This window comes from Somniosus microcephalus, chromosome 8 (assembly GCF_052327205.1).
Source record: "Somniosus microcephalus isolate GS21.2 chromosome 8, FLI_Smic_1.0, whole genome shotgun sequence".
Classification (NCBI taxonomy): Eukaryota; Metazoa; Chordata; class Chondrichthyes; order Squaliformes; family Somniosidae; genus Somniosus; species Somniosus microcephalus.
In genome coordinates, this window is record NC_140994.1 from 224,592,489 (window position 1) to 224,664,577 (window position 72,089).

Sequence of the window (72,089 nt, forward strand, 5' to 3'; positions counted from 1 at the left end):
ACTTCCTTGAACTTCTTTACACCTTGAATACTTCATTTTTGGATTTACAAAAGGTAAATCGTGCTTGACTAATCTACTGGAATTTATTGAGAATGTAACTGGTAGAATAGATAAGGGAGAACCACTGGATGTGGTGTATTTGGACTTTCAGAAGGCTTTAGATAAGGTCCCACATAAGAGATTGGCGTGCAAAATTAAAGCACATGGGATTGGGGACAAGGTATTGACTTGGATAGAGAACTGGTTGGCAGATAGGAAGCAAAGAGTTGGAATAAACGGGTCTTTTTCCGAGTGGCAGGCAGTGACTAGTGGGGTACCGCAGGGATCGGTGCTAGGACCCCAGCTATTCACAATATATATTAATGACCTAGACAAGGGAACTAGATGTAATATCTCCAAGTTTGCAGATGACACAAAGCTGGGTGGGCGTGTGTGCTGTGAGGAGGATGCAGAGAAACTCCAGTATGATTTGGACAGGTTGGGTGATTGGGCAGATACATGGCAGATGCAGTATAATGTGGATAAATGCGAGGTTATCCACTTTGGTGGCAAAAACAGGAAGACAGATTATTATCTAAATGGCAATAAATTGGGAAAAGGGGAAGTGCAACAAGACCTGGGTGTCCTTGTGCACCAGTCGCTGAAGGTAAGCATGCAGGTGCAGCAGGCGGTTAAGAAGACAAATAGTATGTTGGCCTTCATAGCGAGACGATTTGAGTACAGGAGCAAGAATGTCTTTCTGCAGTTGTACAGGGCCTTGGTGAGACCACAACTTGAGCATTGTGTGCAGTTTTGGTCACCTTATCTGAGGAAGGATGTTCTTGCCATGGAGGGAGTGCAGCAAAGATTCACCAGACTGATACCTGGAATGGCAGGAATGACATATGAAGAGAGATTGTGTCGATTAGGCTTATATTCGCTGGAATTTAGAAGAACGAGAGGTGATCTCATTGAAACTTATAGAATTCTGACAGGACTAGACAGACTAGATGCAGGAAGGATGTTCCCGATGGTGGGGGAGTCCAGAACCAGAGGTCACAGTCTAAGGATAAGGGGTAAGCCATTTAGGACTGAGATGAGGAGGAATTTTTTCACCCAGAGAGTGGTGAACCTGTGGAATTCCCTACCACAAAAGGCAGTTGAGGCCAATTCATTAAATATATTCAAGAAGGAGTTGGAAATATTTCTTAAGGCTAAAGGGATCAAGGGATATGGGGAGAAAGCAGGGACAGGGTACTGAATTTGGATGATCAGCCATGATCTCATTAAATGGCGGAACAGGCTCGAGGGGCCGAATGGCCTACTCCTGCTCCTATCTTCTATGTTTCATTATTCATGCTATTTCACGCACCATCTTCTTCACATCCTACTTTTCTTAGTACACTAAAAAGCCTACACTATTCATTTCACAGGTCACTTTCCCTTTCTCTTTTCCAAATATCACACCTGAAGATTTCGCAATTTGAAATTTAATGTTCCGCATGTGGATCTAGACATATGTGTCTTTGGTTGTCAGTAATACTCAATGCATATTTATGACTGTTAGATTGAAAATGCAAATGCCTGTGTTGCATGGTAAGAGTTAGCATCAATTCTTCCTGGAAGACTGGTTCACTATTTCCTACCATTCACAAGTGGTATGAATTTCGTTTTCCTTAAACATGTGATATGTTCTGTCAACAGATATCCCCCTGCAAGTGAGAGCATGATAATAGGGATTAGTATCCCAATAACTGCATTAAAGGATGAATAGAAGGTTTATCTCTGCCTGTCCCTCATTCTTTCTCCCTTCTCTCTGTCCCCCTCTTTCTGTCTCTTTTTCTCAATCGCTCTGCCTTTATTTCTCTCTCTCCCCCCTATGTTACAGGTTTTGAAGAGAGTGATAATTGTTGCAGCAATAAATCCACTTGAGACGCACTTATATTTGATTGCAGTGTAACTAAGCAGATTACCTTGTCTTCTTATAAAATACCACGTTAATATTTACAAATCCTGCCTCCCAAAGGCACTATCACGACAGCCTTCATCTCAGGTGACATCTGTTAAGTCAGGAAGGTTGCAATAAAAGGCCTCCAGTGTTGGTTTACAAATGAAGAATTGTACATCATGTTAGTCCTAGCACTCTCCATGACTGCATTTTAACAACATAAGGACATGAATGATTTACTGATAACAGTTCATAGGAGCCAAGTGTACAACTTACAATGAGGCGCAGGTAGTACCAAATACACTGTGTAAAATATAATGACACACTCGAGTGTAATACTATATGATTTTATGATATGTATGCTGTAAACTGGAACTGTTGTTTGTCTAGCAAAACAGAGAGCATACTACCTAAGGGTGGGACAAGCTGTTAGGATGATGGAACAGGTAATATTTGCCTGGAACTTCAATCCATCAGTTTCCAACTCAGGTGAGAATGCTACCACTGAGCCAAAGCTGATGCCAGTATTAGTATTAAATTGTCATTAATTGTTGTAAATGCTTACCCTCTGTAAATTCAGTAAAACTGTCTCAACAAAGTATGAAATGGACACTTAGTTAAACAGAATAAGAGTTAGGCAATGGTAGGTTAAGTTTCATCATGTTGTCAGTCATAAGGACCATATTAACAAAGAGTGAATTCTTGCAGGCTGAAAGAACCATCAGCTGAGGAAAGACAAACGAAGGTTTCAGCTAATTAAGACGCGCAGAATCGAAATGTCCCACATTTGACCCCTGTCTGTGCTGAATGAGTTGATTTCAGCCTGGATGGCAGTAAGTGCATTACAGTTTTCTTCAACACCACTGGATTCAGAGGGGGAAAATTAAGCCAACATAAAGCACCACAACCTGGGTGAGGTATCAGAGAGTGACTGCTTTCAGTGGGATGGTTGGTTTGAATCTCACCTAAACTGATAGGATGGAAATTCCTCTCTCTGGCAGCTGTAAACTTTCTGATCTCTGCATGCCAAATAGAGAGAATTCTGGGCAAAAATGTTGCTGCGATATTTTGGGTCAAAACGTGGGCAAAAAGCACCAATTTCGTGTCCCATGCCTGAATTGCGCCAGAAGTATGTCCAATGCCATATTAGGTCGGTGATGTTTCGCCACTCCTGGTGGCCGCCTCAAACAGGCGTTAGGCTATTGCATATGCTAATTAGGGGCCTAACGCCTGTTTCACAAGCCTGCTTTGAAATTCAGCATACTCCGTTCAGTTTTACAGTTTCTACTAAGGCCTAAACAGTGGTCCTTAAAAGGACCATTAAAGGCCACCAACAAAAGAGTGGGTTTTTGTTTCGAACTTACCTTAATGTGGAGCCAGGAGGAGACAAGTGCTTCTCTAGGCTCCACAATAGCACTGCGAGGGCTGCTGCTAGTTTGAAAGTCACCCTGTCATTCCCCTCCCACTCAGAGTATTTTTTAAATGGAAAGAAACTATTAAATGTTGGTATTCAAAGGGATTTGGGTGTCCTTGTACAAGAAGCACAGAAAATTAACATGCAGGTACAGCAAGCAACTAGGAAGGCAAATAGTATGTTGGCATTTATTGCAAGGGGGTTGGAGTACAAGAGTACGGGGGGGGGAGAAATTGGGTACCCTTGCGCATCCCGTTATCGCCTCTGGTGCCAGGCAATGACTATCTCCAACAAGCAAGAGTCTAGCCAACGCCCCTTGACTTTCAATGGCATTACCATCGCCGAATCCCCTACCATCAATGTCCTGGCACCAGGGGTGGTTCTGCTGCACAGGACGGGAGGAAAAAGAGGGGTAGAGCTATAGTAATAGGAGATTCTATTGTAAGGGGAATAGATAGACGTTTCTGCGGCCGCAAACGAGACTCCAGGGTGGTGTGTTGCCTCCCTGGTGCAAGGGTCAAGGATGTCTCAGAGCGGCTGCAGAACATTTTGGAAGGGGAGGGTGAACAGCCAGTTGTCGTAGTACATATAGGTACCAACGATATAGGTAAAAAACGGGATGAGGTCCTAAAAGCTGAATATAGGGAGTTAGGAGGTAAATTAAAAAATAGGACTTCAAAGGTAGCAATCTCAGGATTGTTACCAGTGCCACGTGCTAGTCGGAGTAGAAATAGAAGGATATTTCAGATTAATACGTGGCTAGAGGAATGGTGCAAGGGGGAGGGATTCAAATTCCTGGGACATTGGAACCGGTTCTGGGGGAGGTGGGACCAGTACAAACCGGATGGTTTGCACCTGGGCAGGACTGGGGGAGTGTTTGCTAGTGCTGTTGGGGAGGGTTTAAACTAAAATGGCAGGGGGTTGGGAACCTGAGCAGGGAGACAGAGGAAAGGGAAACAAGGATAGAAGCAAAAAACAGGAAGGAGAAAAACAAAGGTGGCAGTCAGAGAAATCATGGGTTTAAATCAAACATGGCCACAGTAAATAATAATTCTAAAAGGTCTAAGAGCATTAAAAAAAACAAGCCTGAAGGCTTTGGCCTAGAAATTCAGTATCGCCACGTTTGGGGCGCTACAGCCGGGCGTTCACTAAATTTAGCGCCCGGCGCAACTTAGCACCACCTTCGCCGAAATTGAGTTGCATCACCCCAAAAGGTTGCTGCTATGCTAAAGCAGGCAATGCACGACTATCATAAGGCGCTAAGCCGGCGAGCCGAGGCGCTAACACCGAGGGCGGGCGCAGTGCAGGTGCGGCGAGTTGCTGATTGAAGGCAGACACGCTGGCGCCAGTCAGCTCTTAAAGGGGGAGGGTGGGCTTGTTTGGCTGCCACGCCCTGCACACTGCAGCCCTGAAGCAAGGCCTGACCATTGCTGGATCATCATTTCTACGCCCAGGACCATGCAGAATGCTAGGGAGCGAGCGGAGCGCTTCAGCGAGGGCGCCCTGAGGCTACTGGTTGGCGCAGTAGAGCGCAGGCGACCTGTCCTCTTCCCTGACAGTGGGAGGAGGCCGCTTCCCAGCAAATACCGAAAAGCCTGGAGGGAGGTGGCAAACAGGGTGACCATCAACAGCATGGTTGCCAGGACTCCACTTCAATGCAGGAAAAAGTTCAACGGCCTCACTCGGGTTGTCAGGGTGAGTACCCTTTCCACTATCCTGTTCATCCCTGCATGTGCACCTCAGTTTCTGGCCAAAGGGACCTGAAAGCCCCAATGCCCAGCCCTCATCCAAGAGCTATGGGACTCTCATGAAAACCACTTGCACTTTACACACTGTCAGGGCTATTCCACCATGGGAGACAGTGCAGGCAAGATAAGGGCTTGACACTGTCAGAGCTATTCCACCATGGGAGGCAGTGCAGGCAAGATGAGGGCTTGACACTGTCAGGGCTATTCCACCATGGGCGGCAGTGCAGGCAAAATGAGGGCTTGACACTGTCAGGGCTATTCCACCATGGGAGGCAGTGCAGGCAAGATCAGGGCTTGACACTGTACTTAGAGGCCGTCCTTTCTCTTGCAGGGCAAGCTGGCCCACAATCGCAGGCAGCAGCAACAGACCGGGGAAGGCTGTCCTGACCTCAAAGAGCTCAGCGACCTGGAGCAGCATGTGGAACGCATTATGGCAGGCCGGCTGATTGGCCCCATCACCAGTGGAGACGCCGACCCTGTTCTGGACAGCAATGGTAAGGTCATCACCTTTTTGACCTCTCTCTTTCCACTTGTGCCTCACACCAGCATCCTTTGCCACTATCGAACCAATGCTGCTGCCCTGTCCTCACTCTAAAGCAACTCTTGTGCCTCCCTGCTTTCAGATGCTGATTCGCCAGGTGAGGAGGCGGGCCCTCAAGCTGCCACTGTCAGTGATTCTGAATTCGAGGAGGAGGAAGAGGAAGCCGGCCCATTAGTGCCACCCTCAGCCGAGGCAGACCATGGCCATGATGGGGACACGTCTTCCCTGGAGGGAGCAGGGGGGAAGGGTCTGAGGAGAGTGAAGCTCCAGGGCCCAGCGGGCTGCAGCAACGCGGGAGGGGTGGGGAAGCTCGGCGGCCTTCTCCCCGGAGGGTGAGTGCGGCCTCCAGTCCTGCTACGGTGAGCGCAGAGGAGGTGCGGCTCCTTGGTGAAATGGGCGCCCAGGCTGAGCGCAGGCACACTGAGCTCATGGCTGCAGTGGCAAGGATGCCTGACTCCATAGAGTCACTGGCAAGGAGTGCTCAGGAATTCAGGGCAGCACAGGCCTGGAGTCTGCAAGAATTCAGCGCAGCACAGGCAAGGAGTCTGCAAGAATTCAGTGCAGCACCAGCAAGGAGTCTGCAGGACTTCGCGGCAGCACAGGCGGCTTCCAGCCAAGTGCTCAGTCGTGCCGTGCATTCACTGGCTGGTCTGATGCAGACACAGATCAGGGCCACACGGGCACTAAATGCTGCCACCTCGCTGGATCGGCCAGGCATCGCTGGGGCCCTCGCCATTCCGCAGCAGCCCAGCAGTCTGTGCTTCAGCAGATTGCTGCACATGCTGCAGTGCTGGCCCGTGCGAGTGCCAGTGTATCAGCGGACCAGGGAGTGCATGTGCTCTGTCAGGTTGGCAGCATTCCTGCAGCCAACACTGTCACTCCTCCACTGCAGCTGCCACCACCCGTAGGACAGACTGCATCTGCCCAAGCAGAGTTGGAGCAGTCAGCAGCCGGGCCCTCCAGGCCCAGAGCTGGTCCAGGCCATCCCCCAAGGGCATCTGGCGTCTCACCATCTGACCCGCAGCAGCCTTCCCCCAGCCTTGCTGCAGCCACTGGGGTCCCATTGAGTAGGAGCTGCAGGGTGGGAAGGGGCCATTCGCGGAAGCGAGGTGGATCACCCTCACAGGGGAAAAAAGTAGAAGGTGTGGCCAAATGTTGTGTTTATATATGAAGGCCGAGAATGTTTTTTTTATATATGAAGGCCGAGACTGTTGTGTTTGTTTTTTATATGAAGGCCAAGGATCATGGTCATTTTTTGTTTAACTGTTTTTTTCATTTTCTGAAGGTTGTGAGAGCCAGTTATGTCTCTGACTGTTTTTTGGGGGGTTTATCTGAATTAGTTTGTCATGCGGGAAGGGCACAGAGTTTGCACAGTAAAAAATTTTCTTTAATCACATTGTCCATGTTTGCACTTTGAACTATTTGTTGCCTTGACCGGCTGAGGGCTTGCAGAGTGGCTCCATTCATGTTCTTTCATTGGCACAAGCCATTCCCTGAGAGGGGGCCTAGAACCGAGTTGCAACAAGCTGCCGACGGACAGCCCTTGCACTTTGTACCTCCCTCCCGTCTTGGTGCTCCTCCTACTCCTCCTCCTCCTCCTCTGGTGGTCCTCCAATGTCTGCTGGCAGTGGCTGAGTCCTGAGGATAGCCAGGTTGTGCAGCATGCAGCACACTACAATGAAATGGGAGACTCGCTCAGGCGAGTACTGTAGGGCTCCTCCAGAACGGTCCAGACAGCGGAACCGTTGCTTAAGCATGCCGATTGTGTGCTCAATGATGTTCCTGGTAGCTTGATGGCTGTCATTTTATCGCTCTTCAGCAGGGGTGCTGGGCGCACGGAGCGGGGTCATCAGCCAGGTGCACAAAGGATAGCCTTTGTCCCCGAGAAGCCATCCTCGTGGGTGAGCCTGGGCTTCGAAAATGTCTGCCACAGAAGCCTGGTGCAGGATGAAGGCATCGTGGCTGCTGCCTGGAAAGCGGGCATTGACAGCTAGTATGAGCTGCCTGTGGTCACACACCAACTGGACGTTGAGCGAATGGTAGCCCTTCCGGTTGTAGTAATCCTCGGCATTCTCTAGAGGTGCCCACAAAGCCACATGCGTGCAGTCAATGGCGCCCTGGACCATGGGGAAGCCCGCTATTCCTCCAAATCCCATTGCACGCTCTTGCTGCTTGTCCAGGGTCATGGGGAAGGAGATGTACTGACGTTTCCTTCTGAAAAGGGCATTGGTCACCTGGCGGATGCAGCAATGTACCGCGAACTGGGAGATGTTGGCAATGTCCCCAGTAGCAGATTGGAAGGAGCCGGTGGCATAGAGGTTGAGAGCCACCATCAGCTTCACTGCCACCGAAAGAGACATCCTGCTCCTCAGCTGTGGCTGCAGATCTCTGTGAAGCAGGTGGCAGATCTCAGTGACCACCTCCCTTCTGAATCACAGCCTCTGAACACACTGCTCCTCAGACATGTTCAGATATGAGAACTGCTGGCGGTATACCCTGGGTGGGAAAGCCCACCTGTGCCAACGCCTGTTGGCCCTTCTCCGTCTGGCAATGACTGGCACTCTCTCACAGCATCTCTGAGCCCTTTGAATGCAATGCAGTAAGCCAACGTTTCCACCCATTGCAGCCCCCATTATATGTGGCGACTCAAGGCTATGGCACTGAAAGTTAAATCCAAGTGCAAAGCTCTGGCCTGAAGCCAGAAGTATCTGTGCGAGCGCTGAGTCAAAGCAGAAAACTCTCTCCCTTTGTCTCTCTCCAAATATCCTTCTCTCACACAGAAGGATTGCCACAAAATGGCTGCCACTTATAATGCAGGAGGACTCCCCATTCAAGTGGGGGGAGTTAAAAGAAATGTTGTAGTGGTAGGGGATAGTATCGTTAGGGGGATAGATAGAGTTCTTTGCAGCCGAAAGCGAGAGTCCCGAAGGCTGTGTTGCCTGCCCGGTGCCAGGGTTAAGGACATCTCCTCTGGACTGGAGAGAAACTTGGAGTGGGAGGGGGAGGATCCAGTTGTCGTGGTCCATGTTGGTACCAACGACATAGATAGGACAAGGAAGGAGGTTCTGCTGAGGGAGTTTGAGCAGCTAGGGGCCAAATTAAAAAGCAGAACCACAAGGGTAATAATCTCTGGATTATTACCTGAGCCATGAGCGAATTTGGCTAGGACAAATAAAATTAGAGAGTTAAATACGTGGCTCAAGGACTGGTGTGGGAGAAATGGGTTTTGCTTCCTGGGACACTGGCACCAGTACTGGGGCAGGAGGGAGCTGTTCCGTTGGGATGGGCTTCACTTGGCCAGTGCTGGGACTAGAGTCCTGGCGGATCATATAACTAGGGCTACAGAGAGGGCTTTAAACTAACTAGTGGGGGAGAGGTTCCCAGAGAGCAAATAATAAAAATGACAACAGAGAAGGTCATAGACGTAGGTAGCAGTGGGGAAATTAAAAACCAGAGCGTGTCAGGAAGGGGCAGAAGGTATGGAGTAAAAGGTAAAGTAATAAAAAGGGCAAAAGCAGGAACTAAGTGTCACAAAACATCTTTGAAAGTTCTCTATCTGAATGCACGTAGCATTCGTAACAAAATAGACGAGTTAATGGCACAAATAACTACATATGGGTATGATCTTGTGGCCATTACAGAAACATGGCTGCAGGGTGACAATGCCTGGGAATTAAACATACCAGGTTATTTAACGATCAGGAAGGACAGGCAGGAAGGAAGGGGAGGTGGGGTGGCTATGTTAATAAAGGAAGGAATCACTGTAATACAGAGAAATGATATTGGGTCAAAAGATCAGGATAATGAAACAGTTTGGGTGGAGGGAAGGAATAATAAGGGGAAAAAAACACTAGTGGGCGTAGTCTATAGGCCTCCGAACAGTGGCAACTCTGTTGGACGGAGTATCAATCAGGAAATAGTTGAGGCTTGTAATAAGGGAACATCTATAATTATGGGGGATTTTAACTATCATATTAATTGGACAAACCAAATTGGGCAGGGCTGCCTTGAGGATGAGTGTATTAGGGATGGGTTTCTTGAGCAGTATGTAACTGAACCGACCAGGGGGCAAGCAACCTTAGATCTGGTCCTGTGTAACGAGACAGGATTAATTAAAAATGTCCTAGTAAAGGATCCCCTTGGAATGAGTGACCATAACATGGTTGAATTCCATATTCAATTAGAGGGTGAGAAGGTTGGATCTCAAACAAGCGTGCTAAGCTTGAATAAAGGAGACTATGAAGGTATGAGAGCGGAATTGAGTAGAGTGGATTGGGAAAATAGATTAAAGGGTAAGACGATACATGATCAGTGGTGTACATTTAAGGAGTTATTTTACAACTCCCCAAAAAAATATATTCCACTGAGAAGAAAAGGGTGTAAAAGAAAAGACAGCCATCCGTGGCTAAGTAAAGAAATTAAGGATAGTATTCGACTAAAAACAAGGGCATATAAGGTAGCCAAATCTAGTGGGAGGATAGAGGGTTGGGAAAACTTTAAAAGACAGCAAAAAATAAGAAAAAGATTGATTAAGAAAGGGAAGATAGATTATGAAAGTAAATTAGCAAAAAATATAAAAACAGATAGTAAGAGTTTTTAAAGTTACATAAAAAGAAAAAGGGTGGCTAAAGTAAATGTTGGTCCCTTAGAGGATGAGACCGGGAAATTAATGGTGGGAAATATGGAGATGGCAAAAACACTGAATGAATATTTTATATCAGTCTTTACAGTAGAAGACACTAGGCCTAGAATTTCAGTATAGCCAGTTTTGGGGCGCTAACCTTAGCGCCCGCCCGAAGTTAGCGCCCGCCCCAAAGTAGTGCCCCGTTGCCGGAAATTCAGTGGCTTCGCCCTAAGAGGTTGTTGGAGCACTAAAAGAGGCGTTCCACTACTATCTTTAGGCGCTAAGCCGGCGGTCCAGAGGGATAGCACCCAGGCGGGGCGCAGCGCGGGTGCGGTCATTTTTTGACTGACAGCAGACCCCGTGGCGCCAACCAGCTCTTAAAGGGGGAAGGGACGAATTGGTCTGCTGCCACGCCCTGCACACTGCAGCCTTGCAAAGAGGCCTCAACACTGCTGCTCAGCCCCAGGGAGTCATGGCAACGCCAGAGAAGGCCCGTGAGCATGCCCTGCGCTTCTCAGAGGGTGATCTGGACATAATGGTCACAGCTCTGGAGCAGAGGCGCAGGATCTTGTTCCCAGACAGTGGGAGGAATCCGAACCACCACGACTACACCAGAGCCTGGAAGCAGATCGCCCAGAGGGTGACGTTCACTGGCGATGCCCCCAGGACCCACAAACAATGTCGTAAAAAATACAATGACCTGACCAGGATTGTCAGGGTGAGTACCCTTTCCAGTCTCCTCCTCATTCTTGCATGTACACCTGACATGATGGGCAAAGGGAGCTGAAAGTCCTAATGGCCAGCCCTCAGCCAGCAGCATTGGGACAGTCATGAGCATCAATTGGCCATTCTGCACTCTACACTCTGGCCCAGCTATTCTACCATGGGAGGCAGTGCACACGACATCAGGGCTACACTGCGCACTTACAGCCCGTCCTTTCTCTTGCAGGCTAAAGTTGCATGTAATCGCCAGGCCCGTGCCAGGGCCAGGGGAGGCCGCGCAAAGCTGCAGAAGCTCACTCGGCTGGAGGAGCGCGTGTGTGTGCTCATGGGAGCCCGTCTGATCATGCGCACAGCGTGCGGAGTAGCCGACCCTCCACTGCCCGGCAATGGTAAGGACCTCGCCTTTTGGCCCTCTCGCGTCGCACTTGCGCATCCGAGCTACCTCCTTTGCCACTGTCCCACCAATGCGCTGAATGCCACCAGTCCTAACTCCCTCGCTGACACCGTCTCCTCACTCTGAAGCTACTCTTGTGCATTCCTGCTTTCAGCTGGTGACGACCAGGACCCTGAAGCTGCCAGTGACAGCCCCTCTGAGCAGGAGGAGGAGGAGGAGGAGGAGGAGGAGGAGGAGCAAGCCGGACCATCGGGGGAACACTCAGGTCCCGCCGGAGAGGACGAAAGGCTTGACACGTCCTCGCTGGACGAGTGCCTGGAGGAACTGTCGCAGGGGCATGCAGCTTCTGGGACCAGTGGCGTCCAGCCACCCAGGAGCCGTGCGCGTGGCCCGCGGCCTTCCCCCCTTGGGGGGAAGGATCAGAGGGGTGTGCTGCTGATCGGCACACTCGCCGCCACCAACGTGGCAAGGTTCCCCTAGTTCGGCCCCCTCCTCCCCAGCGGGAGAGTCGCGACTCCAGTCCGGACACCTTCACCTCGGAGGAGGTGCGGAAGCTGGATAAGATGGCCGAGGATTCGGACCGGCGCCACACGGAGCTCATGAGCGTGGTGGGGCGCATGCCTGAGGCCATCGAGTCGCTGGCGACCAGTGTGCACGAGTTCGGGGCAGCAACTGCCGCGAGTGGCCGCATGCTGACTGATGCCGTCAAGACCCTGGCGGGTGTGATGCGGGCGCGCACCAGGACAACAGGGGCACTCACTGCTGCCACACGCGCTGTCTCAGGCAGGCATCGCCAGGGCAGCCGCCGCGCTGGAGCATCCCAGCGAGCCACCCCTCGGCTGATTGTTGCGGATCCTGCAGTGCGGGCCCGGCCGAGTGCCAGTGCGCCACAGCACCAGCCAGCCCATCCCAGACGCCAGCTGGCCCACATTGCGCCATCCGTCGCCGCCATTCCCCCACTGGGGCATCAAGGGCAAGCGGCTGGAGCTGATGTTGGCCAGGCTCAGGTGCGCCACTCAGCAGACGGCCCCTCGAGGCCCAAAGGCCGTGTAGGCCGCCCCCCAGCGGCATCTGGCGGAAGGACATCTGAGCCTCAGGCACCTTCCCCAAGCCTCGCAGCAGCCACTGGGCAGAGCTTGCGAAGGAGCAGCAGGCCGGGCAGGGGAGGCAAAAGGCTGGGCAAGGTCTCGCCCTCGCGGGCCACTCAGTAGAGGGTGTGGCCAGCTTTCGTTTTATATGGCGGTGGCCATCTTTCTTTTGCCCATGGTTGTTTGCTTCGTGGGCTTTTTTTTTTCCTTAGGCCGAGGTTGAGGCCCGGGTTGTACAAATGTGGAGTGACTCCTCCCCAGTTTGTGGGAGTGAGTCATTTGTTGGGCTTTTTGTTGGGCCCGTTGATTGTTTTTGGGGATTCATGTGGGAAGGGGTTTTCATTTTTGTGTAATAAAAATTTATCTTTATTCATGCAGTCTCCATGGTTGTTCTTCTTAGTGTTTGTTGGCTTCGCCGGCTGAGGGCTTGCGGAGCGGCTGCATTCATCTTCCCTCATGGCCCCAAGGCATTCCCTGACAGGGGGCTTAGAAGTACCGTGTAATAAGGTGGCGTCGCGCGGCCCTTGGCCCTGGTCGCTCCCTCCTGGGAACGTACTCCTGCTCCTCCTCCTCCTCCTCCTCCTGCTCCTCCTGCTCCTCCTCCTGAGGTGCTGCTCCAACGTCAGGTGGCAGTGCCTGAGTCCTGCGGATAGCCAGGTTGTGTAGCATGCAGCAAACTACCACAAATTGGGAGACGCGGTCCGGTGAATACTGGAGAGCTCCTCCGGAGCTATCAAGGCAGCGGAACCGCTGCTTGAGGACCCCAATAGTTTGCTCGATGATGTTGCGGGTGGTTTGATGGCTCTCGTTGTAGGCCTCTTCAGCAGCGGTCCTGGGCTGCACGAAGTATTCCAGGTGCGGTCTCACCAATACCTTGTACAACTGAAGCAATATCTCCCTATTTTTATATTCTATCCCCCTAGCAATGAAAGCCAACATTCCATTGGCCTTCTTAATCACTTGCTGCACCTGCATACTAACCTTTTGAGTTTCGTACACCAGGACCCCCAGATCCCTTTGTACTACAGTACTTTCCAGTTTCTTGCCATTAAGATAATAACTTGCTCTATGATTTTTCCTGCCAAAGTGCATAACCTCACACTTTCCAGTATTGTATTCCATCTGCCAAATCTCTGCCCACTTACTTAGCCTGTCTATGTCCCCTTGCAGGTTTTTTATGTCCTCCTCACTCACTACTTTCCCCCCCATCTTAGTATCATCCGCAAACTTTGATATGTTACACTCGGTCCCCTCCTCCAAATCGTTAATATAGATTGTAAAGAGTTGGGGACCCAGCACTGACCCCTGCGGAACACCACTAGTTACTGATTGCCAGTCTGAGAATGAATCATTTATCCCAACTCTCTGCCTTCTGTTAGATAGCCAATCCTCTATCCATGCCAGAATATTACCCCCAATGCCGTGATTTTTTATCTTAAGCAATAATCTTTTGTGTGGCACCTTGTCAAATGCCTTTTGGAAGTCTAAATACATTACGTCCACTGGTTCCCCTTTATCCACCCTGTATGTTACTTCCTCAAAGAACTCCAGCAAATTTGTCAAACATGACTTCCCCTTCATAAAACCATGCTGACTTTGTCCTATTAAATTATGATTATCCAAATGTCCTGTTACTGTCTCCTTAATAATGGACTCCAAAATTTTACCTACTACAGATGTTAGGCTAACCGGTCTATAGTTTCCAGCCTTCTGTCTACTGCCCTTTTTAAATAAGGGTGTTACATTAGCAGTTTTCCAGTCTGCCGGGACCATTGCCGAGTCCAGGGAGTTTTGGAAAATGATTACCAATGCATCCACAATCCCTACCGCCACTTCCCTCAAGACCCTAGGATGTAAGCCATCAGCTCCAGGTGATTTATCCGCCTTGAGTCCCATTATTTTACCGAGTTCCACTTCCTTAGTGATTTTGATCGTGTTTAGCTCCTCCCCCCCTTTAGCCCCCTGTTTGTCCAGTGTTGGGATATTCTTAGTGTCTTCTACTGTAAAGGCTGATGTAAAATATTCATTCAGTGTTTTTGCCATCTCCATATTTCCCACCATTAATTTCCCGGTCTCATCCTCTAAGGGACCAACATTTACTTTAGCCACCCTTTTTCTTTTTATATAACTATAAAAACTCTTACTATCTGTTTTTATATTTTTTGCTAATTTACTTTCATAATCTATCTTCCCTTTCTTAATCAATCTTTTTCTTATTTTTTGCTGTCTTTTAAAGTTTTCCCAATCCTCTATCCTCCCACTAGATTTGGCTACCTTATATGCCCTTGTTTTTAGTCGAATACTATCCTTAATTTCTTTACTTAGCCACGGATGGCTGTCTTTTCTTTTACACCCTTTTCTTCTCAGTGGAATATATATTTTTTGGAAGTTGTAAAATAACTCCTTAAATGTACACCACTGATCATGTATCGTCTTACCCTTTAATCTATTTTCCCAATCCACTCTACTCAATTCCGCTCTCATACCTTCATAGTCTCCTTTATTCAAGCTTAGCACGCTTGTTTGAGATCCAACCTTCTCACCCTCTAATTGAATATGGAATTCAACCATGTTATGGTCACTCATTCCAAGAGGATCCTTTACTAGGACATTTTTAATTAATCCTGTCTCGTTACACAGGACCAGATCTAAGGTTGCCTGCCCCCTGGTCGGTTCAGTTACATACTGCTCAAGAAACCCATCCCTAATACACTCAATGAACTCATCCTCAAGGCAGCCCTGCCCAATTTGATTTGTCCAATTAATATGATACTTAAAATCCCCCATAATTATAGATGTTCCCTTATTACAAGCCTCAACTATTTCCTGATTGATACTCCATCCAACAGAGTTGCCACAGTTCGGAGGCCTATAGACTACGCCCACTAGTGTTTTTTTCCCCTTATTATTCCTTACCTCCACCCAAACTGTTTCATTGTCCTGATCTTTTGACCCAATATCATTTCTCTGTATTACAGTGATTCCTTCCTTTATTAGCATAGCCACCCCACCTCCCCTTCCTTCCTGCCTGTCCTTCCTGATCGTTAAATAAACTGGTATGTTTAATTCCCAGGCATTGTCACCCTGCAGCCATGTTTCTGTAATGGCCATAAGATCATACCCATATGTAGTTATTTGTGCCATTAACTCATCTATTTTGTTACGAATGCTACGTGCATTCAGATAGAGAACTTTCAAAGATGTTTTGTGACACTTAGTTCCTGCTCTTGCCCTTTTTATTACTTTACCTTTTACTCCATACCTTCTGCCCCTTCCTGACACGCTCTGGTTTTTAATTTCCCCACTGCTATCTACGTCTATGACCTTCTCTGTTGTCATTTTTATTATTTGCCCTCTAGGAACCTCCCCCACCACTAGTTAGTTTAAAGCCCTCTCTACAGCCCTAGTTATATGATCCGCCAGGACTCTAGTCCCAGCACTGGCCAAGTGAAGTCCGTCCCAACGGAACAGCTCCCTCCTGCCCCAGTACTGGTGCCAGTGTCCCAGGAAGCAAAACCCATTTCTCCCACACCAGTCTTTGAGCCACGCATTTAACTCTCTAATTTTATTTGTCCTAGCCAAATTCGCTCGTGGCTCAGGTAATAATCCAGAGATTATTACCCTTGTGGTTCTGCTTTTTAATTTGGCCCCTAGCTGCTCAAACTCCCTCAGCAGAACCTCCTTCCTTGTCCTATCTATGTCGTTGGTACCAACATGGACCAAGACAACTGGATCCTCCCCCTCCCACTCCAAGTTTCTCTCCAGTCCAGAGGAGATGTCCTTAACCCTGGCACCGGGCAGGCAACACAGCCTTCGGTACTCTCGCTCTCGGCTGCAGAGAACTCTATCTATCCCCCTAACGATACTATCCCCTACCACTACAACATTTCTTTTTACTCCCCCCACTTGAAAGGCCCCCCGCTCCATGGTGCTGTGGCCAGGTTGCTCATCCTCCCCGCAGTCCCTGTTCACATCCTCACAGGGAGTAAGAGCCTCGAACCTGTTGGACAAGTGCAAGGGCTGCGGCTCCTCCAACACTACCTCCTGGATCCCCGTACCTGCCTCACTTCTAGTCACACCATCCTGACCCTGGCCACGGACTACATCTGAATTAATTAATCTAAATAGTGTGACTACCTCCTGATACACAGAGTCCAGGTAACTCTCCCCCTCCCTGATGTGTCTCAGTATTTGAAGCTCGGACTCCAGCTCTTCAACACGGAGCCAGAATTCCTCGAGCAGCCAACACTTACTGCAAATGTGATCACCGTGAGCATCAATGGTGTCCACCAGCTCCCACATATTGCAGCAACAACACATCGCCTGATCTCCCATTCTATGTAATTAATTAAATTTATTAATATTATTCTTAAATACACTCTGCCTCGATTCTAGATGGTGAATATCACACCTTAGAAACTATAAACCAAGGAGATTTAAGCTTAAAAGGGGAGAAATACTTACCAACCAATCACTTACCCGCTTTGTGGTGACGTCACACCTTGAATACTTTTTACCTCCCTCCTTCCCTGAGATTGGAGATTGAAATTGATGTGCCTCAATAAATCCAAGACTCGATGTTAGCGAAACAAAACAAGGCTTTTATTGACTTAGAAGGTAACACACAGAGGAGAATGTATCTTCCATCCAGAGGTCTGCCGTACTGGATGTGCTGCAGGCTGGGCCAGCTTACATAGGAGCCAGGTATGGGCGGAGCCCTACACACAGTACAATACAATGGAAATGAAACTGAAACCAACCACAGTCACAGGCAGAGAAATACTGATGAGTGATGAATGGAATATTTCATCACATTCACCTCTTCTATAGATTTAGTCTGTTCGGGGGTTTGATAGTCCTCTGCGACCGACGTGGCTGTTGTGGTGCCGCGGGTGTCGGCTGGGTGTCCCTGGTGGCCTCCTGGGTCTCTGCCGGGGGTGCCGCCAGGGTTGTTGAAGGGGTAGTTGCTGGGGGTACCGTTGGTCGATGTTCTTCCGGGGGTGATGAAAGAGTAGTGGGTGGGTAAGAGTTGCTGTGGTCGTTGTTGCTGCTGTTGTCGTGGTTGTTGTCGTTACCGGCTGGGGCGACGTCTTTTATGGACACGGTGTCCTCCCTTCCGTCGGCGTGCCGGACATACGCATATTGGGGGTTGGCGTGGAGTAGGTGCACTGACTCCATGAGAGGGTCCATTTTGTGGCCCCTCACATGCCTTCGCACGAATACCGGACCTGGGGTGGAGAGCCATGACGGCATGGATACGCCTGAGGTGGATTTCCGGGGAAAGACAAACATTCGCTCGTGAGGCGTGGCATTAGTGGCAGCACACAATAGTGACCGTATCGAATGGAGCACATCCGGGAGGACTTCCTGCCAGCGGGAGATCGGGAGGCCTTTGGTCCTTAGAGCTAGAGTGACTGCTTTCCATACTGTTCCGTTCTCTCGCTCCACTTGACCGTTACCCCGGGGGTTGTAGCTGGTGGTACGGCTCGTGGCGATCCCCCTGGACAGCATGTACTGGCGTAGATGTTCACTCATGAAGGACGCCCCCCTATCCGTATGGATGTAGCTCGGCATACCGAACAGGCAGAACAGGCTGTTGAGGCATTTAATGACCGTGGCGCTGGTCATGTCTGGGCAGGGGAAGGCGAATGGGAAACGAGAGTATTCGTCCACAATGTTCAGGAAGTAAACATTGCGGTTGAGGGACGGGAGGGGGCCCTTGAAATCTAAGCTGAGCCGCTCAAAGGGCTGTGTAGCTTTGATTAAGTGGGCTCTATCTGGGCGGTAGAACCGAGGCTTGCACTCAGCGCAAGTGCGACAGTTCCTGGTCAGGGACCGAACTTCCTCAATCGAGTAGGGTAAGTTGCGGGACTTTATGAAGTGGAACAGCCGCGTGACCCCTGGGTGGCAGAGGTCATTGTGGAGGGTCTGTAGCCAATCCCCGGTGGCGCTGGCACACATCCCTCGTGAGAGGGCATCGGGGGATTCGTTAAGGGCCCCTGGCCGGTAAATGATGTCATAATCGAAGGTGGAGAGCACGATCCGCCACCTAAGAATCTTATCGTTTTTAATCTTCCCCCTCTGTTTAATATTGAACATAAACGCTACCGACCGCTGGTCGGTAAGTAGGGTGAAGCGTTTGCCGGCTAGGTAGTGGCGCCAGTGGCGCACTGCCTCCACGATGGCTTGGGCCTCCTTTTCTACGGAGGAGTGTCTGATCTCGGGCCCTTGGAGGGTCCTCGAGAAGAAAGCTACGGGCCGCCCTGCCTGGTTGAGGGTGGCCGCCAAGGCAAAATCAGACGCATCACTTTCCACTTGAAAGGGAGTGTTCTCGTCCACTGCCTGTAGCGTGGCCCGCTCAATATCCTGCTTAATGCTTTTGAAGGCGGCATGGGCCTCAGCAGAGAGCGGAAAAGAGGATGCTTTCAAGAGGGGGCGGGCTTTGTTGGAGTAGTTGGGGACCCATTGGGAATAATAAGAAAATAACCCCAGGCACCTTTTCAGGGCTTTGGGAGTGTTGGGCAGGGGCAGCTCCCGTAGGGGGCGCAACCGGTCGGGGTCTGGTCCGATTTCCCCATTCTCCACCACGCTGCCTAGTATGCAGAGGCGTGTGGTGTTGTAAACGCACTTGTCCTCGTTGTAGGTGAGTTTGAGTTTTTGTGCGGTTTTCAGGAACCTCTCGAGGTTCGAGTCGTGATCCTGCTGGTTGTGACCGCAGATGGTGACGTTGTTGAGGTAGGGGAAGGTTGCCTGCAAGTGGTGGTCATCGACCATGCGGTCCATTTCCCTCTGGAAGACCGAGACCCCATTCGTCACCCCAAAGGGGACTCTGAGGAATTGGTAGAGGCGTCCGTTCGCCTCGAAGGCGGTGTATGGGCGGTCCTCTGGTCTGATAGGGAGCTAGTGGTACGCTGACTTGAGGTCGATGGTGGAGAACACCCGGTATTGGGCGATTTGGTTCACCATTTCTGATATGCGGGGTAGCGGGTAGGCGTCTAGTTGGGTGTACCTGTTGATCGTTTGGCTATAGTCGATCACCATCCGTTTCTTCTCGCTACCCCTTACCACCACCACTTGGGCGCGCCACGGGCTATTGCTGCGTTCAATAATGCGCTCTTTCAGGAGCCTGTCTACCTCGGTCGCGATAAACCGCCTGTCCTCCCAGCTGTACCTCCTGCTTTTGGTCGCTATTGGCCGGCAGTTAGGGGTAAGGTTCGCGAATAGCGAAGGCGGCTTTACCTTCAGGGTAGCCAGACCGCACACTGTGAGGGGTGGCTGGGACCCACCGTAATTGAGCGTGATGCTTTGGTGGTAGCACTGGAAATCCAGGCCCAAGATCACGCTCGCACATAGATTCGTCATGATTAATACTTTAAAATTATCGTATACAGGTCTGTTAACGGACAATTGTACCGTGCAGTAACCCATAATGGTCGATGTCTTGGTTTTATCAGCCATAGAGATGGTACCCCGAGTAGGGACCACCTTTAGGGAGAGTTGTTGTACCAGTTCAGGGTGGATAAAACTCTCCGTGCTTCCACTGTCAATTAAACATTTAACCCTGCACCCGTTTACGTCGATGTCCACCATTGATTTGGATAGCGGGTGCGGCCTGGTCTGGTCCACTGTGACCGATGCCACTGTAGGGCCCTGATCGAGACAAGATGGCGTCCACGCTGTCTGCTCACAATATGGCGGACCCCACGAGTTTGGGCAAGATGGCGTCCAAGATGGCCGCTCCCACGGCGCACACGCGGCGGTGGTGGGTTTTCCGGCGGGGTTCCCTCTGCACACCTTCCCGAAGTGCCCCTTCTTACCGCACTTAAAGCAGGTGGTGCCTTTCGCTGGGCACAGGTTTCTGGTGTGCTTCGGCTGCCCGCAGAAGTAGCAGTTGGGTCCCCGACGTGTCGCGGCTGTTGTAGGGCTTCTGGGGGGAGAGCGGGGCCCCGACGGTGTCAGGCTGCCGGGCGGGGAAGATGCCTTCCAAGATGGCGGTGCCCTTGGTGCACACGTGGCGGCGTGGATGGCGCGGGCTGAAGAGTAGGCATCCGAGTTTCTCTGGGCCACATCCAGGGATCGTGCTGTGTCCGCAGCCTGTTTCAGGTCCAATCCCGTTTTTTCCAGCAGTCTCTGCCGGATGTAAGTGGAGCTGAGGCCTGTGATAAAGGCATCGCGAACAAGCTCGTTAGTGTACATTGCGGCTTTTACATCTTGGCACTTGCAGTCTTTGCCAAGCGTTTTCAGGGTGCCTAGGAACTCCTCCACCGATTCCCCAGGTCGCTGTGCGCGAGTAGCGAGCAGATGCCTAGCATACACCTCATTCGTAGGCTGCTGGTAATGCGCCTTTAAGATGTCGCAGGCGGCCGGGTACGTGTCGGCGTCTTGGATGTGGGGGTAAACCCAGTGGCTTACCCAATTCCGCAGAATTCCGAGTTTCATACTCGCAGCGTCCGTAGCGTCTTTGACGGCTGCGGAATTGTCCAGGAAGAATTCCATACACATAAACCAGTGTCCGAAGCGTGCCGATGCGTCCGAAGCATGCTGGTCCAAATCCAAACGTTCGGGTTTCAAGAGTTGATCCATTGTGTTGAAAATTAAGTCAATAAAATTTATGTGCCTCAATAAATCCGAGACTCGATGTTAGCGAAACAAAACAAGGCTTTTATTGACTTAGAAGGTAACACACAGAGGAGAATGTATCTTCCATCCAGAGGTCTGCCGTACTGGATGTGCTGCAGGCTGGGCCAGCTTACATAGGAGCCAGGTATGGGCGGAGCCCTACACACAGTACAATACAATGGAAATGAAACTGAAACCAACCACAGTCACAGGCAGAGAAATACTGATGAGTGATGAATGGAATATTTCATCACAGAACTCTCCCGGGTTTTGGCGCTCTCGCTCTGCTCCCGCTGTGTTTGAACTCTCCCGGGTTTTGGCGCTCTCGCTCTGCTCCCGCTGTGTTTGAACTCTCCCGGGTTTTGGCGCTCTCGCTCTGCTCCCGCTGTGTTTGAACTCCCCCGGGTTTTGGCGCTCTCGCTCTGCTCCCGCTGTGTTTGAACTCTCCCGGGTTTTGGCGCTCTCGCTCTGCTCCCGCTGTGTTTGAACTCTCCCGGGTTTTGGCGCTCTCGCTCTGCTCCCGCTGTGTTTGAACACTCCCGGGTTTTGGCGCTCTCGCTCTGCTCCCGCTGTGTTTGAACTCTCCTGGGTTTTGGCGCTCTCGCTCTGCTCCCGCTGTGTTTGAACTCTCGGGTTTTGGCGCTCTCGCTCTGCTCCCGCTGAGTTTGAACTCTCCTGGGTTTTGGCGCTCTCGCTCTGCTCCCGCTGTGTTTGAACTCTCCTGGGTTTTGGCACTCTCGCTCTGCTCCCGCTGTGTTTGAACTCTCGGGTTAATCCCGGGGATGAGGGGATGGACATATGAGGAGAGGTTGAGTAGATTGGGACTCTACTCATTGGAGTTCAGAAGAATGAGAGGCGATCTTATTGAAACATATAAGATTGTGAAGGGGTTGGATCGGGTGGATGCGGGGAAGATGTTCCCGATGATTGGTGAAACTAGAACTAGGGGGCATAGTCTTAGAATAAGGGGCTGCTCTTTCAAAACTGAGATGAGGAGGAACTACTTCACTCAGAGGGTGGTAGGTCCATGGAATATGCTGCCCCAAAAAGCTGTAGAAGCTACATCATTACATAAATTTAAAACAGAAATAGACAGTTTCCTAGAAGTAAAGGGAATTAAGGGTTACGGGGAGCGGGCAGGAATTTGGAAATGAGTCTAGGTTCGGATCGGCCATGGCCCTGTGGGTAGCGGAGCGGGCCCAGGGGCCGTGCAGCCTGGTCCTGCTCCTATTTTGTGTGTCTAATTCTGTTAGATTCAGGAGATGGTTCTGTGATAGTGGATTGGCGGTTAGGATCAGATCAGCCATGATCTTATTGAATGGCGGAGCAGGCTCGAGGGGCCGATTGGCCTACTCCTGCTCCTATTTCTTATGTTCTTATGTTCTTATGTATATAGCGTCCCCCACACCCCGCAGCGACTGGGAACCATTCCCCTCTACCAGTCGCTGGGGGCGCCAGGCGCACAGAAGGGTGGCGCCATTGAAGTTCCGGTTCGGGGTGCACCAAGGGCGTTGCACCATGATATGACATCAGGATCTGCGCGCGTAGCTTAGCGGGCGCTGCGGTTTTGCGCCACCGCTAAATCTTGAGTGAAGTTCACGAGAGGCGAAGATCGCGCCGCGCCCGGGCGCTAGCCACTTAGCGCACCACTTCTCCTCCTCCTAAGGCGCTAGCGGCTGGTGCTAACAACTGAATTTCTAGGCCTTTGTGTCTTAATGCGAGGAGCATTCGTAATAAGGTGGATGAATTAGCTGCGCAAATAGAGGTAAACAATTATGATGTGATTGAGATTACGGAAACATGGCTCCAGGGTGACTAAGGCTGGGAACTCAACATCCAGGGGTATTCAATATTCAGGAAAGATAGGCAACAAGGAAAAGGAGGTGGGATAGCATTGCTGGTTAAAGAGGGGATTAACACAATTGTAAGGAAGGATATTAGCTCTGATGATGTGGAATCTGTATGGGTAGAGCTGAGAAATACCAAGGGGCAGAAAACGTTAGTGGGAGTGCTATATAGACCCCCAAACAGTAATGCTGAGGTTGGGGATGGCATTAAAAGGGAAATTAGAGAAGGGTGCAATAAGGGCACAGCAGTTATCATGGGTGACTTTCATCTACATATAGATTGGGCTAACCAAATTAGTAACAATACTGTGGAGGATGAATTCCTGGAGTGTATACGGGATGGTTTCCTGGACCAATATGTCGAGGAACCAACTAGATATCAGGTCATCTTAGACTGGGTATTATGTAATGAGAAATTATTAATTAGCAATCTTGTTGTGTGAGGCCCGTTGGGTCGGAGCGATCATAATATGATAGAATTCTTCATTAAGATGGAGAGTGAAGTAGTTGACTCAGAGACTAGGGTCCTGAATTTAAATAAAGGAAACTACGATGGTATGAGGCGCGAGTTGGGTAGGATTGATTGGGGAATGTCACTCAAAGGGTTGACGGTGGTTAGGCAATGGCAAACATTCAAAGATCGCATGGATGAACTACAGAATTTGTTCATCCCAGTTTGGCATAAAAATAAAACAAAAAGGTGACACAACCGTGGCTAACAAGGGAAATTAGGGATAGCATAAGATCCAAGGAGAGGACATATAAATTGGCCAGAAAAAGCAGTAAACCTGAGGATTGGGAACAGTTTAGGATTCAGCAAAGGAGGACAAAGGGATTAATTAAGAGGGCGAAAATAGAGTATGAGTGTAAGCTTGCAGGGAACATACAAACTGACTGTAAAAGCTTTTATAGATATGTGAAGAGAAAAAGATTGGTGAAGTCAAGCGTAGGTCCCTTGCAGTAAGAATCAGGGGAATTTATAATGGAGAACAAAGAAATGGCAGACCAATTAAATACATACTTTGGTTCTGTCTTCACAAAGGAGGACACAAATAACCTCCCAGAGATGTCGGGGAACATAGGGTCTAATGAGAGAGAGGAACTGAATGAAATCAGTATTTGTAGGGAAATGGTGCTGGGGAAATTGACAGAATTAAAGGCCGATAAATCCCCAGGGCCTGATAATCTACATCCTAGGGTAATTAAGGAAGTGGCCCTAGAAATAGTAGATGCATTGCTGGTCATCTTCCAAAATTCGATAGACTCTGGAACAGTACCCATGGATTGGAGAGTAGCTAATGTTTCCCCACTATTCAAAAAAGGTGGTAGAGTGAAAACGGGGAATTATAGACCGGTAAGCCTGACATCGGTAGTGGGGAAAATGCTAGAGTCCGTTATAAAAGATGTAATAGCAGAGCACTAGGAAAACAGTGACAGGATCGGACAAAGTCAACATGGATTTACAAAAGATAAATCGTGCTTGACTAATCTACTGGAAATTTTTGAGGATGTAACTAGTAAAATAGATAAGGGAGAACCAGTGGATGTGGTGTATTTGGACTTTCAGAAGACTTTCGATAAGTTCCCGCATAAGAGATTACTGTGTAAAGTTACGGCACATGGGACTGGGGGCAAGGTATTGACTTGGATAGAGAACTGGTTGGCAGACAGAAAGCAAAGAGTTGGAATAAACGGGTCTTTTTCCGAGTGGCAAGCAGTGACTACTGGGGTACCGCAGGGATCAGTCCTAGGACCCCAGCTAATCACAATATATATAACTGATCTAGACGAGGGAACTAGATGTAATATCTCCAAGTTTGCAGATGACACAAAGCTGGCTGGGCATGTGTGCTGTGAGGAGGATGCCGAGAAACTGCAGTATGATTTGGACAGGTTGGGTGATTGGGCAGAAGCATGGCAGATGCAATATAGTGTGGATAAATATGAGGTTATCCACTTTGGTGTCAAAAACGGGTAGGCAGATTATTATCTGAATGGCAATAAATTGGGAGAAGGGGAAGTGCAACGAGACCTGGGTGTCCTTGTACACCAGTCGCTGAAGGTAAGCATGCAGGTGCAGCAGGCAGCTAAGAAGGCAAATGGTATGTTGGCCTTCGTAGCAAGAGGGTTCGAGTACATGAACAAGGATGTCTTGCTGCAGTTGTACAGGGCCTTGGTGAGACCACATCTTGAGTATTGTGTGCAGTTTTGGTTGCCTTATCTGAGGAAGGATGTTCTTGCCATGGAGGGAGTGCAGCGAAGATTCACCAGGCTGACACCTGGGATGGCAGGAATGACGTGTGAGGAGAGATTGGGTCGATTGGGCTTATACTCACTGGAGTTTAGAAGAATGAGAGGGGATCTCATTGAAACTTATAAAATTCTAACAGGACTAGACAGACTAGATGCAGGAAGGATGTTCCCGATGGCTGGGGTGTCCAGAACCAGGGGTCACATTCTAAGGATAAAGGGTAAGCCATTTATGACAGAGATGAGGAGGAATTTCTTCACCCAGAGAGTGGTGAACCTGTGGAACTCTCTACCACAGAAGGCAGTAGAGGCCAATTCATTAAATATATTCAAGAAGGAGTTAGATATATTCCTTAAGGCTAAAGGGATCAAGGGATATGGAGAGAAGGCAGGGACAGGGTACTGAATTTGGATGATCAGCCATGATCTCATTGAATGGCGGAGCAGGCTCGAGGGGCCGAATGGCCTACTCCTGCTCCTATCTTCTATGTTTCTATGTTTCTATGGGGTCACCATTGACTAGAAACTTAATTGGACCAGTCACATAAATACTGTAGCAACTAGAGCAGGTCAGAGGCTAGGTATGCTGCAGTGAGTGTCTCACCTCCTGACTCCCCAAAGCCTTTCCAGCATCTACAAGGCACAAGTAAGGAGTGTGATGGAATACTCTCCACTTGCCTGGATGAGTGCAGCTCCAACAACACTGAGGAAGCTCGACACCATCCAGGACAAAACAGCCCACTTGATTGGCACCCCATCCACTACCTTAAACTTTCACTCCCTCCACCATCAACGTATCATGGCTGCAGTCTGTACCATCTACAAGATGCACTGCAGCAACTCGCCAAGGCTTCTTCGGCAGCACCTCCTAAACCCGTGACCTCTTCCACCTAGAAGGACAAGGGCAGCAGGCACATGAGAACACCAGCACCTCTAAGTTCCCCTCCAAGTCACACACCATCCTGACTTAGAAGTATATCGCCAATCCTTCATCGTCGCTGGGTCAAAATCCTGGAACTCCCTACCTAACAGCGCTGAGGGAGTACCTTCACCACACGGACTGCAGCGGTTCAAGAAGATGGCTCACCACCACTCAAGGGGAATTAGGGATGGGCAATAAATGCTGGCCTTGCCAGCGACGCCCACATCCCATAAACGAATTTAAAAAAAATCAAAAATAAATTACGGGACGCCGACCACTTATCACCTGGGCGCGGCGAGAATATCCCGCAAAATTTGGTTAGAGGTTTCTGGCGGCGGTATGGCATTGCACCCCGATCTCCTTCGCCCGGAGATCTGGATGTCATCGCCGTGCGCATCGCCCCTGTTGTGCCCTGGACCCGATCTTCAGAATGCTGTCTGACCTGCTGCGTATTTCCAGCACTTTCTGTTGTTATTTCATAATGTCTCCTTATTTGGCTCGGTGTCAAATTGTGTTTGATAGCACTCCTGTGAAGCGCCTTGGAATGTTTTACTACGTTAAAGAGGCTATATAAATGCAGGTTGTTATTGTTGTTGCAGAGGCTCCCAGGGAGTGCATTAATATTTGCAGGCAGAAGAGGTTTAAGACCTCTTTGTTAGTGGGGCTCCTTCAGCCAATTTTACAGATCGTTTTCCCAATATATGCAATTCTCTTTCTTTTAAATGTGGTCACTTTATTTGTGCACAGTTTTTTCCTCCATTTATTATCACATTAGTTAACATAAATCAAGGTTCTCATTAGCTGTTGTTAACTTGCACTGGCTGCTTGAATTTACTACTCAGATTAAGAATGCCTCTGGTTGTGTAGTGTAGCGAGAGCATAAATGTATGGATGCTCAAACAGAAAATCTTAAAAAATGCATTTACGAGTCTACTACATATCACGGCCAGAAGAATTATTACCCCATTGGTGGTCAATTATCTCATGGAAATGTGGAAAGTACCTCTGTATGTTTCAGTTGAAAATATATGGTATTTGCATACATTTACCAGAATTATATTGGATGATTCTTGTTGCTACAAAACGAATGAGAACAAAGAAAACATTTCTTTATTTTTTATAGAAAATTCTTTATCGTGTTTATCACTCCTTGAAAAGTCCTTTGTTAGGAAGTGATAACTTACAGAACAAGTTAATCTAGAAATGATTAATTTTTTGGTACAAATTGTACAGATTTAGTCAGCATTGATAGCAGACTGTATTGGGACCGCTGTATTTAAGTATATAGAGGGCTCCCAGCTACCGGGATTTATGCCAATCTACAGTCTCTTCATTTTGTAAGCAATATTTACAGATGAAGTGTGGGATGTTTTTATAGCTACCAAAATACAATAATGCTCCTGTCCCTGAAGGTTACACATGAGCCAAACAAATGTCTTTTCCAATGAGATTCAACAGTCTGGAAAATTACATGGCCATGAGCCTATTTTACCTCTAAGCTGTGAGATGATAAACAATGTTACAATGCATTATTATTGTATAAGCTTTCTGTAGTGTGAAATCAAAGGTCAAATGGACTTGTGCTAAGCTCATTTCCTCTTGTTTCGGTTTCAGCAGTTCTCGTTTTCACTTCGAAGAGCTGTTACTACTAGCTTTAGCATTATTCCGTTATTTCAATAGGTTTAAAGTATTTTATTTTTGACCTTTGATATTCAAAGTCAATAATATTAGATATGTTCCAATAGACACAGCATCAGCTAAGCTTAATTCCAAAAGAGAAAAATACAATTCTACAGGTAAGTTTGACCAGCTTCTTGTAAATGTTATATTATATTTTATATTATATTATATAATTATTTATAGCTGTATTATTGTTAAAAATCATAAAGGTCTGACTCTCTGTATGCCTTCAAGAGGGAGCTCAACCAGTTCTTGACTGGCACAGAGGTGGCATCATACAAAAGGGAAGTGGCTTTACAGATAACACATGGTCCATGAGATCTCCTGGTCTGGTTTTGATTGCCTGAGGGGGTCGGAGAGGAATTTTACTCTGCTTCTTTTGCCTATCCCAGGAGATTACATGGCTGTGGTAGGGGTGGTGGGGGGGTGGAGGTGGAGGTGGGAGGAACCTGTAGTAAGTGTCTAGTCATAATGCTCCAGCCATCATGATTGTGGGGCAGGCTTGATGGGCCAGCTGGTCTTTTCCTACCCGTCATTTCGTATGTTCGTATGTGTTGTATATTCGTCTAAGTGCTTAGCTTAGTGGAGAATTCAAGATGGTGGCTGAAAGGATGTTTTAAAAGTATTTGGACCAGGTTGATTGCCTCTGCTTCTACTCCTTGTTATTACAGGAAACTTTCTGGCATCTGGCACTGACGGGACCGAGCTGGTGCCATACCATCAAAACTGCCATAGAAACCAGCGCTAATGTTAAAACATACGGAGCTTTTGAGCTCCGTGTGAATCAACAAACCCTGTTGCTTAGCAACAGCTTCAAAACAGTCAGCCACAGTTTAAAAGCATCTCTGTAGCTAAGCAACAGCTTCAGCTAGACCTTGCAGAGCCTGACTGGAAAAAAAAAGCAATGAGAAGTAAAAATAACTTATAGGAAACGGCTCCTGAATTTTGCCGGTAGATAGTGCTTTCCGGGCATTTAACCTCCGGTTAAACGAAAGTTTCCTGTAGTAGCTTTTTCTGATATTGATTGGAAATCTTTTGAAATTGTTGATTGGTAGTTTTCATTCCTGAGGGTAAATGTCAATTGACACATTTTATATCCATTCAGTTGTGATTTGCTACTTTGTTGCCAACCTGAAAGTTAAGCAAGAAAACGCTAAAACTTTACAAATCTGCGTGTGATTTTTTTTGTCTTTTAATACTCCTGTGAAACGTTGAAGGTGCTATATAAATACAAGTTGTTGTTGTTGTGATGTGAAAACCAAAGTGTGACACAGGAATTATGGCAACTGAAGTGCGATTGACAAAAACACATGCTGAACATACCCCTTTTGTATATGCTAGCAGATTTCCCATGGTGTTATTCACAGTAAGACAGATGATGCACTGTTTTATAAAGACATGAGTGCTATACTACATAAGGCACAAAGGGGGAGAAATTCGGTTGGTTAGCGCCTCCCGTTAGCGCCTGGCAGGGGCGCTAACAGGGCGTTAAAGAAGTAGCACTGAGACGAGGTGAATCCAGCACTGCACGACAAACCTAGTCGCCCCTTAGTGCCGCCGCTAACAGTTAGCGCCTGGGGCCTTAACGCCAAGCAGATCGTGATGTCAGTGAGCGTGCAATGCTAACTCAGCGCCCGATCTGCCAAATTGATTATCGCCCCCTGCCTTAGTGCCTCGTCCTGACAACGACAGGAAGAGGAGGCGTGAAGCAGGTGGATGGCGGCTCTGGGAGCGATATTTAAAGGGATGAGTCACAGCTGTCAGGTTAGTGCTGTTTCACAGCTTCCTTGTCAGTTGGCGATTGTGCAAGAGTTTAATTCAATCATTTAAAAGTTCTTTAGTATCAGGAGTGTTGTAGCCACTAAAAATTTGTTACATTTATTCTGACAAAATTTCAAAGTGCTACACATCATTACATTAATGGGGGCTGTACCTCGCCCTCCAGGATCTATGGCGGAGAGAGCGGAGTCAGTGAAAAGGATTGCAAGATGTGGTCAGAGGGAGGAGGAGAGCCAACAGGGCTCTCAACAGGAGGCCTTACCCTCCGAGGGCATTGCGAGAGCATTTCTCCTACCTCCAATTAAGCGAGGAGCAGTGCAGTAGAATGCTCAGCTTCAACAAGGAGGTGGTCACAGAACTCTGCCACCTCCTGCAACCATACCTCGAGCCCCAGATCAGGGTGACCATGGCTCTCTTAGTGGCAGTCAAGGTCTTCGTCGCTCTCAATTTCTTCACCAGTGGATCCTTCCAGACTGCAACAGGAGACATAGCTAACATCACACAGTTTGCCATCCATCGCTGCATCTAGGAGGTCACCGAGGCTCTCTACAGTAGGAGAAGGGACTCATTTCCTTCCCCATCACCAGAGAGTAGCGGGATGAATGTGCATGTGGTTTTGCCAGGATAGTGGGCTTCCCCATGGTGCAGGGCACTATTGGCTGCACCCATGTGGCTTTGCGGGCACTGCATATCAATCCTGAGGTCCTCTGTAACCGCAAAGGCTACCACTCCCTTAATGTGTAGTTGGTGTGTGGTCACAGACAGCGAATCCTCAGTGTGAATGCCCGCTATCCTGGCAGCAGCCATGATGCCTTCATCCTGTGCCAGACCGGTGTGCCAGGACTCTTCCAGCTGCCACATCAAGCTCATGGATGGTTGGTCGGAGACAAGGGCAATCCGCTCTCCACCTGGCTCATGAGTCCCCTCTGCAATTCCAGTACGCCGGCTCAGCAATCATATAATGAGAGCCATGCTGCCACCAGGAACATGATTGAGCAGGCCATCTGGGTGCTCAAGCAACGGTTCCGCTGCTTTGACCACTCGGGAGGAGCCGGAGTGGGTGTCCCATTTCGTCATGGCCTGCTGCATGTTCCACAACTTGGCCAACATGAGGGTCCAGCCCTTGCCACCAGGGATTGCGGGACCACCTCAGGAGGAGGAAGAGGGAGAAGAGGAGGAGGATGAGGATGAGGAGGAAGAGGAAGATGAGAAGGAGGAGGAGGAGGAACAGGAGCGAGGAAGGAGGCAGCCATTCAATCGGCCTTCGGGAAGGGCGGTCCGTGATTGCCTTATCAGACTGCGGTTCCAATAAATTCAACCCCAGATCCCCATTGCTCACCATATCCCCATCATTCCATCCCTGTCACAGGCCTTATCACAGTGCAAAGTGAACTGAGAGACACCACAAAATCATCCAAAGCCAATTATTAAATCTATCAATAATCAGTGAACACATATTTACAGCAACAATATTAACTATTCACCCTTGTGCAATCCCTTAGTGCCCCTCGTTACTGTGCCTTTGCCTACTCAAGTGCTCCTACGAGGTGTTGGCCCAGTGGCTGCAGCACAGCAGGTGGAAGGCTACTGAGTGTCCATGCGGGAGACTTCAGATGGCATTGCAGGATGCCCTCGACCAGCTCTGGGCCTGGAAGGCCTGGCTGTAGACTGCACCACATCAGGATAGGCGGCAGCAGTCTGGGCTGGCTGGATGACAGGCAGTGACAGGCACACTGGTGGTGTGCAAGTGGTGGGAGAAAGAATTCTGTCATCCTGAGAGAGGACAGCAGCTTCCTGCTCGACTGACCCACTGTTACTCCCCCGGGCCAGGACCTCAGCATCCCTAGCAATCTGTTGGAACACAAATTGCTGGCCTGCAGCAACACCGTGAAAGCCCTGTTCGATGGTGGGAGACCCAGCCATGATGGCAGCAGTCAGAGCTTGCGTGGCATCAAGCTGAGACTGCATGAGAGCAGTCTGAGATTGAATGGCACCAAGCATAGACTGCATTACTGCACTAAGATGTTGCATGGCTTCCGCCTATACTGCGAGGGAAGCTGCGATATCTTCAATTGCACGCGGCATGAGGTCTGGGTCACCACGGTTTCTCAGGGAGTACACCATCCTTTGCAGACTGGAAATGATGGGCTCCATGGTGTGTGCAGAGCTCTGCGCAATGTTGGAGGCGGACTCCTCCACGCTCCTTACCGTTGCCAGTAGGCTCTCGGGCACCCATGCCATTGCTCCTATCATCTCTCTGTGCATGCCCATTACCCTTCTTCTAAAGGCCTCCCAATCATGGTCCTCATCTGAGTCCTGACCAGCAGAACTCGTGCACAAACTCGCCCTCCAGGGAGCTGGCCCCCGAGCTACCCTTTCCCCCTGGCCTTGCAGCAGCCCGCTCGTCCCCGGTGCATCACCCTGTGTTGATCCCACTACTATACTAGCCTCTAAAGAATGCGTAGTGCCTGTGGGTGAGACATGCAGTCATAGAGTCATAGAGTCATAGAGTAATACAGCACGGATAGAGGCCCTTCGGCCCATCGTGTCCGCGCCGGCCATCAAGCCCTGCCTAATCTAATCCCATATTCCAGCATTTGGCCCGTAGCCTTGTATGCTATGGCATTTCAAGTGCACATCCAAATGCTTCTTAAATGTTGTGAGGGTTTCTGCCTCCACAACCCTTTCAGGCAGTGAGTTCCAGACTCCAACCACCCTCTGGGTGAAAAAGTTCTTTCTCAAATCCCCTCTAAACCTCCCGCCCTTTACCTTGAATCTATGCCCCCTAGTTATTGACCCCTCTACTAAGGGAAAAAGCTCCTCAGCATCCATCCTATCTATGCCCCTCATAATTTTGTACACCTCAATCATGTCCCCCCTCAGCCTCCTCTGCTCCAAGGAAAACAAACCCAATCTGCCCAGCCTCTCTTCATAGCCGAAGCGCTCCAGCCCTGGTAACATCCTGGTGAACCTCCTCTGCACCCTCTCTAACGCGATCACATCCTTCCTGTAGTGTGGCGACCAGAACTGCACACAGTATTCCAGCTGTGGCCTAACCAGTGTTTTATACAGCTCCATCATAACCTCCTTGCTCTTATATTCAATGCCTCGGCTAATTAAGGCAAGTATCCCATATGCCTTTTTTACCACCTTATCCACCTGTTCCGCCGCCTTCAGGGATCTGTGTACTTGCACACCCAGATCCCTCTGACCCTCCGTCTTGCCTAGGGTCTTTCCATTCATTGTGTATTCCTTTGCCTTGTTAGTCCCCCCAAAGTGCATCACCTCGCACTTTTCCGGGTTAAATTCCATTTGCCACTGTTCCGCCCATCTGACCAACCCATCTATATCGTCCTGCAGACTGAGGCTACCCTCCTCGCTATTTACCACCCTACCAATTTTTGTATCATCCGCGAAGTTACTGATCATACCCTTTACATTCATATCCAAGTCATTAATGTAGACCACAAACAGCAAGGGATCCAGCACCGATCCTTGTGGTACCCCACTGGCCACAGGCTTCCAGTCACAAAAACAACCTTCGACCATCACCCTCTGCCTTCTGCCACTAAGCCAGTTTTGTATCCAATGTGCCAAGGCACCCTGGATTCCATGGGCTCTTACCTTCTTGACCAGTCTCCTGTGCGGGACTTTATCGAAGGCCTTACTGAAATCCATGTATACCACATCCACTGCGTTACCCTCATCCACACACCTAGTCACCCCCTCAAAAAATTCAATCAAATTAGTCAGACATGATCTTCCCTTGACAAAGCCATGTTGACTATCCCTGATTAATCCTTGCCTCTCCAAGTGGAGACAAATTTTGTCCCTCAGGATTTTTTCCAATAATTTTCCTACCACTGATGTTAGGCTCACTGGCCTGTAGTTCCCCGGTTTTTCCCTACTACCCTTCTTGAATAATGGTACTACATTAGCGGTTCTCCAGTCCTCTGGCACATCCCCTGTGGCCAGAGAGGTCCTGCATATATGTGTTAGAGCCCCCGCAATCTCCTCCTTTGCCTCACACAGCAGCCTGGGATACATTTCATCCGGGCCTGGGGATTTATCCATTTTTAGGCCAGCTAAAACCGCCAATACCTCCTCCCTCTCGATGTTAATATGTTCGAGCATATCACAGTCCCCCCGCCCTATTTCTATGTCTACATCGTCCTTCTCCATAGTGAAAACAGATGCAAAAAATTCATTTAGAACCCCTCCTACATCTTCCGGCTCCACACACAGATTGCCACTTTTGTCCCTAATGGGCCCTTTTTTTTCCCTAGTTATCCTCTTACCCTTAATATACTTATAAAACGTCTTCGGATTTTCCTTTATTTTGCTCGCCAGTGTTATTTCATGGCCCCTCCTTGATCTCCTAATTTATTTTTTAAGTATCCCCCTGCACTTTTTGTACTCCTCTAGGGCTTCCTCCATCTTTAGCCTTTTGTATCTACCAAAAGCCTTCCTTTTTTTCCTAATCCATTCTCGTATATCCCCTGACATCCAAGGTTCCCTGTGGTTTTTGGAACCACCCTTGACCTTTACGGGAACATGTTGCCATTGTATGATCTCAATCTCCCTTCTGAAAGCCTCCCATTGCTCCGATGCGGATTTTCCTACAAGTAGCTGATCCCAGTCCATTTTGGCCAGATCCTGCCTTATCCTATTAAAATCGGCCTTCCCCCAATTTAGAACCTTTATTTCCGGCCCATCCCTGTCCTTTTCCATGACCACCTTAAATCTTACCATATTATGGTCACTATCACCAAAGTGCTCACCTACTAGCACTTTTTCCACTTGGCCGGCCACATTCCCTAGAATTAGGTCCAGTACCGCCCCCTCTCTTGTAGGACTTTCTACATGCTGGCTCAAAAAGCTCTCCTGGATGCACTTTAAGAATTCTACACCCTCTGAGCCTTTCACACTCTGACTATCCCAGTTAATATTGGGGAAGTTGAAATCCCCCATTATTATTACCCTATTATTTGCACATTTCTCTGAGATTTGCCTACATATCTGTTCCTCTATCTCCCCCTGACTGTTTGGAGGCCTATAGTACACTCCCAGCAAAGTGCTTGCCCCCTTTTTGTTTTTAAGCTCCACCCATATGGCCTCATTAGAGGACCCTGCTAATATATCATCCCTCCTTACTGCAGTAATTGACTCCTTAATTAATATTGCGACACCCCCTCCTCTTATACCTCCCCCTCTGTCTCGCCTGAAGATTCTGTACCCCGGAATATTGAGCTGCCAATCTTGCCCTTCCCTCAACCATGTCTCCGTGATAGCGGTGTGTTCTTCCTCCTCCTCTTCTCACGCCTCGCTCTCAACGGTGCCCTCAGGGACAGGCTGCTCAGCTGCTTGCTCATTATCTGAAAGCATAAAGGCACAAGAGTTGGGTTAAGGTGAGGGGAGGGGGGCAGGAAGGGAGAAATGCATGCATGCAACATGATTAGCTGGAAAGTGGGAAAGGCTTTTGGGGTGAGGCGGGGAAGTGGGATGTGAGAAGAAGGAATAGGGATGAACATACCGTTGTTGTCCCCAAGGGGGTCAACGTCGCCGGTGGCCACGGCGCCCACCACCTGGCACCCAATGATTTGCAGCACTCTTTCCTCCTGCTCAGAGAGTGGTTGGGTGTTGGGTTGTCCCCCGCCTGTGCACTCCTGCTCCCTCCTGTTGTGAGCGACCTTGGCCTGCAAGAGAGAGGAAAGTGTGTGAGTGAGTGTGGAGCAATGTGTTTGGGTGATGTATCTGCCATAGTTGAACAGCTGTCATTGCGCGTAAGGTGTGAGATGTGGGTGTGAGTGTTGGTAGGTAGAGATTGTTGGTGGGTGAGTGCTGGGGGTGTGGTGCTTTGGCCAATGTGTGCAGATTGTGGTTCAGATGGTGGTATGTAGCATTTGTTGAAGCATTGACTCACCCTGACCACCGGAGTGAGGTCGTTAAATTTCTTCCTGCACTGTGTGCGGGTCTTGGGGACCACAGTGCTGCCCAAGACCTGCTGGGCTAGCTCCCTCCTCATGGCGTGGAAGACTTGCGGCAAGGGCCTCCTGCCACTTGTCAGGTAGAGCACCGCCCTCCGTCTCTTCACAGCAAAGACCAACGCCTCCAATGCTTGGTCGCAGAATCTGCGAGCTCTCTCCCTGTGCCATTGATTTGCCATAATGACACCTTCAGTGGTTCGGTTCCTTCTCCTTGGCCTTCTGCTGCTTGCTGAGACAGCTGCAGAACCAGCAATGCTGAGAATGAGGTTCTGCAGCATGATTGAACCTCCCCTTTAAGAACTGGAAAGAGCCTGTGGCAATGATGACTAGCGATAGACTGCACCTGATATTTGAGTGTAACACCACTGAGCTGTGACATTAGCACTTGATTTAGCACACCCATCCTTTCTTTGAGCGATGACACTGAATTTTGCATGCAGCAAGATTCATTAGCACCTGGCGCTAAACCTTAACTTTTCAGAAGTTAGCGTCTATTCCTGGGCAATAATGAATTTTGCCTCCATAGTGTTAACATAAGAACATAAGAAATAGGAGCAGGAGTCGGCCATTTGGCCCTTCGAGCCTACTCTGCCATCCAATAAGATCATGGCTAATCTTCTACCTCATCTCCACTTTCCTGCACTATCCCCATATCCCTTGATTCCCTCAATATTCAAAAATCTATCGATCTCTGTCTTGAATATACTCAACGACTGAGCCTCCACAGCCCTCTGGGGTAGAGAATTCCAAAGATTCGCCACCCTCTGAGTAAAGAAATTTCTCCTCATCTCAGTCTTAAATGGCTGACCCCTTATTCTGAGACTGTGACCCCTGATTCTAGACTCCTCAGCCAGGGGAAACATCCTCCCTGCATCTACCCTGTCAAGCCCTGTAAGAATTTTATATGTTTCAATGAAATCACCTCTCATTCTTCTAAACTCCAGAGAATATAGGCCTAGTCTACTCAATCTCTCCTCACAGAACAATCCCCAAATCCCAGGAACTAGTCCAGTGAACCTTTGTTGCACTCCCTCTATGGTAAGTATATCCTTCCTTAGGTAAGGAGACCAAAACTGTACACAATACTCCAGGTGTGGTCTCACCCGGGCCCTATATAATTGCAGTAAAATGTCTTTACTCTTATACTCAAATCCTCTTGTAATAAAGGCCAACATACCATTTGCTTTCCTAATTGCTTGCTGTACCTGCATGTTAACTTTCAGTGATTCGTGTACAAGGACACCCAGGTACCTCTGAGCAGCAACATTTCCCAATCTCTCACCATTTAAAAAATACTCTGCTTTTCTATTTTTCCTACCAAAGTGGATAACTTCACATTTCTCCACATTATATTCCATTTGCCATGTTCTTGCCCATTCACTTAGCCTGTCTATATCCCCTTGAAGCCTCCTTGCATCCTCCTCACAACTTGCATTGAAAGGTGGAGAATGGGGATGATTTTCATATTGCCAGCACCCTGTTTGCACCTAGATGTGGGGCCAAAATCGCACAGGAACTGCTGGTTGCCTACACATTCTGATTTTTGGATGGACCTTGATTTAAATGGCCAAAAGTCCCACCAGAAACAAGTGGGGGGTCTACTGAAAAATGCAAATCGGAGTCACATGATGTTGTTATGACCCTGACCACATTTTTGTGGTGTATGTAACCTGTTCCACCTTAAGAGAACTTAAGCCTGTTCCACCTTAAGAGATGTACTACTTTCTCTGGCTGCTGTATACGTAATACCGGTGGTGACCACACCGGTATATAAGCACTGTGTAGTAATATTGTATTCAGTATAGTCCCTACCTACAACCAGTAAAGACCTGTTGAATTTACTCTTGTAGTCTGTGTAGTAATTATCACTATAACACACAGACTTAACAGTGGCGACGAGTCCGATTCTTACCCTGCGGCAGTTATTTCCACGGCGGCTTCGTCCACAGACAGGACGTCGAAGAGAGGTTTCCACCCTCATCACCCTACTGGAAGACACGTCGAGCGGCAGGCATCGAGAAACCGGAGTGCAGAAGACATCCTGACCTCGAAGCCTCCATCAGCGACTGTCAGCTTCTTCTTTCTACCTCGGTGGTGGGTAAGCCGGGCAGCGACGCGACAGAAAGTCAACCGCGTTGGCTGTACAGACGGGGCTGGGAAGATGGAGGAATAAGGGCGGTGAGATCGATCGCGACCGGAGATAAGGGCCGGGCCGCTTTCGAGCGAGAGGCGCAGCGTGGGGACATCGATCGCGACCGGAGATAAGGGCCGCATTCGGGCTAAAAGGCGCAGCGTCTGGGGAAACTGAAGGCGCGAGAGCCGCGGTGAAGCGGAGACAGCGTCGGGGGACGGTTGAAGACCGCCAAGCGCGGGAAAACCGCCATTTTGTGGGCGGAGGACGACGACAAGAGCGGGAAGCCGCCATCTTGGATAACATAACAATACAATAAATTGCAACGATGCCTAAACATGGGAACATTAATACCTTTGATAGTGACATCGAAGATTGGGCCATGTATGTAGAACGCATACAAAATTATTGTAAGGCAAATAAAATTCCTGATGCAGATAAAGCACTAACATTATTAAATTTAATGGGTGCGAAGACATACGGGCAATTGAAACACCTTGTATCACCAGATGAACCGGCGGATAAGACGTTCGAGGGGATTGTTACTGTCCTGAAAAATCATCTAAACCCCACGCCGCTGATGCTAGCGGAACGATTTAAATTTTATGACAGAAGGCAGCTGCAGAATGAAAGCAATGTTGAATATTTGATGGAATTACGTAAGCTAGCAAAATATTGTCAGTTTGGAACAGGACTGACAGAGGCACTACGAGATAAATTTGTGTGTGGTTTATTTAAACAGGATACACAAAAGCGACTGCTCGAGGAGAATGAGCTGACGCTTGAGAAGGCGGTCACTATGGCAGCAGCACACGAAGCCGCAGCGAGAGGCACGGTAGTAATGCAGCTACGGTCACCGGAACTCGGTACAAACAAATTGGGTTTGAGTTCTGTCAAATGTTATCGTTGTGGAAAGACAACGCACTATCAGAACCAGTGTTGGTTTAAAAACCAAGAATGCAGAACGTGTGGCAGGCTTGGCCACATAGCTAAAGTATGCTGGTCAGGAAAGAAGACCAGCAACAAAAAGTCACCGCAAGGGAAATACGCAAAGGTACACAAGGTGACAAAGAACAGTTTGACCGAACAGAAGTCAGATTCAGATGCTAGCAGTAATGAACTGGATAGCTTAAGAGTACACAACGTTGGTAAGGATGCAGATCTCCAGACAATTTGGGCCACTCTTCAGGTAGCAGGAGTCCAAGTAAAAATGGAATTGGACACTGGATCGGCATTGATGGTCATGAATAAGAAAGATTACAGAAGGTTATTCCAACATATTCCCCTACAGGATACGGAGATTATATTGAAAACATACACCGGGCAAAGAGTGTACCCCATCGGAAAAATAGAGGTAGAAGTGGTTCACAAGGGCGAAGAAAGCCAAGTAATGGACTTATATGTGCTACCTGAAGGAGGTCCACCACTACTAGGATGGGAGTGGATTAGGAAAATGAATATGGACTGGCACTCCTTGAAGGCACTAATGGTAGATTCCGGGGAAACAGATGTCAAACCTAAACGATTGTCCAGAATATTGGATGATGCTAAAGAGGTGTTCCAGCAGGGACTGGGAACACTGAGAGGAATTACGGCAAACATCAAGATTGATGAACATGCACAACCAAAATTTTTTATAGCCAGACCGGTACCCTATGCAATACGACCTACTGTTGAAGCAGAACTGGAAGCACTAGAACGTTCAGGTGTACTGTCTAAGGTAGATTGGAGTGAGTGGGCTATGCCCATTGTTCCCGTTATGAAACGTCCTGCGAGCAACAAGCCAGGAGATCCAGGGAAGGTTTGCATCTGTGGAGATTTCAAAATCACCGTTAATCCGGTGCTTCACACGGTGCAGTATCCGCTTCCACGGATTGAGGATATTTTCGCTTCATTGTCTGGCGGGAAACACTTCACCAAGATAGACCTGGCGCAGGAATACTTGCAGATGGAGGTTGAGGAAGAGTCACACCAATACCTCACGATCAACACGCATCGAGGGTTGTACCGGTACAATAGGCTGGTTTTTGGAGTGGCATCGGCTCCAGCAATTTGGCAGAGGGCCATGGAGCAGGTATTACAGGGAATTCCAGGCACACAATGTTACCTGGACGATATTCTGATCACAGGTGATGGTGATGAACAACATCTCGCAAACTTGGAACTGGTGCTCAACAGACTGAAAGAGTATGGACTTAGAGTAAATCGGCAGAAATGTGAGTTCTTCCAGAAGCGGATCTCGTACTGTGGCCATGTCATTGACCGGGAGGGGCTTCATAAGTCTCCTGACAAGATTGAGGCAGTTGTAAAGGCTCCCGCTCCGGAGAATGTCTCTCAGTTGAGGTCGTTTCTAGGATTAATTAACTATTACCATAAATTTCTGCCAAATCTATCCACGGTACTGCACCCGTTAAACGCTCTTTTACAGAAAGGGGTACCATGGGAATGGGGCGAAAACTGTAAGAAGGCATTTCGCAAAAGCAAAGAATTGATCACCTCAGAGGAAGTGTTGGCTCACTTCAACCCGACACTGCCTATTCGGTTGGCTTGTGATGCTTCTCCATATGGTATTGGGGCAGTACTCTCACACAAGTTGCCAAATGGCACGGAAAGGCCAGTCGCGTTTGTATCCAGATCATTGACCTCCGCTGAGCGCAACTATGCGCAGATCGATAGGGAGGCTCTTAGCCTTGTATGGGGAGTGAAGAAGCTTAATCATTACCTGCAGGGCCAAAAGTTCACACTTCTGACAGACCATCAACCGTTGGTATCCATTTTTAACCCTAAGAAGGGTGTTTCGGTGATGACAGCGCAGCGTCTCCAGAGATGGTCTCTTTTCCTAGGGGCACATCAATATCAAATAGAATTCAAAGGTGCGAAACAGCATGGCAATGCTGATGGGCTGTCGCGCCTGCCACTACCTGAAGAAGAAGACACGATGAAAGTTGACCCTGTTGAGTTATTTCATTCGACCATCATCGAGTGTTTACCAGTCACCAATGCAAGTATTGAAAGAGAAACCAGGAACGACCCGACACTGTCCAGAGTCTACGAGGTGACAGTGAAAGGATGGCCAACACGGGGTGATCCTCTGTTACCGGCATTTTCGGCAAGGCGAGACCAGCTGTCCGTCTGCCATGGTACCTTGATGTACGGGACAAGAGTGATTATTCCTCCCAAGTTAAGGGAAAGAGTTTTAAACAAACTGCATGAAGGTCTTCTGGGGGGAGTTAAAATGAAAAGTCTTGCTAGGGCTTATGTATGGTGGCCGGGTATTGACCAACAGATTGAGGAGTTAACGAAAAGCTGCGCTGGGTGCCAAAAAGTGCAAAATGCACCTCCGATAGCACCGCTACACCCATGGGAATGGCCTTCAGCCCCATGGCAACGCGTACACATTGACTTTGCTGGTCCATTCATGGACTCCATGTTCCTAATCGCGGTGGACGCACATTCCAAATGGCCAGAAGTCATCAAGATGAATACCACTACTTCAGAAAAGACAATTGCGGTGTTAAGAACAATATTCGCAAGGAACGGATTGCCAGAACAGATCTGTTCGGACAACGGACCACAGTTTGTATCGGAAGAATTCCGACAATTCTTAAAGAAGAATGGAGTAAAACATTATACCTCTGCCCCATATCATCCGGCGACAAACGGGTTGGCTGAAAGATTTGTCCAGACATTCAAAAAGGCAATTAAGGCCATGAACGATGATTAGATTCCGCTGCAACACAAGGTCGACAAGTTCCTGATGTCATATTGAAACGCCGATCATGCAGTGACTAACCAAAGTCCTGCCATGATGTTTTATAACAGGAGGTTGCGGTCCAAGTTGGACTTGTTAAAACCAAATGTGCGGAGGGAAGTGGAAAACAAACAGTTTCGGCATATTAACAACAAGACCACTCGAACTTTCGACGTAGGACAACCAGTGTTGGCAAGGGGCTATGGAAATGAAAAATGGCAGTCCGGAACAATTCGGGCCAGACAAGGACCTCTGATGTACACAGTAGATATTGGTCATAATGTGATAAGGCGTCATGCGGATCAACTGGTAGAGTCGAGAGCAAGGGTCGAACCCATGGTTGTGACAGAGACAACTGTGGAAGACGTTAATGAACCTGAAGCATCTACCTCGGCAGGGAATGTACTTGATGATGATGACACCCAATACATTGGAAACCAAATAGAGGAGGCACCTCAACAACAAGAATCAGAGACTACTGAGAGGCGTTATCCAAGCCGCATCAGAAAGCCTCCTGAGAGACTGAACCTTTGAACTGTTTATACCTGAAGTTATATATGTATATATGTTATTATGTTATGTTAAATGGGGATATGACTGTTAAGCTAAAAAGGGAGGATTGTGGTGTATGTAACCTGTTCCACCTTAAGAGAACTTAAGCCTGTTCCACCTTAAGAGATGTACTACTTTCTCTGGCTGCTGTATACGTAATACCGGTGGTGACCACACCGGTATATAAGCACTGTGTAGTAATATTGTATTCAGTATAGTCCCTACCTCCAACCAGTAAAGACCTGTTGAATTTACTCTTGTAGTCTGTGTAGTAATTATCACTATAACACACAGACTTAACAATTTTTGTCTCTGTCCATGTTGCTACCACCAGTTTTTGTTCATGCCCCAGACATGTGCAGTAGATGATTATCTGGTCATTATCACATTGCTGTTTGTGGGAGCTTGCTGTGCGCAAATTGGCTGCCGCATTTCCTACATTACAACAGTGACTACACTTCAAAAAATACTTCATTGGCTGTAAAGCGCTTTGGGTCGTCCAGTGGTCGTGAAAGGCGCTGTATGAAGGCAAGTCTTTCTTTCTTTCTTGTAAGGTGCTGCAAAAATTGTCCCTGCTGCTAGAAGCTACTGCTCTGTTTCACTCCCGATGCTTCCACCCCTCCCCTTTGTGGTGTTGCTGCAGGCCCCTCAAAATCCATAGAAACTTGGAGTAGGCCATCCAGCCCCTCAAGCCTGTTCCGCCATGCCTGGCTGATCTATATCTCAACTCTATTTGTCTACCTTTGATCTATATCCCTTGATACCCTTACCCAACAAAAATCTGTCAATCTCAGTCTCTCAAATTTCAATTGACCCAGCATGCACATCCTTTTGGGGGAGCGAGTTCCAGATTTCTACTACCCTATGTGCAAAAAAAGTGCTTCTTGATTTCACTCCTAATTGGCCTAGCTCTAATTTTAAGATTATGCCGCCTTGTTCTGGATTCCCCCACCAGAGGAAATAGTTTCTCTGTATCTACAGATGTGTTCAGTGGAAATAGAAAATGGGAGTGATGTAAAATGGGCTGCCATTTCGCTGTCACCCATTTTACACTATCATACAAAGTCATAATTACCCCTGCCAGGATGATGGGAGGGATGGGAAACTATAGTTATAAGGAGAGACTTGAGGTACTGAGACTATTTCCACTAGAACAGAGAAAGCTACAAGGAAATTTAATAGATGTTCTTAAAATGATGAAGAATTTTGACAGATTGAGTTTGGAAAAACAATTTTCTCTGATAAGTGGGTCACTAATTAAAATTGTTACAGAGTGAAGATAGAGGTTAGGAGAAATGTCTTTATACAGAGGGTTGTTGGAGCATGGAATGCTTTGCCACAGGGAATGGTTGAGGCAGAGACCATTGCATCTTTTAAGCTAACATTGGGTAAGTTTGAAACAGAGGAAGATACAGGACTTTGAGGAGAGAACAGCGTGGTGGGATTCGTTTTGGAGTGTTCTAGCAAAAAGTAGGCACATACACAATGGGGCGAATGGCCTCCTTCTGTGCTGTAAATTTCCATAGTTCTATTCATTTAACATTTCCCACCCATGCATCAATCAGGTCTGGACCAATGTGTGCAGGGCACTGTTCAAATTATTTACATGATGAGTAACCTTGCAAACACAAGCGAGGCAGGCTCTCCACACTCAATGTGCACCAATCCTCTCTTAATTATTTCGATAGGCTTAGAAAGTTGGTCCTATTGACAGTGCAACAGGACTGTGTATCAGCCCCAATACTGAATGCCAATGTGAAAATTAACAAAGCCTTACTTAGATATAAATGTCAACCCAACAAATAAAGTTTTGATGCATCTTTTTTATTTGAACGGTAAGAAAAGTTGATTTAGATAGAATCTACAGAAAACTTTCAAAGACTTCGGAATATATAGAAGTTCATTGCCCTCACCCATAACTATGATTCATTATCAATAAAACTGTCCAGTGAGAAAAGGCAGAGCAGCCTAACTTTGACAATAAACTTGCAGGAATATATTCCGAATTTTAAACCTTTGAATTTTACCATATCAATAAAAGATTTGTTGCTTGTCAGAACTTGAAAGATTGTCTTATAATTTAGGATTTGCTTTAAGCTCGTCAGGAGCATAGATTTTTCTGTACTTGTACTTGATAATGAGTAACAGAATGAGTTGCGCTCTTATATGTTTTACATGAAGTGTTTGGTTTTAAAATTTCATGTATTGTATTCTACAACATGCATGTAGCTTGAATGGATAAAGATCTACCAGACAATCTGAAACTGCTTAAGCATCAGGATTCTAAGGCTTCAATTTGTTAGCAAATAGCCAATATAAACATAGAAACATAGAAGATAGTGTTGGATCCGTGATTCAGAGGATATGCTGTTATTAAATAATCACACGGATGCTGTACATTAACAATAAACAGGTCTTTACTGGAGGAGGGTAGTCTCAAGACTGGGGGTACAGAGGCATGCGCAAAGCTTATATACAGGTGTGGTCACTGCCGGTACTACAGTGTACAGGAGCTGTAAAAGTAGTTCTGACTTAAAGGCACATAAACTACAGTTCCTCCCCTTTTAGATTAGTAGTACCCCTAATATTCAAATAACAATTAACATTTCAACATGTACCTTAAACAACAGAAGTCCATTTATAGATTCAGTCTTTGGGGCGGCTTCCTGACCCTTTCGGGATAGCGCCTTTCCAGAGGTTCTTGTTCTTGGTGCAGAGGTGATTCTGACCCCTTTTCATCGGGTAGTTCATCGGGTTCCACTGTTACTGGGTCTGAAGTAGATGTTACCGGTATGTCGGGTTCATCCCCAGGTACTCGAGACATGGGGTTGACGAGTTCCTGTGACGCTAAGATCTGATCGAGGTGGCATCTCACAATGTTCTCCCCGACATCCACTGTGTACATTAATGGCCCCTGCCTTGTACATATCGTTCCGGGTTGCCATTTCTCTGTTCGATAGTCACGGGCCAAGACTGGTTGCCCTACATTGAAGCTCCTTGTCGGCTTCTCATTGATGTGCTGGAATTGTTTGTCCTCAACATTTCTTCGCACATTTGGTCTGAGCAAGTCTAGACGAGATCTCAACCTTCGGTTAAAGAACATCATGGCCGGGGTCTGGTTGGTAACTGCATGTGTCGCATTTCGGTAGGCTAATAAGAAATTGTCCATCTTATGCTGTAGTGGAATTTCATCATCGCACATGGCCTTTATCGCTTTCTTAAAGGTTTGTACGAACCTCAGCCAATCCATTGGTGGCTGGATGATGCGGGGCGGATGTGTAATGCCTTACCCCATTCCTTCTCATAAATTTTTGGAACTCGTCGGACACAAACTGTGGTCCATTATCAGAGCAAATCTGCTCTGGCAACCCGTTTCTGGCAAATATGGTCCGTAGGACTGCAATCGTTTTCTCTGTAGTGGTTGAAGACATTTTTATCACCTCAGGCCACTTTGAATGAGCATCCACTGCTATTAAGAACATTGAGTCCATGAATGGACCAGCGAAATCAATATGCACCCGTTGCCATGGAGAGGAGGGCCACTCCCATGGGTGTAGAGGGGCATGTGGTGGTGCATTTTGGACCTTCTGGCATCCTAAGCAGCTCTTAGTTAGGTCTTCGATTTGTTGATCGATTCCCGGCCACCACACATAAGCCCTAGCAAGGCTTTTCATTTTCATTCCCCCCAGATGACCTTCATGTAGCTCATTTAGCACTCTCTCCCTTAACTTGGGTGGAATCACCACTCTGGATCCACACATCACTGTCCCCTGGCATACTGACAGCTGTTCTCTTCTGGATGAGAATGCTGGCAACAGTGAGTCGCCATGTGATGGCCATCCCCTCACCGTCAATTCATATACCCGCGACAGCGTTGGATCATTGCGGGTCTCCTTCTCTATATCCGCGTTTGTTACTGGCAATCGTTCAATTATTGACAAATAAAATATCTCGATAGGGTCCACTGCTGGTGCTTCCTCCACAGTAGGCAGTGGCAGGCGCGATAGCCCATCAGCGTTCCCATGCTGTTTCGTGCCTTTATATTCTATTTCATATTGATTCGCCCCTAGAAACAGGGACCATCTTTGTAACCGCTGTGCAGTCATCACTGGAATGCCCTTCTTAGGATTAAAGATGGAGACAAGTGGTTGGTGGTCAGTCAGCAAGGTGAACTTCTGCCCATGCAGATAGTGGTTGAATGTTTTTACTCCCCATACTAGGCTGAGGGCCTCCCTGTCAATCTGGGCGTAGTTGCGCTCGGCTGAGGTTAGTGACCGAGACGCAAAGGCTACTGGCCTCTCCAACCCGTCTGGGAATTTGTGCGACAGCACCGCTCCAATACCATAGGGTGATGCATCACATGCCAAATGAATTGGTAGTGCTGGGTTGAAATGGGCCAACACCACTTTTGATGTGATCAATTCTTTACACTTCTGGAAAGCTCGTCTTCGTTCGTCATCCCACTTCCATGGTACCCCTGTTTGCAGTAGGGTGTTCAGTGGCTGTAATACCGTAGACAAATTCGGTAAGAACTTGTGGTAGTAGTTTACCAGCCCAAGGAACGACCTCAGTTGTGACACATTTTCCGGTGCTGGAGCCTTGACTACTGCCTCAATCTTGTCAGGGGACTTATGTAACCCCTCTTCATCGATGACGTGGCCACAATACGAGATCAGTTTCTGGAAAAACTCGCACTTGTGGCGATTAGCTCGTAGCCCATACTCCTTTAATCTGGTGAGCACCTTCTCCAAGTTGGCGAGGTGATCACCGTCATTTTCGCCCGTGACCAAGATGTCGTCCAAATAACACTGGGTCCCTGGAATCCCTTGCAGGACTTGATCCATTGCCCTTTGCCAAACAGCCGGAGCTGATGCTACTCCAAACACCAGCCGGTTGTATTGATAGAGACCTTTATGAATGTCGATCATAAGGTATTGTTTCGAAGCTTCTTCTACCTCCATTTGCAAGTACGCCTGGGCTAGATCAATTTTGGTGAAGTGTTTACCTCCAGATAGCGAGGTGAAAATATCCTCAATTCATGGAAGCGGATATTGTACTGTGTGAAGGACTGGGTTCACTGTCACCTTAAAATCCCCACAGATGCGGACCTTCTTTGGTTCCCCAGGCGTATTACTCAAAGACCTCTTCATTACAGGAACGATGTGTGTAGCCCACTCGCTCCAGTCCACTTTGGACAGTACTCCTGAACGTTACAACCCTTCCAGCTCTGCTTCAACAGCTGGTCTGGTCGCATAAGGCACTGGTCTGGCCTTCAGAAACTTTTGGCTTGCATTTTCCTCTATTTTAATTGTTGCTGTTATTCCTTTTAGTGTTCCTAGTCCCTCCTGGAACACTTCTTTTGCGTCAGTTAGCATTTTTGACAGTCATCCAGGTGTGACATTGTCATCCTTTTTGGCCTCAACCTTCAGTGCCTGTATGGAATGCCAATCTAATTGTATCTTCCGGATCCATTCACGTCCTAGCAGTGGTGGTCCTCCATCTGGCAATACATATATATCCATTTTAGGTATTTCCTGGCCTTTATATGTCACTTTCACCCTTATTTTTCCTTTGGGGTAGACTTTTTGCCCCGTATACGTCTTCAAGACAATCTCTGTAGCTTTCAAGGGTATGTGTGAAAATAGCCGCTTGTAGTCTCTTTGATTTATGACTGTTAGAGCTGACCCTGTGTCCAATTCCATTTTCACTTGGATTCCATCTATCTTGAGTGTAACCCAGATAGTCTGGTGATCCTCCATTTCGGTTACCTTATGTAGTTTCAGACAACCCAGCTCCTTGCTTCCGGAGTCTGTGTCACTTTTCTGTTCGACTGAACCACTGTCCATCACCTGGTGTACCTTTTTGTACTTCTCCTGTGGAGATTTCTTACTGTTGGTTTTCTTCCCAGACCTGCAGACTCTTGCTATGTGTCCTGCTTTCCCACACTGTCTGCACACTTGGTCCTTGAACCAACAATCTTTCTGGTCATGTGTTGTTCTGCCGCAGCGATAGCACTTCCCTGTTCCATAGGACATTTCATTGGTGCCATATTCTTGCGGTCTCCGTTGTATCTCTGCAGTGCCCCTTGCGGCTGCTTCGTGTGATACTGCCATACTGAAAGCTTTCTCCAGCGTAAGATCCTTTTTCGACAGAAGCCGTTTCTGGGTTCCTTCACTCTGTAGCCCACACACAAACTTGTCCCTTAACGTATCTGCTAGTCCCGCTCCAAACTGGCAGTGTTTCGATAGCTTGTGCAGTTCCGTTAGGTACTCAGCATTGCTTTCGTCTTTGTGTTGGTTCCTTTTATGGAACTTAAATCGTTCTGCTATCAGCAGTGGTGTGGGGTTTAAGTGGTCCTGTAGGATTTCTACTATGCTTTCAAAATTCTTGTTTACCGGCTTCTCTGGGGTTATTAGATTTCGCAGTAACCCATAAGTTTTTGCACCCATGGAATTTAACAGAACCAGTGCTTTATTAGCATCTGGCACTTCATTCGCCCTGCAGTACACCTCAATACGTTCCACATATGTCGCCCAATCTTCGACTTCATTGTCGAACGTAGAGATACTGCCACTCTTCGGCATCCTTGGGTGTTAGTTAACTGTCAAAAATGGCGCCTCCCACGCTTCCCCTTCTTCTCCGCTGGCACAAAATGGCGTCTCCCGCGCTTTCCTTCCTTCCTGCGCTCGCCCTTCTTCTCTGCTGCGGCTTCTAAAAATGGCGTCTCCTGCGCTCTTCCTTCTTCTCCGCGGCTCAATGGCGTCTCCTGCGCTCCCCTTTCTTTGCCCCGCGGACCCTGTTCAGCCCGTGAGCCCTGGCTGTGCTCTGCGCGTTCTTCTTTTTATAATTTTCAATGCCGCTCAGTCTAGAACCCGGCTGTTTCGTTACCCTCTCTCTCTCCGGTTTGTTTTCTTTTTCTCGACGTCACTCGGTGTTCAACCCCCGGCTGCACCCTGCGCTCTTCACCCACTGTCTTACCCTGCCGACGCTGCTCGGCTTTCTCTCCGCCGTCGGTCGGCTCCAGCCGCCGCTGCCCGGGAAGTGTCTGCGCTGGACCTGTCGTCGGTCTCTTGCTGCTCGTCGTGGCTGGGGAACCAAGCCCGGCTCTCCACAGCCTCCCCTGCGAAGTTCAATCTCTGCCTGACGGCTGGGCGGTTGCTCGTGGTCGACGCCGGTGTTCCTGGCCTCAACTATTTTTTTTTGTTGCAGGTAGATTCGAATCGACACTCGTCGCCACTGTTGGATCCGTGATTCAGAGGATATGCTGTTATTAAATAATCACACGGATGCTGTACATTAACAATAAACAGGTCTTTACTAGAGGAGGGTAGTCTCAAGACTGGGGGTACAGAGGCATGCGCAAAGCTTATATACCGGTGTGGTCACTGCCGGTACTACAGTATACAGGAGCTGTAAAAGTAGTTTTGACTTAAAGGCACATACACTACAGATAGGAGCAGGAGTAGGCCATTCGGCCCCTCGAGCCTGCTCCGCCATTCACAGCGATCATGGCTGATCATCCAAATTCAGTACCCGGTCCCTGCTTTCTCCCCATACCCCTCGATCCCTTTAGCTTTAAGAAATATATCCAACTCCTTCTTGAATATATTTAATGAACTGGCCTCCACCGCCTTCTGTGGTAGAGAATTCTCAGGTTCACCACTCTCTGGGTGAAGAAATTCCTCCTCATTTCTGTCCTAAATGGCCTACCCTTTATCCTTAGACTGTGTCCCCTGGTTCTGGACTCCCCGACCATCGGGAACATCCTTCCTGCATCTAGTCTGTCCAGTCCTGTCAGAATTTTATAAGTTTCAATGAGATCACCTCTCATTCTTCTAAAGTCCAGCGAGTACAAGTCCAATCGATCCAATCTCTCCTCATACGTCATTCCTGCCATCCCAGCTATCAGCCTGGTGAATCTTTGCTGAACTCCTTCCATGGCAAGAACATTGTAAGATTCGCAATTTTCAGCAAAAATCACGCAAGAAAACTGGATAAAATTAAGACTGTTTATTGACCAAAGTAAGCTTGCACAGAAAAACCTTTGATAAAAGGGCATACAAAATGGCCGCCAGGCCCCGTGATCAGTTTATGAACCATTTTATTTCTGTTACTGCAAGCCAGACAGGCTTGTGGATTGAAGACAGTGAGCCCACGAAAGCCAATCTCTGGGAACCGAAACTCAGAGCAACAGCATACATATTCAATGGATTATAAGTACAGGATGGGGCCCATCAAGATATGGGCAGACAATGTAAAAACACTTATACCCATTTATCGTACAAAGGAAAAACCGTTTAGCAGCCATCAAGGAAAATGTCCGGACCGATCAATATGCGAACCGAGCCACGGTGACAATGCAAAAGACATTGAAAGACATTATCGGCCAGGAAGGCCAGTTTAAGTTATCACCGGCTCCGTTACAAGACAAAGCGCCCCTGCAGAGATTTCTGCCCGCCAAAATTAATACAAAGACAGGACTATGATTTGGCGGGAGATAAGACTGTCCCAAAAGAGTATAACTATGGATTGAAAGTCCATCTAAAAAAACTTCGGACTCCGGGTTACTTGAACAACTTCTTCTTCACTGCCACGGCTTTCTTGTTGGGCGACTTCAGGCTTCCATTTTCTTCAAGAACTTTCTTCTACGAGGAACGAACGAAGGGCGGACGGTGCCCGGATCGGCGCCTCTTCCACTTCGGCAGATCGATGAAAACGTTTTCGTCTTTTTAAAGACGGACGGTTTCGGTAAAAGGACAACGTGGTCGGTGTTCAGCCAAACAAGGCTCGGCCACGACGAGAAGACGACGAGGGTGGCCCGGGTACTGGGGTCGGGAGATCATCGACGACCCAGGCCGACGGAGAAGAAACCCTCTGGAGAACCGGCGATCGATGCCACAAGATTCTCCCAAGTGCATAGCCTGCATCTGGGTCTGCTCCATGAACCCCAAATTGACTTGGTGGATCTCAACCTTAACGAGCGCTCATCGAGGCTGGGTCTACCCCACCGCCTCGAGGGAGGAGAGAATATCGACTGCGCCAGAAGTTTCCAAATCCACGTGACGACGGAAAGCGGTGCCAAAAAGGCTGCGAACCCCCCTTTCTCGCGATTTCGAGAGTGGTGAGCATGATCCCAAGTTCCCCAGGTCGAAACTTAGTTTAGGTATAGGGGAGGGAGTTAAGGGAAATCGTAATGTGTTTTCCCCTTTTTCGATGTGCCGTGTGTTCCCCATTTCCATAGAGTCAAGTTCATAAATTTGTGCATGATTGTAGTAACTTTAATCTGTGCCTATGATATGTATTTTGTAATGCTTCAAACTGTTTAAAAATAAAAGCATCCATTTCGTGCTATTCAACCTGGTCTATTGAGTTCTTTCTCTGCACTACTGTTCTCTGCACCTAAGTCCAAGGTCTAGAACCGTAGGGGGGAGTGGGTCGAACCACTCAAGGGTAATTATTGCACGAAGCCTGGCAGGAGACCAGAAAGAGCAAGAGAAACCCCCTACAACATCCTTCCTCAGATAAGGCGACCAAAACTGCACACAATACTCAAGATGTGGTCTCACCAAGGCCCTGTACAACTGCAGCAAGACATCCTTGTTCCTGTACTCAAACCCTCTCGCTACGAAGGCCAACATACCATTTGCCTTCTTAACCTCCTGCTGCACCTGCATGCTTACCTTCAGCGACTGGTGCAGAAGGACACCCAGGTCTCGTTGCACTTCCCCTTCTCCCAATCTATTGCCATTTAGATAATAATCTGCCTTCCTGTTTTTGCCACCAAAGTGGATAACCTCGCATTTATCCACGTTATATTGCATCTGCCATGTTTCTGCCCAATCACTCAACATGTCCAAATCATCCTGGAGTTTCTCGACATCCTCCTCACAGCACACATGCCCACCCAGCTTTGTGTCGTCTGCAAATTTGGAGATATTACATCTAGTTCCCTTGTCCAGATCATTTATATATATTGTGAATAGCTGGGGTCCAAGGACCGATCCCTGCGGTACCCCACTAGTCACTGCCTGCCATTCGGAAAAAGACCCGTTTATTCCAACTCTTTGCTTTCTGTCTGCCAACCAATTCTCTATCCAAGTCAATACCTTGCCCCCAATCCCATGTGCCTTAACTTTACACGCTAATCTCTTATGCGAGACCTTATCGAAGGCCTTCTGAAAGTCCAGATACACCACATCCACTGGTTCTCCCTTATCTATTTTACCAGTTGCATCCTCAAAAAATTCTCTTCTTCTTCTTAGGCAGTCCCTCCGAACCGAGGATGACTTGCTTCCACATTAAAAATGAATTCGCAGGTGACTGATGAGTCCAATGCAGGACCTACAGTCTCTGTCACAGGTGGGGTAGACAGTTGTTGAAGGGGCGGGTGGGTGGGGTGCTTGGGTTAATGTGCGCTCCTTGCGCTGCCTGCGCTTGGCTTCCGCTTGCTCCCGGCGAAGAGACTCGAGGTGTTCGGCGCCTTCCCAGATGCTTCTCCTCCACTTTGTGTGGTCTTGGGCCAGGGATTCCCAGGTGTCGGTGGGGATGTTACACTTTTTTCAAGGAGGTTTTGAGGGTGTCCTTGAAGTGTTTCCTCTGCCCACCTGGGGCTCTCTTGCCGAGCCAGAGCTCCGAGTAGAGCGCTTGTTTTGGGAGTCTCGTATCGGGCATGCGGACAATGTGACCCATCCATCGGAGCTGATTGAGCGTGGTCAGAGCTTCGATGCTGGGGATGTTGGCCTGAGCAAGAACACTGACGTTGGTGCGCCTATCCCACCAATGGATTTGCAGGATCTTGCGGAGGCAGCGTTGGTGGTACCTCTCCAGTGCTTTGAGGTGCCTGCTGTACATGGTCCATGTCTCTGAGGCATACAGCAGGGCAGGTATCACTGCTGCCCTGTAGACCATGAGCTTAGTGCCGGGTTTGAGGTCCTGGTCTTCAAACACTCTCTTCCTCAGGCAACCGAAGGCTGCACTGGCACACTGAAGGTGGTGTTCAACAAAAAATTCTAGTAGATTAGTCAAGCACAATTTACCTTTTGTGAATCCATGTTGACTTTGTCCGATCCTGTCACTGTTTTCCAAGTGCTCTGCTGTTACATCTTTTGTAATGGACTCTAGCATTTTCCCCACTACTATAAGATTGTAACACTTTAGTCTAATCGCTAATAAATGACTTTGACATTACAGGTAGACTACCCTTTATCCGGACTTCCGAAAACCGAAACCCTCTAAAAACCGAAGGTTTTTTCGTTCAGCGTAAGTCGTGCGTACGACTTACGCTGAACGAAAAAACCTTCAGTTTTTAGAGGGTTCCGGTTGCGGAAGTTCGGATAAAGGGTAAGTCGTGCGCACGACCCCCCGCCAGCCCCGACAACCGCCAGCCGCCGACCCCGCCAGCCCCGACAACCGCCGACCCCCCCCGCGGACCCCGCCAGCCCCGACAACCGCCGACCCCGCCAGCCGCCGACCCCCCCGCGGACCCCGCCGGCCCCGACAACCGCCGACCCCGCCAGCCCCGACAACCGCCGACCCCCCCGCGGACCCCGCCAGCCCCGACAACCGCCGACCCCCCCCGCGGACCCCGCCAGCCCCGACAACCGCCGACCCCCCCCCGCGGACCCCGCCAGCCCCGACAACCGCCGACTCCCCCCCCGCGGGCCCCGACAACCGCCGACCCCCCCCGCGGACCCCGCCAGCCCCGACAACCGCCGACCCCCCCCCGCGGGCCCCGACAACCGCCGACCCCCCCGCGGACCCCGCCAGCCGCCGACCCCCCCGCGGACCCCGCCAGCCCCGACAACCGCCAGCCCTGACAACCGCCGACCCCCCCCCCCCCGCGTACCCCGCCGGCCCCGACCCCGACTGACTTACGCTGAGCGTCAGCGTAAGTCGTGCGCACGACCCCCCGCGGACCCCCGCCGACCCACCTTCCGAAATCCGAAATTCTCCTTTATCCGAAACTCGGCTGGTCCCGAGGTTTTCGGATAAAGGATAGTCTACCTGTAATACTATTCACCATTTCTAGGAGCTGGCAATGCTCTTGCATATGTAAATAAGGAAACTGTCAGATATTCCTGTTAAAGAAAATAAACAGAGACCCATCCACATGGTCACGTAGAAATGAATGCCAACTGTGTGCAAATCCTTCTCCAGCTGCACTCCTGAAACCAAACTATAATTTGCCTCTTGCAGGGCACAGCTTGGGGACGAGACAGAAAGTCATAAATCACTGTCACTAAACTTCTTCATCAGAAGTAAAAAGCTCCTGATTTCTGGCATCATTGGTTGCCTGCAGCAAGCAGTGTTTGTGATGACAGACGGGAGCTTTTGGCTGTATCAAAGATCTGCGAAAAAAATGGCCCGAGTAACGTAATTGAGTAGCACCTGCTAAAAATCACAATACTGCGGAAACAGTTTCACTGATAGTGTGTGCACTTTCTAACTCGGAGTGCAACATCTCCCCTTAGGAATGCTTCTGCTTGTGTGTTACTAAGGCCACCAATACATGACAAGCAGGAGATTCATAAATGCAAAGAAAGCATGGCTGGGATCATCTATGCGGCATTAGTATGTCAGCTGTATTACTTGTAGCAGTGATGTAGCACACCTCACATTGAAAACCGCCAGTAATTGTGGCGGTGGCATAACCGTGCATTTAACAGCGACGTCAGCTCCAACTCATTTCAATATCAATTAATCCCAGGATTTAAGCCAAGTGAAGACTGGTCAAAAGAGCCAAAACACTGTAACAATTTCTCACTCTGACAGTGTGTGCACTTTCTAAGAAATGGCTAATGCAGCAGTAGTGATTGTATCTCAATGTAGAATGACAGCAGTGGATGATAGATAGAGGTGGCAAAAAGCAATACAGTTAAATGTCATGAAGGGAATCACTTGAATGAAAACGAAAAATGCAATCCATCCCAAAGGGCTGTAATCTTGGTTTTTGTTATTTTTGGCATTACAAGAGTCTTCTTAAGAGAACCAATCAAATTATAAATACACACTCACTAATTATTGTGCAGGTGTGCTTATACTGTGTTTAATATGCATTGCCCTGAAATTCCTCGGGTGGGGGGAAGGTGCAAAGCTGGCAGTTTTCCCGTGGGGGTAGGGCTTTGATTTGGGGCAGGACCCTGATCTGCCAAGTGAGTGCTGGAGGAAGAAACACTTACCCGCTAAAAAGAACAGACATGCAAATAACAGATTTTGGATGGCATTATAACAGATTTTGGATGGAATTATATCACCCATCCTAAATTTCATCATATCTTTCAGTCCAGCCTTCTAATAAGCACCTATATGAAATAATGGCCTAGAAATTGGGTTGTGGGTTCGCCAGGGCTGTAGCGCCAGAAATTTTGCGCCAGCGTTAATGCGGCAGCGCCCGACGAAAATTCGGTTGCGCCGGGCCCAGACAGCGGCGGGCGCTAAAGGAGGGTTTTAGCGCCTCAAAACGGGCGTTCAATTGTGTTTTCCGGCGCTAATCCCCCGCTGCGGCACCCGATGTGGTGCGGCAGGCTGGGGAACTGCAGGCCTCCTCCTTCTGTTAAGGAGGAGCTGCCTGCAGCCGACAACTGACCGGCGGATTCCCCCGACATCTGAGCCCGGCACCTCGGGGAAGTGCCGGGCTCGCAGCACACACACATCAGGGCCGCGGGGGGGGTGATGCAGGAGTCCGGGAAGGGAGGTGCGGGCAGGCGGCCGCCAGGAACGCGGCCGGCCGCCGCTCCACCTTTATGCGCCGACGCAAAGGCGTGTAAGAACCCTTTCCATAATCGTTGGTTGCACCTGCCACGGGCGAGGCGGGCGCAACTGAATTTGGGCTTGGGGCCGTGTTACCACGGCAACCGGGACGCTGCGCACACCGATGACGTCATCGGTGCCGGCGCAGCGCTACCGGCTAACGCCGATGGTAAGGCCCAAGTCAATTTCAGAAACGGCTATAATTCCAGCGCAATGCCCTCCAGCGCCGCTAATTGGGCGCTAACCCCACTCAATTTCTAGGCCAATATGTTTTGCCAGCACCAGCAATAAAGATGGAAGTGGTATCTTAAAGACAAACTACTGGTTCTTCATTGAATGAAATAGGATTTTTTAGTAATAACTTAGCTTTGGTTGCATCTTTTAAGAATGTTTTGCCTGTTCCTCTGAAGCCTTCAGCTTTAATTTCCAGTCCTCATGGAGAAGTTTGTCCCATTGGGGAATTCCAGATCATGGACTAGAACTTCATCTACTTAACGCTGCTCCATAGCCTCATGAAATGGTGATAAAATGGTGGCCGCCGCTCTTTTGCCAGCTGGTGGTGGTTCCTGCGACGGCCGGAACTGGCAACGCCCTGAAAAAAATGGCAGCGTGGTGACGTCAATCGACGTGCAATGCGAACTTCAACCCTAGCAGGTTGCAGGCTGACAGTGGCGATGTCTGCAGCTCTTAAAGGGACATATATACATCATTCAGGTAAGTTTGAATTTAAGGGTTTGGACTGGGGTTTTTTTTGAAATTTTGAAGTGCTGGCTTGCTGCAATAGATGTGAAAAGTTTTTTAAGTGTGTAGGAAATGCTGCTGGACACTTGCAAGTGCTCAGATGGTAAATGACGGCCTTTGAGAAGACAGAACATGCTGCGAATACTCAGCAGGTCATGCAGCATCCGTGGAGACAAAAACAGAGTTCACGTCTCAGGTCAACATGCTGCCTGACCAACTGAGTATTCCCAGCATTTTATGCTGTCATTTCACATTTACAGAATCTGCTTGCAGGGGGAAGAGAAAGACGCAGAAGTGGAAGACACAGAAGATGAAGATGCAGACGAGGAGGAAACCGAAGAGGAGGAATCAGACGGAAGGATGCATCCCAGACAGCCCCTTTGTGGCCGGGATATCTGAGATGGAATCATTTGCCTGTGGTCCCATTGGCTGAGCAGGCTGCCTCTTCTTGTTGACCCACTGGCTGGGCAGGCTGTATTTCTTGGATGTGTGAAATGAGGAAGGTACAAGGGTAGAATTGTGCTGACAGGAGGATGGGAAAGCAAGAAGGTGGATAACGTACGAGGATAGCCGCATCTTGTATCCTTTCAGCCTCGCCACTGGCCAAGGGCTCAACTATGCCCCTGCCAAGAATGGTCTGCACCGTCTCCTCCAAGGGGGTGAGGTGAGGTTAAGTATAGGAGATGTGCCTCATCATTGGTGCAGATTGTTGGTAGGTGAGTGATTGGGTGTTGTGCATTGAGCAGCGCGTGAGGCTAGTGCTGCTCCTATTTCTCATGTTCTTATGTCAAACGTTGGTTTGAAATTCATGCTTATATTGGTGAAGCATTTTATTTCATTTCTTAGCTTTCTCCTTTCTGCTGTGTGGTTATTCATGTGACTTCTTTATTAAGATATCATATTGTAAAATGTTTTGAAAATACTCCTGTAATCTGATCCTGTGGTTAGTGCTGGTCAACTGGGCTGTTACATTAATGGTATTTAGTGGGGTAAGAATCTCTTGAGCGGAGTTATATAGCTTTCCAAATGTATCACCACGACTATAAATTCTGCACACTGCATCATTGCTTATGTAAGTTTTCCCAAGTGCATCACTACAGTTGTGAGATGTGATGTAATTTGTTTCTGATTACTGTAAATGAACAAGGTAGGGGGCTGAAATAAAACTAAGTAGATCTTTAATTCTGAAACAAACATATTTGGTTATGTTTTCCCTTCACTACAGTAATATGAATGGAAATGTCTGTGGGAGTATAAAACAGGCTGCCACATTTTATAATTCCACCAATAATTTTGCTCATATTAGGGACTGGAGGAAAATATACCTAATTGTGCTCAGGAACATTCTGTAATTTGAAGCTCTGAAAGTAGGACAGCTTAGCTAGAGGCCAGCTGGCTTTACTGAACTATTAATCCTGTAAAGAAATTAAAGCCTCCAATTTTAACTGGGTGTGAGCAGCCAGTGTGGGGCTGGCAGGGTGAGCATCAAGCATGCCATGGCTTGCTGACAGCCATTTGAAATCTAGGCCTGACACCGACCTGAATCTGCCGTCAATGACATCAAGCCGACGGGCGAGAGCTGGGCAAGCGCAGCAGGAGGCCGCAGCCAGGGACTTGTGTAAACGATCCCCGGCAAAGTAGGTGAAGATGGGGGTTCTCTTGCGATTGCGGGAAGCCCGGGCAGGAGAGGCCCAAGGATTCCTTGCAGGGCCCGGAGGAGCACTCCTGCTCCTCCTCACCCTCAAGGAAATCTTTAAAATGTAAAGTTATTTTACCTTTTTGGCCCTCTTCTGTGCCTGCTGATCCTCGGTGCCCGGCTTTCCTGGTGAGGCCGGCACCTGCTACAATCCTTGTTGCCACTAGTTAAAATGTAGTCGGGGTCTGAATGACATCATAAGACTCTGACTTTTGAACGTCAATGAGACCCTCACTTGCCTGGGGTGAGGGCCTCACACACTGCCTGTTAAAATTCTGCAGGGGCGCATGTGCAGGGTGTCTCCAGTGAGTGCCACATTGCCAATATTTTAACCAGCCTCGGCCGGCCGGCCCACCCGTTCTCATCGGGCACAGGGGGTTAAAATCAGGGCTTAAGATTTGATTTGTCTTGAAGAGCCATTCAGTTGAAAAGTGTTCCTGGTGTACTGCAAATTTCATCAGCACTCGGCAGGCACACTTTTCACCACTGTTTCATACTGTATAATGGATAGCATTTATATTTTTAGAGTGCTACTATGTCTATTAATTATAGAATTAAATGTCATGCAGTGGAGTCCTGACGAAATGAGCTGAAGCTAAATTATACGGCTGGAATTTTCCGTGGTGGTAGCGGACACGATCAGTGGTGGGTTGGGTGGGAAAGTTGTTATTTTTGATAGCGGGTCGGGAAGCCGCTGACATCCCGCCCCATGCGCCTCTCCCCCAGGTGCGTATGTCATCGCGGAGCCAACTCGACCAGCAGCAACGGGGGACCCAATTGGGATGATTAACATCTAGTTGTCAGCCCCTTAACAGGCTTTTTAAACTTATTTTTAAACTTAACTGCATGACCACGGGAACCACGCTGCTCAGGAAGCACGTCTGTCAATCTGAGGCGTGAGTTCAGTGGCCATTGCTCCAGCTGATTAGGAACATAGAACATAGAAACATGGAAAAATAGGAGCAGGAGTAGACCATTCAGCCCTTCGAGCCTGCTCCGCCAGTTAATATGATCATGGCTGCTCCTTTATCTCAATACCATATTCCCGCTCTCTCCCCATACACCTTGATGCCTTTTGTGTCTAGAAATCTATCTCCTTCTTAAATATATTCAGTGACTTTGCCTCCACAGCCTTCTGTGGTAGAGAATTCCACAGGTTCACCACCCTCTGAGTGAAGAAATTTCTCCTCATCTCAGTCCTAAATGTCCTATCCTGTATCCTGAGACTGTGACCCCCCCGACGAGGGAACTAGATGTAATATCTCCAAGTTTGCAGATGACACATAGCTGGGTGGGCGTGTGTGCTATGAGGAAGATGCAGAGAAACTCCAGTATGATTTGGACAGGTTGGGTGATTGGGCAGATGCATGGCAGATGCAGTATAATGTGGATAAATGCGAGGTTATCCACTTTGGTGGCAAAAACAGGAAGGCAGATTATTATCTGAACGGCAATAGATTGGGAAAAGGGGAAGTGCAATGAGACCTGGGTGTCCTTGTGCACCAGTCGCTGAAGGTAAGCATGCAGGTGCAGCAGGCGGTTAAGAAGGCAAATAGTATGTTGGCCTTCATAGCCAGAGGATTCAAGTACAGGAGCAAGGATGTCTTGCTGCAGTTGTACAGGGCCTTGGTGAGACCACATCTTGATTATTGTGTGCAGTTTTGGTCACCTTATCTGAGGAAGGAAGTTCTTGCCATGGAGGGAGTGCAGCGAAGATTCACCAGACTGATACCTGGGATGGCAGGAATGACGTATGAAGAGAGATTGGGTCGATTAGGCTTATATTTGCTAGAGTTTAGAAGAATGAGAGGGGATCTCATTGAAACTTATAAAATTCTAACAGGACTAGACAGGAAGGATGTTCCCGATGGCGGGGCATCCAGAACCAGCGGTCACAGTCTAAGGATAAGGGTAAGCCATTTAGGACTGAGATGAGGAGGAATTTCTTCACCCAGAGAGTGGTGAACCTGTGGAATTCTCTACCACAGAAGGCAGTTGAGGCCACTTCATTAAATATATTCAAGAAGGAGTTAGATATATTTCTTAAGGTTAAAGGAATCAAGGGATATGGGGAGAAAGCAGGGACAGGGTACTGAATTTGGAGGATCAGCCATGATCTCATTAAATGGCGGAGCAGGCTCAAGGGGCAGAATGGCCTACTCCTGCTCCTATCTTCCATGTTTCTATGTTTCTATGTTCTAGAACTCCCAGCCAGGGGAAACATCCTCCCTGCATCCAGTCTGTCTAGCCCTGTCAGAATTTTTTATGTTTCAATGAGATCCCCTCTCATTCTTCTAAACTCTAGTGAATACAGGCCTAGTCGACACAGTCTCTCCTCATATGACAATCCTGCCATCCCAGGAATCAGTCTGGTGAACCTTCGCTGCACTCCCTCTATACAAGTATATCCTTTCTTAGGTAAGGAGACTAAAACTGCACACAGTGCTCCAGGTGTGGTCTCACCAAGGCCCTGCAAAACTGTAGTAAGACATCCTTGTTCCTGTACTCAAATCCTCTTGCAGTGAAGGCTAACATACCATTTGCCTTCCTAACTGCTTGCTGCACCTGCATGTTTTCTTTCAGTGACTGGTGTACAAGGACACCCAGGTCGCTCTGTACATCAACATTTCCCAATCTAGCACCATTTAAATAATACTCTACCTTTCTGTTTTTCTTACTGAAGTGGATAACTTCACATTTATCCACATTATACTGCATCTGCCATAGATTTTCCCACTCACTCAACTTGACTAAATCACCTTGAAGCCTCTTTGCATCCTCCTCACAACTCACAATCCCACCTAGTTTTGTGTCATCAGCAAACTTGGAAATATTACATTTGGTTCCCTCATCCAAATCATTGATATATATTGTGAATAGCTGGGGCCCAAGCACTGATCCCTACGGTTCCCCACTAGTTACCGCCTGCCACCCCGAAAAAGACCCATTTATTCCTACTCTCTGTTTCCTGTCTGTTAACCAATTTTCAATCCATGCCAGAATATTACCCCCAATCTCATGTGCTTTAATTTTGCACACTAATCTCTTATGTGGGACTTTATCAAAGGCCCTCTGAAAATCCAAATACACAACATCCACTGGTTCTCCCTTATCTATTCTATCAGTTACATCCTCAAAAAACTCCAGTGGGTTTGTCAAACACGATTTCCCTTTCATAAATCCATGTTGACTTTGTCTAATCCCATTGATATTTTCTAAGTGTCCTGTTATCACGTCCTTTATAATAGACTCTAGCATTTTCCCTACTACTGATGTTAGGCTAACCGGTCTGTAGTTCCCTGTTTTCTCTCTCCCTGCTTTTTTAAATAGTGGGGTTACATTTGCCACCCTCCAATCTGCAGAAACTGTTCCATAATCTATAGAATTTTAGAAGATGACAACCAATGCATCCACTATTTCCATGGCTACCTTTTTTAGTACTCTGGGATACAGATTATCAAGCCCTGGGGATTTATCGGCTTTCAGTCCTATTAATTTCTCCAGCACTTTTTTTACTAATACTAATTTCCTTTAATTCCTCCTTCTCACTAGACCCTTGGTTCCCCAGCATTTCTGGGAAGTTAATTATGTCCTCTTCTGTGAAGACAGAACCAAAGTATTTGTTTAATTGCTCTGCCATTTCCTTGTTCCCCATTATAAATTCTCCCATTTCTGACTGTAAGGGACCTACATTTCTCTTCACTAATCTTTTTCTTTTTACATACTTAGAGAAGCTTTTACAATCCATTTTTATGTTCCTTGCAAGTTTACTCTCATACTCTATTTTTCCCCTCTTAATCAATCTCTTGGTCCTTTTTTGCTGAACTCTAAACTGTTCCAATCCTCAGGCTTGCTACTTTTTCTGGCAACTTTATATGCCTCCTCTTTGGATCTAATACTATCCTTGTTAGCTATGGTTGGGCCTCTTTTCCTTTTGTGTTTTTGTGCCAGAAAGGAATGTATAACTTTTGCAATTCATGTATTCGTTCCTTAAATGTTAGCCATTGCCTTTTAATGAAGCTCCCCAATCTATCATAACCAACTGATTCCTCATACCTTCGTAGTTTCCTTTGTTTAGATTTAGGACCCTAGGTTCGGATTGGACTTCTTCACTTTCCATTTTAAGGCTCCTCAACGTACTGGTCTAAAGAACCAACTCGTACACACTCCAGGAATTCATCCTCCACCGCATTATTGCTAATTTGGTTTGGCCAGTCTATATGTAGATTAAAGTCACCCATGATTACTGTAGTACCCTTGTTACATGCATCTCTAATTTCCTGTTTGATGCCATCCCCTACATTACCACTTCTGTTTGGAGGCCTATAGACAACTCCCACCAATGTTTTCTGCCCCTTGGTGCTACTTAACTTCACCCAGACTGATTCTACATCTTGATTTTCTGAGCCAATATCCTTTCTCACTATTGCTCTGATTTCATCCTTTACTAACAAGGCCACCCCACCTCCTTTTCCTTTTCACCTGTCCTTCCTAAATATCGAATATCCTTGGATATTCAGCTTATTACGAATGATTCGTGCATTCAGATACTGTGGCGTTAGATTTGTCTTTTTAACATTTTTAGACATCTTAACATTTTTTTGTACTATGGCCATATTTGTTGTCTTACCATTTTTTCTTACCCGGACTCTATTTATTCGTGCACTCCTTTGTTTTTACGCTCTATCCCTTCCTGACACAATCTGGTTATCCTTACCCCAATCACTTTCCTGCACTGCTTCCTTGTCTTTTCTCTGTACCATTCTAGATTTCTCTCCACCAGGACACTCCCTCACCCCCACATTTAGTTTAAAGCCCTATCTACCTCCCTAGTTATTCAATTCGCTAGAACTCTGGTCCCAGCGTGGTTCAGATGTAGTCCATCCCAACGGAACAGCTCTCTCTTTCCCCAGTACTGGTGCCAGTGCCCCACGAATCGAAACCCACTTCTCCCACATCAATCTTTGAGCCACGCATTAATCTCCCTGATCTTATGCCAATTTGCTCGTGACACCGGTAATAATCCAGAGATTATGACCTTTGTGGTTCTGCTTTTTAATTTAGTCTCTCGCTGCTCAAACTCTCTCAGCAGAACCTCTTTCTTTGTCCTACCTATGTCGTTGGTACCTACGTGGACCACGACAACTGGATCCTCCCCCTCCCACTCCAAGTTCTTCTCCAGCCCAGAGGAGATGTCCTTTGCCCTGGCACCAGGTAGGCAACATAACCTTCGGGACTCACACTCCTGGCTGCAGAGAACAGTGTCTATCTCCCTAACTTTACTGTCACCTACTACAATCACCTTCCTTTTTACTCCCCCCACTTGAACGGCTTCCTGTACCATGGTGCCGTGGTCAGTTTGCTTGTCGTCCCCGCACTGGTCCACAAGGGTTGCAAGAACCTCGAATCTATTGGACAAGTGCAGGGACTGAGGCTCCTGCAATACTAACTCCTGGATTCCCATACCTGCCTCACTCGCAGTCACACCCTCCTGTCCCTGACCACGTGTCAATTCTAAAGTATTTAATCTAAGGGGTGTGGCTGCCTCCTGGAGCAAAGGATCCAGGTAACTTTCACCCTCCCTGATATCTCGCAATGTCTGCAGCTCCGACTCCAGCTCCTCCACTCGGAGCCGAAGTTCCTCCAGCTGCAGACACTTACCGCAGATGTAGTCACCCTCGACAAAATAGTCCACAAGCTCCCACATATTGCAGCAGCAACACATTTCCTGTTCTGCCATTATTTTATTTATTTAATTAATTAGTTTAGTATTAACCAAATGATTTACCTCATTTAGTTTATTAAATTAATTAAATTAAGTTTAGTTTTTAAAATTGTTATGTTAACTTAAAACTTAGCCTACAGACACTATCTTAACACTTAGCCTATAGTCATGACCAATCACTTACCTGTCTTACCTGTAACGTCACACTGCCATTTTCTCTTGTTGATACAGTTCTGTTGCTGCTTTTATCCCTGCTCTCGGGCCTCGGTCTGCACCCGCTCAGGTCCGCCGCCGCTCTGCAGGAGAAGTTAAGAAAAGCAAGCACCTCCTTCCCCCACTTCACCGAACTTCCACACTTACCACTCTGTGCTGCTGCGCTCAGTGTTGGCTGCACTCACAGGCCCCTGTATTTATACTGTCTGTGACTCAGATGAGTCACCACTGCTCTGCTACTGTTTCAGGAACCAGTTTAATCCAGTTAGCTAATTAACTAACTGGATTACTTGACAGCATCAAATGTACAGTAAATGCTCTCACCTGACAGATGATCACTTTCCTCAGGCAGAAGCTATTGCTTAGTCCATTTCCATCACAGATTCTGCAGGTTGCAAGTCTTTCCAGCAAAGTCTCCATCCAGTGCCACCTCATTGGAAGAACTCTCTCACCAATGACAGAATGCTTCTGTCACCTGTACTTCACCTGCCATCTATTCCATTAACATGGGTGCCAGTTAAACTGTCTCGCCTTGGTCCTCAGAATCAGACCACGATGAGCCTCAGCAGCACCAGGCGTACCAGCAGCGCCAACAACAACACCAACCTTCTCCGCAATCAGCTGATGCTGCACAGAACAGAGAGCATCAGCACCAGAGCACATTGCTGCCCAGGAGGCCAGGGATGGCCTCATCATGGCCAGATTTACTTCACTTGATGCTGTACACCCTGGCTGCCACATGATGCGCCAGGTTGGCACCACCCCACACCAATGCCATAAAGGACCAAGCCATTTCTTTCACACTCATCACCATGGCGGGGATACCGTTATGTCTCAACATTCACTGCAACTCACTAAGCCACTTCCAAAGGTGCACATAAATCTGTCCAAGACTGGAAAGTGTTGAAAATAAAGATTTTTATGTTTGACACCCCATTAGCAAAAACTTTACATAAACAATAGATAAAATACCCAAGTGGCTACCCTTGTGTGTTGTTAGTTGGTATGATTTCACTAGGATGAGGGTAAGTGTGAGGGGTGGCTAGTGAGATGGGGATGTGATATTGTAGCTAAAGAGAGAGGGATGGGTGGAGGTGCAAGGTAAGTTGATGTGAGTAAGGATGTGCAGGACTAGGGTAGGGAAGGCAGAGTGATGGGGATGTGATGAGAGGCACAGCAGGATGAAGCTGAGTGTGGCTTTGTACTAACATTCCCTGATCTAATGAGATAATTGAAATGTTTGTGGCACTGTACCCAGTTCCTCCTGGCCACATCCCTGCTTGTGACCTTTGCAATCTGCAACCGAGCTTTTTTGGTCTCCTGGGGAGGTCTATTCCGCCCATCAGAAGGGAGGAGGACCTCCCTGTATGCTCTGTCTCCCTGCTTAAGCATTTGGAGGGAGTCTTGGGAGAACCTGGGTGCAGCCCTCGGCCTCTGTGCAGTTATTGTCAGTGTTTGCAACACTCCAATGCTAGTACACTGACAGCACTATGTTAGATTAAACGTCAAATGTAATGTAGCCATGGTCCCTTTAAAGATCCCAGCTGAAAACGTGTCATGAATGATGTCACCAGACCCGCTCCATTTAATTGGGCCGGGTAATGTGCTGGGTGGGCTTAATAGGCTCTATTAGGGAAAAGTCATTTTCATCAGCGGGATGGAGCCATCAGTGGGGCCGTGACCTGCCATCGCCACTGGACCTGCTGAGGTAGGCAAAATTCTGACCGTCGTCATTGTTGTGCCCTCTATAAAACATTCTAATTAAAGCATGTCCTTTTCTGTCCTTTGGAGTACTCTACAGCTAGTTCATAGCCTAGCCTATTTTAGAGTTATCAATGGGGACTTGTAAAACAGCACATGTGCCAATTAAGAACACGCTCAGATCATGACTTTGTTCTCGAATCATTCTAAATTATCCTCTTGAAGAGTGAATTTTTGTGGTTGAACTATGGTATCTGTTAAGTTGGCAAATTAATATATAAATTCCAAAACATTTCTTCTACAACTAGTGTATAGAAATAATTGGTCATATTTTTCCATAATTAAACATCAAAATGTGTTCAATAGATTGAGAATGGAGGATCAAAGTTAAATTATCCCAGCTATTTGAAAACAGTACAAATATTAACTCATGGTCCCCTTTCTTTGTCTGATGACCTCGCTGCTGCCATTGTATGGTGTTACTGAAGACATTTTGTGGTGCAATCTTCTTATATTTCATATTGACAAACAACCTTCTCCACGAATGATCAGAATACAAGGATTGCAATAAGTTACACAGTGAATAATAGATAGCTGGTCAGAAGATAACAGGTGACTGGCAGTGAGTTACACAAAATATAAATCTATTGGCCTAGAAATTCAGAAGTGCCCATTTTTGGGCGCTGGGGGTATGCAGGGTGAGGCCCGAGGCACCCCTGATATTGGGCCTTGGACCTAATGGGGGGAATTTTGCCAGCCCTGGGGAGGCGGTTTTGGAGGTGGGACTGCCGGGAAAATGGCAGAATCTGGGGGCGGGTGCCCATCCCACCCCCAATCCGCCTCCGTGCCATCTTCCCAGGAGGCGAGTAGCTGACCCGTGCTGGGAGCCACCTCTTCGAGGCGGGAAGGGGATTACAGCCACTTAACTGCCTGTTAACAGGTAGTTAACAGGCAGTTAAGAGGATTATCCCCATTTTACCCCTTCAAGTGCAGGCTTCCCGACGTCGGGAAACCTCGCCAGGGTCAGCGAGGCGAGCAGTGGGTCTGCGGGGGTTGAAGGGGTCCAAAAGTGCGCTGTGGAGGTGAGTGATGGGTGATAGTGTGGAGTGGTATGTGAGGTGAGTGTAAAGTGATAGAAAATGTTTACTTACCTTTGTTCCTTCCTGCAGGCTTCAACAGTTGGGAAACCGGCATCTCACCGGCAGAGATGACAGATGGCTGCTGCATTCTCCGATGTAGCAGCCATCTGATTTCTGTTCAGCAGATAGGATTGATGAGGTCTTGAATATAAGGACTCATCAAACAACATAAAATGTCAGTGTTTGACAGCTTTGCAGAGCTGTCAAATGATGACAATTCATCTGGCAGAAAATTTTTGACAGATGAAACGTCATACGCTGATGTTCTCTGTCACCGACTTTCCCTTAGTTGGCCTGTTAAGCCCATCGGGCGGGCTTAACAAGGACATTCAAGGGAAAATAACATGGGTTGGCCAGAAGTCGATGGAGGCGGGGCTAAAACTCGACAAGTGGATGGCCCGCCTCCAAAAACTCCATATTGGCAAAATCCAGCCCAATTTTCAGAGAACTGACGTGGTACTGCAGCCCGCGAGCGAAGAGAGGAGGAGCGTGTCGTAATGGCCCTCAGGTAAGTAGGTCCGGGGGTAAAGTAGTGGCGATGGGTCTTGTCGTGGCTCCACAGTCAGTGCCAGGGGTTGGGGCCAGGGGGAGGATGGGAGGGCGGGAGCGGCAGCAACGGGGGGGGGGGGGGGGTGGGAAAGGTGGAATGTTGGAGCAGAGACCTCAGGTAGGCATTAGGCACTTTATTTGCATAGACACAACAACAACAACAACTTACATTTATGTAGCGCCTTTAACGTAGTAAAACGTCCTAAGGCGCTTCATAGCAGCGTTAGCAAACACCTGCTTTTCACATGGGTATAGGACGCCTCTTGTTCCTCCTTAATCACTATGGCGGTGACGCACTTTCTGTCTGCCATTTTGGGTCCATAGTAGGCCACATAGTCCAATTTCTAGACCATTTTTTTCAGTATAAAAATTAAAATATTAATTTCTCACTTTATTTAGTATGATGCGATTAATGTACTTAATATGATTAAAGTAGTATATGTATAGTCAAAAGTGTAATAAACAGAACACAATAATGAAGGTTACAACTCCAAAACCCGTGACCTACAGCAGTTCAAGAACTTAGGAACATAGGAACAGGAGTAGGCCATTCAGCCCCTCGAGCCTGTTCCGCCATTCAATGAGATCATGGTTGATCTGAAACCTAACTCCATATACCCGCCTTTGGCCCATTTCCCTTAATATCTTTGGTTAACAAAAAACTATCAATCTCAGATTTAAAGTTAACAATTGATCTAACATCAATTGCCGTTTGCAGAAGAGAGTTCCAAACTTCTACCATCCTTTGCGTGTAGAAGTGTTTCCTAATTTCACTCCTGAAAGGTCTGGCTCTAATTTTAAGGCTATGCTCCCTAGTCCTAGAATCCTAAACCAGCAGAAATAGTTTCTCTCTATCTACCCTATCTGTTCCCCTTAATATCTTGAAAACTTCAGATCTACAAATTTACCTCCTGGTTCCAAAGCCACGGAGCGTTCTGGTCCTGGGCCCCCAAGCGTACGGCTGCATAAAGGCACGCGGATCCCAGGGACGCAGGCGGTTCGGAACCGTCCCTGGGATCACGTGGGCCAGGTCCTCCAATGAGAAAGGAGAATTCCATTTATGAACAGAATCCCCATAAACCCTACTGGAATCCCAAAATAATTAAACAATTTAGACAACTGCAATAAAAATAAATGTTCTGATTTCCAAATTCAATTAAAAGTCCCTTCAATACAGCAAATACAATAAAAATTTAATTTTTTGAAAAATAATTTTAAATATTTTAATCCGGGCCAAAATTTACATAAACTAATTTTTAGGCCGTGATTTCACCTACAGAGGCCGGTCTGTGGCGGGCGGGGCCGGTGGCAGGAAGTGACCCCGCTGCAGACTCCAGCCCGCTCTGCAGAGTGATCTTACGTAGATTGGGCTTGTTAAGACCGCCCAGCGTGTTTCCCGGCCAATTGAAGGAAATGGGTCTGATGACGTCATTTGATGACACATCATCAGCCACTTTCCTTAAAGGGACCATGTCCAAATTGATTTTGACTGTTGTGCTGTCAGTGTTCTACAGCATTAAGGTGCTGCAAACACTGACAAGCACTGCACAGAGGTGCAGGGCTGCACCCAGGCTCTCCCATGACTCCCTCCATATGCTTAAGAGACCTCCACAGAAGATCAATGCAGCCTGGTTGAACATTGCACGGGAGGGCACAAGCAGGGATGTCGTCAGGAGGACCAGGCTGCAGTGGCGCAAACCTTTCAATGATCTCAGTAGATCACGAAATGTTACTGTAAAGCCACACTCAACCTCATCCTGCTGTGCCACTCATCACACCTCATCACTCTGCCTTCCCTAACCTACTCCTGCACATCCTCACTCACACCAACTTACCTTGCACCCCCACCCATCCTTCTCTATCTACATTATCACTTCCCCATCTCACTAGCCACCCCTCACACTCACCCTCATCTTAGTCCAATCATACCAACTAACAACACACAAGGGGAGGCACTTGGGTGTTTTAAGAAATAGAACATAAGAACATAAGAAATAGGAGCAGGAATGGGCCAAATGGCCCCTCGAGCCTGCTCCGCGATTCAATAATATCATGGCTGATCATCGACCTCAATTCCACTTTCCCGCCCAATCTCCATATCCCTTGATTCCCCTAGAGTCCAAAAATCTATCTATCTAAGCCTTGAATATATTAAAGGACTCAGCATCCACAGCCCTCTGGGACAGAGAATTCCAAAGATTCACAACCCTCTGAGTGAAGAACTTCCTCCTCATCTCGGTCTTAAATGGCCTACTCCTTATCCTGAGACTATGTCCCTTAGTTCTAGACACTCCAGCCAGGGGAAACAACCTCTCAGCATCTACCCTGTCAATGCCCTTCGGAATCTTGTGTTTCAATGAGATCACCTCTCATTCTTCTAAACCCCAGAGAGTATAGGCCCATTCTACACAATCTCTCATCATAGGACAGCCCTCTTAGCCCAGGAATCAATCTAGTGAACCTTCATTGCACCGCCTCCAAGGCAAGTATATCCTTCCTTAGATAAGGAGACCAAAACTGTGCACAGTACTCCAGGTGTGGTCTCACCAAGGCCCTGTACAATTGTAGCAAGACTTCCTTACTCTTATACTCCAACCCCCTTGCAATAAAGGCCAACATGCCATTTGCCTTCCTTATTGCTTTCTGTGTTTCTTGCACGAGGACACCCAAATGTCTCTGAACACCAACAATTAAAAGTTTCTCACCATTTAAAAAATATTCTGTTTTTCTATTCTTCCGACCAAAGTGAATAACCTCACATTTCCCTACATTATCCTCCATCAGCCACCTTACTGCCCACTCACTTAGTCTATCTATATCCCTTTGCAGACTCTTTGTGTTCTCCTCACAGCTTACTGTCCCACCTAGCTTTATATCATCAGCAAACTTGGATACATTACACATGGTCCCTTCACCTAAGTCATTAATATAGATTGTAAATAGCTGAGGCCCCAGCACTGATCCTTGCGGCACCCCATTAGTTACAGCCTAGCAACCTGAAAAAGACCCGTTTATCCCTACTCTCTGTTTTCTGTCCGTTAACCCATCCTCTATCCATGCTACTATATTACCCCCAACCCCGTGAGCCCTAATCTTACTTAGCAACCTTTTATGTGACACCTTATCGAATGCCATTTAGAAATCCAAATATACTACATCCACTGGTTCCCCTTTATCTACCCTGCTAGTTATATTTTCAAAAAACTCTAATAAATTTGACAAACATGATTTCCCTTTCATAAAATCATGTTGACTCTGTTATAACAACAGAAAATGCTGGAATAACTCAGCAGGCCAGGCAACATCCGTGGAGAGAAAATAGAGTCAACGTTTCGAGTCAAACTCTTTGTCAAGACTTTGACTCTGTTATGATTTTCTAAGTGCCCTGATGTCACTTCCTTAACTGGATTCCAGCATTTTCCCAACAACTGATGTCAGGCTAACTGGCCTGAAGTTTCCTGTTTTCTCTCTCCCTCCTTTCTTGAATAGCGATATTACATTTGCTACCTTCCAATCCGCTGGGACTGTTCTAGAATCTAGGAAATTTTGGAAGATCAAAACCAATGCATCCACCATCTCTGCAGCCACCTCTTTTAGAACCCTAGGATGTAAGCTGTCAGATCCAGGGGATATGTTGGCTTTTAGTCCCATTAGTTTCTTTAGTACTTTTTCTCTACTTATATTAATTTAGTTAAGTTCCTCACCCTCACTAGGCCCTTGGTTCCCCACCATTTTTGGTATGCTTTTTGTGTCAGATACAAAATATTTATTTAATGTTTCTGCCATTTCCTTATTCCCCATAATAATTTCTCCTGTCTCAGCCTCTAAGGGACCAACGCTTACTTTTGCTGCTTTCTTCCTTTTTACATACTTGTAGCAGCTCTTACAATCTGTTTTTAGATTTCTTGCTAGTTTTCTCTCATATTCTATCATTTCCCTATTTATCAATTTTTCGTCATCCTTTGCTGGTTTCTGAAATTCTCCCAATCCTCAGGCTTACTATTATTCTTCGCAACATTATAAGCTTCTTTTTTCAATCTAATGCTATCCTTAACTTCTTTAGTTAGCCACAGATGGATCACTTTTCCCATGGAGTTTTTGTTTCTCAATGAAATGTATTTTTGTTGAGAATTATGAAATATTTCTTTAAATGCCAGCCACTGCTTATCTACCGCCATACCTTTTAATCTATTTTTCCAATCTACCTTAGCCAACTTGCCCTTCATACCTATGTAATTGGCTTTATTTAAGTTTAAGACTGTAATTTCAGATTTAAGCAAGTCACTCTCAAAATTAACATGAAATTCTATCATATTATGATCACATTGCCCGAGAGGATCCTTTACTATGAGATTGCTAATTAACCCTGTCTCATTACACAATACAAGATTTAAGATAGCCTGTTCCCTGGTTGGTTCCATGATGTATTGTTCTAGGAAACTGTCCTGAATGCATTCCATGAACTTGTCCTCCAGACTACCTTTGCCAATTTAATTTGTCCAGTCTATATGAAGATTTAAGTCCCCCACGATTATTGCGTTACCTTTGTTACAAGCTCCGACTATTTCTTGATTAATATTCTGTCCAATGTTATAGCTA